Consider the following 72,089-nt stretch of genomic DNA (forward strand, 5'->3'; position numbering starts at 1 on the left):
CTCATAGAACGTATGCTCACCAGTATTATACTAGATTACTAAATTACTAGATTTGCCTAAAAACTCGTGAACACAATATTGGCTAGAATTACTAGATTTGCCTAAAAACTCGTGAACACAATATTGGCTAGAATTTTAACATTCTTTTCAAATTCGATGTGAGCATTGTGGTCACTAGGGTAAACGCCGGTCGATAGTCAGCGTTCCGTAACTTTCCATCTGGAGTTTCCCCCTTTTTCAGAAAACCATGTGAACGCGATAGAGGCTATACATTTTTTTTAGCGGATTATTTTCATATTCGATGTGAAGCATCTTGGTCATAAAAGGACGAACACTATTGATATTCAGCGTTCCGCGACCTTCTGTTCCAGAGTTACCCCCCCCCTTTTACGGAAATCCTTGTGAACCCGACATAGGCTAGGCTATTTAAATGGTTCCTCTTAAATTTTGTGGGAAGCATTGGGGTCATGAGAACTATCGAGCGTTCTGCAATACCCCCTAACACGCCTCTTGGACAAACTTCCCCGAACACTGCATGTCGTACGCCCGTCTTCATCAAGGCCGGTTGGTACACAAACGTTAAGCCCCAATTTTCAATCCTCTTATCAAAGACTCCTGGGCAGTTAAAAATCGAAATAAGAGTAGGCCATTTCATTTCACTTATTAATACATTATATCTATACACTCGATCGTTTTGGTTCGAATTGTGTTAAATCATAAAAGACGTGATATATAAGTGATATCAATAATGCTTGCTTTTATGCTAGACTTTGTCATACAGATGATTCATTGATATCAATCAACAAATGACGGTTATAATAATTAATTTTGACACGAAAACTGTAAATATGTGCAGTAGAACCTCAGATATCATTATATACCCACTGTGATGGCCATCTTGGATTTGCAAATTATGAATATAACCCAACCCATAATATATGATGGGTGATCGACATAAATTAATAGTAAAACATTCATTTGGACATAAAACGAGACCAAATATGGCATGGTTGGGTTTTAGATTATGTTGGTGGCCAACCCGAATTTCACCAAAACAAAGAGACCATTATGGCTACCACTGTGTGGCATTCTGATAGGGACTGACGGAAATCCATACATGTGTTTTATTAATAGTTCATAGTAAAGTTGATGTATTTCCAGATTACCGATGAAGGTTGATGATCCAAGTGAAATAGACTATAGATATATGGCTTCAGTTGGTAATGGACATCTAGCAACTCTACTGTACAGTGATACAATATACGTCAATGGCTTATATAATGGTCCTACAGGTAATGATCGCATATCTGTTTCAATTTTAAATTTCCACTTTTCTATTACTGGGAAAGTTCTACATTGGTTAAACTGTGTAAAAATAACACATCTATTCACAATGAATATTTCCACATCTTGCGTAAGCTGTCAATAGCTACGATATGTTGATACTGTTCACATATTTGAGGCAACTTTTCAATTCATTACATATACCATGACGAAATGATATTCATGGATGTAAATATTTTATAGAATTAACAAACGTGTTGTCTTGAAACGTAAATTCAGGGATTGAAATAGATATACAGCTTCGATTTCTGAAACCCCTACTGTACATGTAGTGCATAAATTAATTATATTTTCTTGAAAAATAAAAAATGGGATAGGAAATCAATTTTGTGTAGGTTAATCAGACAAGGTATCGTTGGAAATTGTGAAATAACCTATAGTGTTACATTATATTTTTAAAAATAGGTTGGAGTCACCGTGCCAGAATACCAGCTACCCAGGCCTTGTTTCTATCACACCCGGGTATCACTGACAGATTATACTCCCTGGATGTTAAAAGAGGTATGCAAAACAGTGATCAAAATGCTTTCAGGATACCATACTTATGCGTTTATTGTAATTACACACCAAAGAGTCTGGATTGTGGCCCAGTTCAATTATGATTTGCCTCCAGAGATGAAATGCAGTTAAAGTTGTACTTTTCTGGTCCCGGGCTGGTGAACATGGGTACGCCATGTGTGCTTTGGAAGAAATTAGTTGTACTGAATTGTTTATCTCCTTTAAGTATTAATTTTGAAAACAGATAAATAATTCAAAAAAAGGGAGATCATTTTCGTGAAATCCCGGCTTGAAAAGGTTGTGTGAATACGGGAAAACGATGCGGGAAATATTAAAACTCTAAAAGTGTACGCTAAGGCTACCGATCACCATTTAGGGATAATATTCTTTTGCCTTTACAAGATCTTTTGTTTGACTTAACTTTGTCTGTTACAGCTGTTTTTGAGGAAACATTCAATGTTGGTGACGTTAAGGTAACTCATAGAACATATGCTCACCAGTATTATACTAGATTACTAGTAACAGAGATTATACTATCAACATCATCAGCCCAATCTACACCAGTATCTATACAAGTTAGAAATAACCGCGGTGAGGACAGTAGTGATATAGAATTTTCCAATAATGTGGAATATATCAATTCTAATAACAGGTAACTATAATTCAGAATGTTTATTGTAGATGTATCCGTAACATGGAATGATGGCCTTCTTTATAAATAGATCCCCCTGAAATATTATATCACAAAATGAAGTTATCTCCAAATCACTCCTTTGTCTAATAGGATAAGCAAGCCAATTTCTCTTCGAGCCTAAAATCATTGTAAGTGAAAATATTTCAGTATTTCAGTTAAATCCGTTTGTTTGTTTTTTTCACTGCACTAGTGTTGTATATATTGCGCACTTTATTTGGTAGCAGTGCCATAGCGATTTAGACTTACATATCATCAAACTCACCCATTTAGTGATGTGTATACGCAAACAGTCTCATTTTGTTTGTATAGCTCCTCTCAGGTCACAATTTTTTATCCGATTTTGACGAAACTTGAAATGTAGTGAATGTCCCAAAGATATCGGTTTATATCCCATATATCTCGGTTCCTTTCGATATTGGCATGTATTGGGCCGTAACTTTATGGATTATGGTCCCAGATTCTACGAGACACCCTAGACGTCACAATTTTTATCCGATTTTAGGAAACTTGAAATATATGTTTACAACCCAAAGATCTCGATTCCTTTTGATATTGGTGCATATAGGAACTTACATGTATACATACTGGATTATGACCCTTGATTATGAGACAAGTCGCTTTTGTAACTTGTTCCCTGTCCATGTCTTGCAAATGTGGGCGTATCTTGCATGGCAATCGCTTGTTAGCTGGTGGACCCTATAGCGGTCACAATTTTTACCCTAGTTTGATGAAACTTAAAATATGTGTTTCTAACCTAATGATCGTGGTTCCTGTCGATAATGGCGCATGTCCGACCCTAATATCCTGGAATATGGCCCCAGATTGTTTGAAAAATCACTTTTTCCGCTTGTTCTCTGCCCAACTCTTACAAAATGTGGGCATATCTTGCATGGCAACCGCTGGTAATTATTTCTTTTTTTCAGACACCAAAAGGGCCAAACCAAAATACCTGAGTTATCAGATGGAAAAACACAACCCGTTTATATTTATTATACTGTTATACCACAGGTTATTACACTGTCGTCCATGAAAACACACAACAAATATACCTTTGTTACTTCAATAGACCTTGAAGACTGGGCTGCAAAGAACACTTTCGATGAAGCTCTGAGAATCCTTGATGTGCATCCCGATAATTTGTATAATAAGCATATATCAGAATGGCACATAAAATGGTCTAACGGTCGCATTGATGTTGATGGCAACACAGAATTGTCTAAATACATATACAGTTGCTTCTATTATTTAATGAGTTTTCTCCCGTCTCAAAACGTTTTCTTACCAAATCGGAAATTCTCAGGGTTAAGCCCTGGTGGTCTTGCTAACGGTGCAAATTGGACGGATTACCAGGGGCATGTCTTTTGGGATATGGAAACTTGGATGTATCCCGGAATTCTCATGTTCCATCCGGAATTAGCACAAGAGATGCTTTCATATCGTATTGACAACATGGCGCCTGCGTATGAAAGGGCTAAAGCAAATGGACAGGAAGGTTTACGATATCCCTGGGAAAGTGCGCGTACTGGTGTTGAAGTTACTCCTGATGTATGTGTAGCATGTCGTGAGAATCAGCAGCATGTAACTGGAGATATCGCTTTGGCTGCCCGACAATATGTGTCAGCTACTAGAGACATGGACTGGTTACGCGGGAAGAAAGGGTATGTGTTTATCAGAGATATGGCCAAGTATTGGTACACTAGACTCGAATATAATGAAGTAACAAAGAAGTATGATATTAACGGTAAGGAAAGACTTTACTTTAATATAAGTGCTAACTATGGTTGATCTCGCCAATATCCCTTGTTGTGTTTGAAGACAAAGTTAATTTGTGCTCCTTTCTTGTGGTATATTAAAAGAAAACACATTCACTTTACACAATGTTCTTAATCATCAATGGGTTTTTTTTTGTTTTTAAAAATTCACTTTACACAATGTTCTTAATCATCAATGGTTTTATTTTTTTTTTAAAAATTCATTTAGGCGTGATGCCCCCAGATGAACACGCGGAAAGCGTCAATAACTCGGTCTACACAAACGTTGGTGCTAAACTCAGTATCAACTTTGCTCGCTATGCTGCTTGCTTAGCAGGAGAAGACTCCACAGAAGAAGTACCGGATGAGTGGTTGGAACGCGCCAAAATGATAGCCTTACCGTTTGATGAAAGGAAAATGTTCCACCCTGAATACGACGGTTATCGAGAGGACAAAGGTATCTATCTATTTTATGCGCACGAGTAGGTTTTTAATAGTAGTAGTTGTAATATCCACAACCCAGTTAGGCACAAAACTAGCATCGTGTATACGTTCACAAAAATTTAGACTGTATACTAGTATAACAAGGCGTATCACGATTATTTTTATTCTTCAGATCCACGAGGTATTAAGCAGGCCGATGTTATTCTGTTGGGCTTTCCTCAAATGTGGCCCGTGGATAATGAAGTGAGACGGAATGATTTGATTCATTATGAGAAAGTAAACAATCCTTTGGGACCAGCCATGACATGGGGCATGTTCTCTATTAATTGGCTAGAGTTGGGAGATGACGAAAAAGCTGCTGATTTATTCAAAAGGAGTTATTCACTGTACACAAGAGAGCCGTTTAAGGTATTCATTGTTTTAAGATAATTATGATTTATGTTATTTATCATTTAATATTATTATGGTTTTCATCATTACGTTATTTATCAATTAAGATACTGATTGTTTTCGTTATTTATCATTTAAGATAATAATAGTTGTAGATATTTATTATTTAAGATAATGATAGTTGCGGGATTTTTTAATTTAAGATAATGATGCTTTTAATTAATTATGGTAGTTACCCTATCTATACAAGGATGACGTCAAATACATTTTCACGAGACGAAGTAATATACGGCGTGGCTTGTTTTTGAATTCTTAAGTGTATGTACTAAACATGAATCTCATTTAAATTAAAACCGTTACAAAATATTATTGTTTCAGATTTGGACAGAAGCCCGTGCAGGTATTGGGGCGGTTAATTTTCTAACCGGAATGGGAGGATTCCTACAGACAGTGGTGTTTGGGTATGGCGGTGCTAGACTTCATACCGAAAAATTAACATTTAATCCGAAATTACCACCCAGTACAGAAGGTCTACGATTTATTGGATTGAACTATGTTGGCAATAGTCTGGATATAGTCATCAAACCTGATTATGTCACGGTTGTAGCGAGAATGACGTCAACAGAAAACCCGTTAATTCTAACTGTAGACAATTTTGGTGCCAGTCATAAAATTCAAAAGGATAGAGAAATATTGATTCCAAGACGAGCTTTCACACTGAGAAGTTTAACGGTGTCTGACTGTCCTCTACCCGAAGGTAGGTTTGTTGTAGGCAAAATTACTTAACTTACTTTGTTGTTATACTTTCAAAGAACATGCAGGTTCACTCCAGCATATCGACATTGTAAGCCCTTAGAACGACACGTCAAGATTTTGTCGTAGTTAAACTCGCCCGAATCTCATTAAATTGATACCGACGAAGAGGGTTTGAATTAACATTTTCTGCTAGGTTTTGTTGAATATCCACGGTTAAGAGGCGGAGGGATAACTGAGTTAAGAGATTGTTTACGGTGACTGATACGTCAGATATTTACACGTTTGTGGTATCTCAAAATTTCAGACGTCATTTGATAACACGTTGGAGATGGGCATTGAGACCACAATTAACAATAAAGTAAATTGGGGAATTAAAGGTGGTCTGCCTAGTAATGTGTTAGCGAGTTTATCGTCCAATTGTTCCAGCTAACCGTATATTCCTGTTACTTCAAATCAAAAAATGATTACCCCTATCCCCTTTCCTTTCGAAAAACGTCAATATATTTGATTACCTTGTAAATCCCTAGTTTATCGGATGCTAAATGACATACAATACCGTAGATTGTTATCATTTTAGAGGATTCCTGTCCTGATATTAAAACTAGAAGAGATTGGCAAGCTGTAGAACCTAGAGATACAGAAATAACAGGTGTTGTTGATAAAGTTATAATACAACAGACCGGCGATATGGAATGTAACACTCTTGATGCTTGTAAAAAGCGAATAATGAAATTACAGGTGAGTTGCACAATTCAAAAGTACATCTAAATTTGTTAGGTTTGTGAACCCCTCATGTCAGAAGATGTACCGAGTGTTCTAAACAGCATAAATCAACCCAGTCACTAGAATACTTAAAAATTGTACACTTCTTCAACACAAATGCACGCGCATAATCTGTATTTCATATTGGAAATATAGACACACACACACACACACACACTTACTTTGATCAATAATCTTTTTAGGTGTATATCTCGTATTGTTGGATTTCTTTCACGACCCATGTCATTACTTCAATATGCCAATAACTGAGTGATCGTATTTGGTTTTTAGCCTTTGGGTGGACACCTACATTGGGTGATTTGAATTAAAGTTAAAAGAACATAAAATTATGTTTTATTTATTTCATAATATTGGACACCCAACTTAAGTTTGTTTCATTTACAGAAATAAACTTTTCATTTAATAAAGGACAATAAGTAAAAAAAAAAGAATAATTCAAGAACAAATTTGATTGAATCAAAGAGGTTTGAACATCAAAATAAATCAATTCAGAATTATTCATAAACATGAAAACTTAATATTGGGTTGGCTAATAAATGTCTTTAAATAGAAACCATAATTTTAGAATAAATGTAACTCCTCTTTCTAGCTAACCCACCAAACCAGTGGTGTGAAGGGTCAAGTGCTGGGGGACATAGCCTACAACTTTTTAATCGGATCTGAAGGAAGAGTTTATGAAGGTCGAGGCTGGGGATTCGGACCATACCACCCCGATGTCGACGTGAGGCTTAGTTCTTTGAGTATGTCATTGCATTGAATTGAAACTTTTTAATTAATTGGCTTTTGTGTTAATTTAATTAATTGTCTTATGTGTTTTTGAATACTTTTCTCCACGAGTTCAAGCTAATGCCTCAAGATCCTGTTTGACAACAACTTAAATCTCATTAAAATCGTCTGAAACTAAAATTTTATCTTTACTTAAGATAGGTGAATTTCACAAAACGATTATGAACATTTTAGATCAAATCCACCAAAATACTGTTTTAAGTTAAAATTGTATCTTAACTTAAAATAGAGGTGTTTCACAAAACTATTTAAGGGACAATTTTAACTAAAATTCATTTTAATTTAGAACAGCCGTCTCCTTCTCCTAACTTAAGATCACGACATAAACAAACATTGATTAGGGTTCAGTTATTAGATCTATTGTGACAGATAGATTTATTTGGAATAATGTCACTATGCTTTCTAATTGGGACAGGTCGAAAGATTATTAACATGCCTTCTCTTTCGTTACATGAGAAATACCCCTTCGGTTCATTCGTTTATTTTATTGTAAGTCAAATTAAGCAATTAGATCTCGCCCCAAATTAGAACTGTTTTATATATATTACCATATAGAAAAACAACAGATGATCAAAAAAAAAAAAATAGAAAACGAACCCACTCTAAAAAACAAAAGAAAACCTGAACTAACTTCGTACCCACTATCATGAAAATAAATCATGTTTTATAAATTCCCTAGGTAGACATAAATATCATAATATGTTTGTTAGTGACAATTCTCAATAGTTTATGTTATCAAAAATACCAAATAACTACAAAATGTAAGCGATGTAGTTCATTGGTACCATTACACTTGCTTGTAAGTCAAATGTCAAAGTCACGAAAGCGGCAAATTCGATTTTCAATCGAATAACAAAACGTAACTAGAACTGCGACGCAGTAATGACGGGTTTCACCGGTGCCCCGTTACCCTTGAACATATTTCACTTCCGGAACCGATGAAACCATTAAACAGGTTTCCATATAAGCATACCACACATCAAATAAAATGTACACAGAATCAACCAAATCCAGCAATATCAATTCATTGTATACATTTGTTACATGTAAGTGATACTGACAAAATTACATTACTTCCGTTGATAATGAAAATGTTAAATTAGTTTTATGAAATCAGAAATGTCATAAGGCATCACATGGAGAAAATTTTATGTAAATCGAACAATAATTGCCACTTTTATAGACCAACAACCTTGAAAAGGGACTTGTAGAAAATCGTCTATGTCTCTGCAACCGTACAAGTTAGAAACCATTTTTTGGTATCTGTATGGTCGTATGGGTTCAATCTATTTGTTGATTGGAATCAAATATCATAATTTTAAAAACATTACAAATTGGACTCATTTGAATAAAATATCTGTTTTGAAGGCTAAAAATACAGTTTTTGCCAAAATGACATTACTTCCGGTGTTAATGAAAAGGTACCTGTTGAGAATCGTCTATTTCTCCGCAACTGAACGAGTTAGAAACCATTTTGTGATACCTATATGATCGTATGGGTTTATTCTATTGGTTGATTGGGACCAAATATCAAAATTTTAAACAAATAACAAATACGACTCATTTGAATAAAATACTGGTTTTGAAGGCTATAAATACAATTTTTGCCCAAATTACGTCATTTCCGGTGACATTGGAAATGTTAAATTGGTTTGACCTTGTTAAAATTGACATTACGCATCAAATAGTGTCACGTTTATGAAAATCGAATAATAATTGACTCCTTTACAGGCAAACTAGCGTAAAGGGTGACTCATGCAAAATTGCCCATTTCTCGGCAACTGCTCATATTACAAACTAATTTTCACATACATTCTCTTCGTATGGATTATTGCTACTAGTTTATGAAAGTTTCGAAAAAATATATTAAAATATGAAAAGCCTGAATGGGTTGTGAATAGCTCATTTTTTCACCTTTAAATCGAAATGATCCGAAAACGAAATAAAAATTAAAAAAACTGAGCGCGATGATTTCTGCGCATTAACAGGGCAAACCCTTTCAGTCATACCAGATTTGAAAAAAATAATATTTGCTTTCAAAAAGTGGTACCGAACTCTCAAAATTGCATTTTTTGCTAAATTTATGTTACTTCCGTTGCCGAAAGGAAAATGTACCGGTAACAAAAAAAATGACATTTTGGACCACGGAACATAAGAACTTTGTTTTATACAAATCGAACAATAAATAATTAATCCAGGACTGAAAAACTGAATTAGCCAATGGGGGCCAAGGAAAAATACGGTGACAAAAAATGTTGACATTTTTTTGTCAAATCAGATGACCCTTTAACCCTTGGTAAAACACCACATAAAAATATTCATTAATAAAAAAAGTTTTTCGTAAAAATTTAAATTTCCAAAATTTGGCGCCTAATATCTCCGAAGATTCGTCGAAAATAAAAAATCCAAAGAACCTTAGCTATGTGCCTTGTCTCTGGCTATGTCAAAATGTATCAACAATTACAATCAGACAATTATTGATAACATTACGGCAAAATATCGAAAAACGACAACTTCGGTGATTTCGGACATTTCGCATTGTCGCAGAACGTTGGAAATAGCTTTAAAATTTAAGTCAAACCCACTTTCCCAGTAAAACCGAAGACATCGAATCGATCCGACAAGTAGTTTCTGAGATATGCTCAAATGGAAAAATAATAATAATAATAAGAAGAAGAAGAATAATCCGAATAAAAACAATAGTGTTTCACACTGGCTACGCAGTGTGAAACCCTAATAAACTCATCTCTACGACCGTATGAAACTCTCCCCATTGATTTTGTATTAACCGTTTGTTAACAGTTTTCAGTTCCGAAGCGGTTGTTTATATCCGTATCCCAGTCACTGGAACGCGGCACTGTGCAGGTGCAAGCAGTTTTAACTAAAATCTATTAAAATATGCTATTTTAACTTGTAATTGATTTTCGTGAAACGCATAAAATTTCATTTGAATTTTAGTTAAAATCTATTTTAATGATTCTAGCTTACGTTTTTGTGAAACCGGCCTAGAAGACTAACTGCACGATTCAATTGAACCAAGGCAATCACCTCATTTAGCCAACTTCCCTCCAAAAATGTGTCCGTAGGCGTTAAAAATATAATGATGTGAGAAAACAATAACAAACAATTTTTTTTTTAAAAAAATCGTCAATCAGAAGGGCAAATCAAATCAGATATTGGTCAAACCCCGTCCATCCCCGTCGCCCTCTGCAAAACTGTTTTTGTTGGCTAAACTTTACATCAATTTAATCGTTTTATCTGTACTGGCTTTTAATGGGTAGCATTACTTTCATTTTTCAGGTATAGCATTTATAGGTGATTTTACATGTACGGATATATCAGATGAAGCTAAGATGGCGGCTCAACAACTTATTAAATGTGCACGAGAGAGGTGTGGTTATTTAAATTCTCCCTTGAGTGATTAAACGGATGTTTTTACCCTTGTATTATTTGTTAAAAATAATAATTATTTTGTTGTGTATAGGTTGCTTTTAACCAGGCCATATATGTGGATTATCAGTCTGTCTTATCGGCGATTAGATTCGCTGATTATAATGTTTCAATATTTAAAAATAATAATTATTAATAATTGTGTTATTAACATTGGAGTGTCAATTGTGGTTGTTCGGTAGGTTGTACACTCGTGTATATTTTATTCAAGGAAGAAGATATCGAGCGATTATAAACTAGTATTTGAAAGTCAGATGTTCACGCCTTTATGTAAAAAAGATATCTGTGTCGGTGATAAATTGTTTTGTGTGGTGCAATCGTGGTTTCAGTGGGTGAGTGTATAGCAAATAAAGATGTTAGAGGTTTGAAAATGGCACTATATTCTGCTTAATTCACACTAAAACAACAACATCAAAATATCAATGGTATAGATAGACACCTGGCTTTGATTCAATTGCATTAAAACGAGACCAATCAAAAGTGCTTACCGCATAGATGTGACTGGCTCGTTTATACAATCTGCAAGGATGTTGAAACTGGGAAATTTTCCACGCGTCTTATTTGTTTTCTAAATATTGAACGGAATTAAACCATTTCGGGACTCAACTTTCACAATATTTTATTTTGGGAAGGATTCAAAAGACGATATTATTATCTTATATTATTATTAAATATTTTGAACAACTTCACCTTTTTTTCTTTTCTAGAGCAATATTCAGACAGCTGGAGAGTTAAGACAACCTAACTGTAATGGTAAATGTAATACTGATGATATATCGAATTCTAAAATTCTTCCATTATATGAAGACATAAGTAAAACCGCGACCGTCTTTGCTACTGAAAGGTAATTAATTCTTGTAAATTACAAAATGATTAATAAACAAGTTTTTACTGATACGTTTAAGATTATACATGTAAGAATCTTATACAGATACTATTATTTTACCCCAATAGGTTACTTATAAAAAGCAATAAATAGGAAATTATAGTTTTAAAACTATTGATACGAAATAAAACGGAGTTTACGGTCCAGTATTTCCTTCTACTCTTTAAGGGTTCTTGTAAGTGCACGCCGACGAGTACATGGGTGGATCTTGGTTTTCGTATCATCCGAACGACTAGACGCATTTCCCTTGCCAGGCCCTCCGTTCTGCACCACTAAGACTAGGAAAGCAGGCTTGAAAATATCAAGGAATCTTTTGGTCCAAATCCAGGATCAAACCCGGGACACCCTGTTTAGTGAGCCAACCCTTTTGATGATACATTGCTTTGTCCTGAGGGACTTTCTTTTATATACTTATAGATTACCAATGAAACCATCAACTAATGAAATAGACTTCAGATTTATGGCATCAGTTGGAAATGGTCACATAGCAACCGTTGTATATAGTGATACTATCTATATGAATGGACTGTATAATGGACCATCCGGTAGGAAAATAATAATCAGAGCTTAGAAGGTCTCAGCTCATTGGTACCATTAAATTAAATTTGGCTTGGAGATATTCAAATTAAATTGTAATCAAATATAAGAAGATACATTTTGAGTGGTTTTCAAGGCGTTTAACAAACGATCACGAAAGGAATACTTGATTTCCGACACCAAGATAGCCAAACCAACACAACAATATAGTATATTTTTTTACAAGAACAACATGAATGTTTGTTATACATTAAATCTTCTCGGTGGTCTTGAGCCTATCACTTATATTCTTACACTGGCGTTTTATATTTAAGGTTGGAGTCATCGTGCAAGAATACCATCTATTCTTGGAGCAAGGTTATTATTACCAGGAGTTTCTGATACACAAACCCAGTATGCACTAGATGTACAAAGAGGTAATAAATGGAACTAGATCCCGTATTTCAAATTTAAAGTAGAAAATATTCGCTAGATTATGCTTGGGCGTAAACGATCTACGTCACACATTTCTTGTGAACAGATAGATTTGAATGAACTTGTGATGTTGACATGCAGTATCTTCTAATATTCGCTAGGTTATTACCCTTGGACGTAGTCTAATATTCACTAGGTTATTACCCTTGGAAGTAGTCTATCTACGTCACACATTTCATGTGAACAGATAGATTTGAATGAACTTGTGATACTGACAGGCCGTAATGCCGTATCTTCTAATACCGACCACAACTGAATCCCCAACGCAGGAAACAACAAATTCCAATCCGCGATTGCTAGATTTGTACCCCAAACCAAATTTTGTGAATAAAATTGTTGTTGTAGGCAATGAACATAAATATCAACCCTTGCTAATCTACACAAGTGATATAAATAATTATTTTGTTTTATTTGATCAGGTGTTTTTGAAGAAATCATTAATTCGTCAGATGTTAGTATTTTAATCAGAACATATGCCCATCAGTATTATACACAGTTAATAATATTAGAGATACATGCTGTTAGGGTTGGTAATGGTGGTAATAATATAGATATATCTTTAAAGAATGATTACGATTCATCTAGTATAGACCTAACCATGGAACCAACTCAACAATACAAACAAAATTACAGGTAAACCAATGATATTAGACAGGTAATCACCCCACATTTCGAGATGATGGGATTTTATGTAATTGGGATACACTGGGGTTTTAAAAGGACACAGATCATGGCGGTGTACCTGTCGTCATTATCGTATTATACATGTATGTCAATTTAACAGTTAATTTCGCTAATAGATTTAATCTTTCCCTCTCCTTTGTGGATGTTTTCTCTGAGATTATATATCAATGTTTTCTATCTTTATTCTTGTGACCAATTTTGTCATGTGTTTTTCTTTGGCATAGTGAAACCTAAATAAGATCAGATTGTTCTATTCACTGAAATGGGTACCTTATCTTTTAAAATATATTTGATATTTAAATTATATTGTGTACAGGTATATTTCGGCTACAACAAAAGAGACTGAAACCGCAGATACGAGTGTTTCAAGTGTGTTTATATATCAACATATCATACCTTCAAAGCTGACTCTGGCAAGCAACGTACGTAAGAACAGTTGGGTATATTTCATGTCCATAGATAATGATGGTCGGAAGGCTGAGGCGGCTTTTAACGAAGGTCTCCGATTGCTCAAACAGCAAACATTTCTTCTATACTATCAGCACGTGGCCGCATGGAAACAAGCATGGAACAAAGGTAGAATCGAGGTTGGTGATAACCTTCAACTCTCTAAGTTAATCAACAGTTGCTTTTATTATTTGATAAGCTTCCTCCCAGCAGCATCCACTTTTCTACCTAAGGAACAATTCTATGGATTGAGCCCAGGAGGTTTAGCAAATGGTGCCAATTGGACAGATTATCAAGGACATGTATTCTGGGATATGGAAACCTGGATGTATCCAGGGATATTGACGTTTCGACCAGATTTGGCCAAAGATATGCTTTCATACAGAATCTATGGAATGAAAGAAGCGGCAAAGCGTGCTAAACTAGGGAACTACGAGGGACTGAGATATCCGTGGGAAAGTGCTTTTACTGGCGCAGAACAAACTCCAGATATATGTATTCCTTGTCGAGAAAATCAACAGCATGTAACAGGAGATATTGCTCTAGCCGCTAGACAGTATTTCAGTATGACACAAGACATGACGTGGTTGAAGAATCAAAGTGGTTATGAGTTTATAAGAGGTATGGGAAAGTTTTGGAAATCCAGACCAACTTGGAATCCTGTAACCCAGCAGTACGATATTAACGGTGCGTATTTACTGCAAAATATTATCAATGCAAAGATTGCGTTTTTATGCACTAATTATCTTGCAACCCAAATATAACATGTTATTCATACACTTTCTAGGGCAGCTGATGGCACTGTCAATTCATATCAAATTTTTATTTGTATATTCACAATACACTTGACAGAATGAACATGGCGTTGACTCACTAACTGGGAGGCTCCAAGTTTGAGTTCGGTATTGGACCAGAAAGTCGCACCTGAATTTCCATCCCTGTATCTGATTGTCAATGCTGGTGCAGAACGGGGGGGGGGGGGCTGGCAGGGAAGACTGTCTTGTTGTTTTAATGCCACGAAAACAGGGTTCGAGTGTATGTCGTAGGAAACACGTTAAAGAAAGTATGACAATTGGAAATTGAAAGACGGGAAGACTGCACCACACTGAATGGCAAATGCCCGTCTTTAGTAGCCAGGTCGATGCATAAGTCTCATTGGGATCTATTATATCAAAACGGTTTAATAGGCCAATGATGTTTCTATATATTTTGTAGGTGTGATGCCACCCGATGAACACGCTGAGAGTGTTAACAACTCTGTATATACAAATATTGGTGCCAAACTCAGTATATATTATGCTAATTACGTTGCCTGTTTGATGGATAATACGGAAGATGACACAGAATCGTGGTTAGCAGTGGCAGATAAAATAGCAGTACCTTTTGATAGTAAAAATAACGTACACCCAGAATATGATGGCTATTATGATGGCAACGGTAGTTATTATTGTTATTTATGTAATATTATAATACTATTCGCACAACAAAAATAAGATAGTTTATCAGTTTTGCACATGGTTTCAAGTTTGTCATCCAGTTCCTTTATTTGCGTTTTGGGTTCAGCTGTGACCACAGGAGCATGGATTCATTGTGTTTGTGGTTCAAAACCAAAATTGATCTTTATTTAAAATCATATAAACAGCAATGCAACTGCGCAAAATTTGAGCTTGGGATTTTGTGTCAATCAAAATAGGTGACAATCGAAAGGATCTTTGACACTGTGATATCTGTCTAGTCAACAATTTAATGAATTGTGTGACTTGTAAAGAGAATGACCATTAGAACACAAACACCTCCTTATTTGTAGTCGTTCATTTTCTTCATTTAGATGACCGTGGTGTAAAACAAGCTGACGTCATTCTCCTGGGGTTTCCCCAAATGTGGCCAATGAGTAAAGACGTTCGTAAAAACGACCTGTTAAAATACGAGATCGTCACTAACCCTATGGGTCCGGCGATGACATGGGGTATGTTTTCTATTGGTTGGTTGGAATTGGGAGAAGAAGAAAAGGCAGCTGATTTATTTAGAATGAGTTATGGCAATTATAACAGAGAGCCATTCAAGGTGAAGCAGTTATATTTTTTACTTTTATTTGTATTTACTTTATTTAAGATACTTTATTATTATAATTATTTTTTTTTAATAACCTCAAGGAACTAATCGATATCTGTGAATACTAAAATCGAAGCAGTGACAGTTTCAATATGATAATGGCAGTTTTGAAGATAATTATAATCTTAGTTTTCTTGTTATAAAAACTATCATAGTTTCTTGAGGATGCAATTCAGCAGTTGGCCGTATTAACACTAGCGTTTTAAAAGTTGACCAGTTAACCACTATCGTATCAATCGTTATTAATTCAGATTTGGACAGAAGCACGTGCTGGTATTGGAGCTGTTAATTTCCTAACAGGAATGGGAGGATTTCTCCAGTCTGTCATATTTGGCTATGGAGGCTTGAGAATACATCCAGAGTACATAGAATTTAACCCGAGATTGACCCCTGATACCACTTTCCTAAGATTTGTTGACTTTGATTATCTTGGAAACAGTTTAGACATAGAAATACAGATAGGTTTTGTTAGTATTGTTGCTACAAAGGTAGATGATGAACACCCTTTGGTTATTTATGTCATTACAACAGGGGATATTGTTTACATTGAGAAGGGTAAGTACCTTGTCGAACTCTTACTGAAGGGGTTGTAATTTGTAATTCATGGTTGAATTTCAAAGAATAGTCGACGAAAATCTAATTTAACATTTTCCTTCAATTGAACTGAAAGTATTGTCATTGTTATCCATAGTTGAAATTCAAAGAATAGTAGTTGGAAATCTAGTTTAATTGTACAAATTTTAGCAAAACATAAATGAGTGCAACACCCAAAAGTTAATATATCAATGACTCTGCACCGTCTAACTTAAAATAAATTTCAAGAACAAATCTGTAATCTTGTTTCAGATAAGGAATTAAGGTTAGCTAGAACAGCATTTATTATGGCGTCATCATCAGTGACGGAATGTCCCCTACCAACAGGTCAGTAATATTGTTACAATTTATCATGCAAGTACTCGATGTCATGTAAATTATCGGTATATATATATATATATAAAAAAAAATGAAATGAAATGGGGTTTAACGTCTTACTGTTTTGCTCCGAACTGGGCTAATGAAGCCGGGGGATATATATATAAAGGCAAAATAATGTTGGTTATGGTATGATTTAACAACTTTGTCTAGATCAGAACAAATTGATATTGGTAGTCTTGCTAACTCTTTAAGGCATACGACTTGGCTATAACGGAGGTCGCCGAGTAAACAAACCCCAGTTACGCTTGAATCTGCCATCATTGGAGAACATTACCACATATATATGTATATTATCTATTTCGACATTTCGTTAAAGGGCATTTCTTTCTGTGGATGAAATATTTGTTTTAGACGATTACGTCTGTTCCATTTAGAACGAACTTTTAACACATTTTAAATATATTCGCATGGTCAGAATTAAACTGTGAGCATATTATATATCATGATGAAACGCTAATGGACGCTTCTAATTCTTACATATTTCCATTTTCCAGGATCATCATCATGCGCCAATCCAATATCTAAAAGTTTATGGGGTGGTAAAACAATACCAACAGCTAGTAATCTGGTAACTCCAGTAACAGATGTTATTATATACCAGACCATTACGTCATCTTGTTATAGCTATCAAGCTTGTAATATGGCAATTCAGAATCTGGAGGTGGGTTTTTCATATTATAGCCAACAAACTGTCGCAGTGATAGTGAAAATATTTGTTATTAACTTATATAAGCCACTATTACTTAATAATAACAACCCTTATCTCTTGGTAGTGATTAGTCACGTATACATAAATCATTGATTACCTCTAAAATATTTGCTAAATATAAAAGCCATAATTACCAAATAATAATATCCATTACATCTAGGATAAGTAGGGTATACTTATAAGCCATTTATTAGCTCTGAAACAAACTAAATGTAAATCGTGTTACTTATTCCATTTCTTATCCTTTTTAAAGACACCCATTCCACCAAAAGTAAACGGTATTAACTTTATTGTGATAGATGTTTTTATTTACATAATAAATATTTGATAAAGTACAGGTAGATGTGAATAGTATCAAATTGAATTAGATGACAATGTCAGAAGTATATAGAATAAGATGTCAATGTTAAGTATATGTTCTGGTATGTTGTCATTCTTATTTGCAGACATCTCAAATTAAAAATGGTAAGACTCATCTTACTTACAATTTCGTAATTGGTTCAAATTTGAGAGTATACGAGGCTCGAGGATGGAGGAAACCTGGAGATCACTCAAACGATAGAAACGGTCAATCAATAGGTAAGATTCAATCGACTGTGCTTGATAAACGGGAAATTAAATGAAATGAGGGTTAACGTCCTGATTTGCTGGCCAGGCTGGGCTAATGAAGATAGGCATACGTCATGCATTGTGGTATGAAGGGATGTTTGCCCGGGCAACTGTCAAGGGTTATTTTACGTGCACGCCAATGTATACAAGGGGCCAATGTTTTTCGTCACATCCGAACGACTATACACTGTCCCTTGCCAGGCCAGTCACCCTACATCACTTAAAAGAGGAACCACGCCGCATGGTTAAAGGAGAATAAAAGTACATATAATTGAATAAATTTTAAAAAGAACAGTTCCGACTATCTTATTTGTTAATTAAAGGCAAATTTGTTTTAATTGAATTTGTGAATGGTAGAATTTAATGTAAAGAATGTAATGTAAAAAAATGCAAAGGATGTAATTCTCCTGAAACAGTATTGACTCAGTCGTCCAGTCCAACCGATCCTCAATTGTTGTGTCGTATGCTATAATATCCATAATAGTCTGTATGATCGAATATAATTCTTATCACATAGTTATTACATGTACTGATTATTCTTTCACAATTGAATATAAAAATGTTTATGGTTTATCATTTATGACAAATCGTTTTGTGTAATGAATTTAAAATAATACCGGAAGTGTTTTGAGTTTAGGGTTATAACATTATATGGACGCTATGTCTATTATAGAAAGTATTGAGACACCTTTAAAATAACTATATTGTAGGTATAGCAGTTATTGGAAATTTTACATATAATCATCCATCGAAGGCTTTACTTGCAGTGTTAAAACAGCTCATCAAATGCGGTATGGAAAAGTAAGTTCAATTATTCGATTAAATATGTATATTAAAGACTCAGTATTATTTTCACCAAGACATTACATATATCTAATTATACCCCACCCTATTCTCTTTGAAAACAACTGTATCTATTTACTTGCCATTGATGATCTGTATACCCAATTTGTTAACTGTAAGTAGTACATATAAAGACTGAACCCCCTACTCTCACACAAAAATGAAACACAGCTATTACTCCACGCAAGTTAAATTTAACTAAAAGTATTTAGTCGTTTTTATTTTATTTATGTTTGTGGTTGATTGTAATTGGTAACACGGATAGTATTAATACATATCTACGTCATTTTCAGTAAGTATATAAGTAAATCATATCAGTTAATATGGGAAAAACAACTGGAGAAATCAGACTGCACTGTTGGTTGTCCTGGTGATCAACTTTATTGTCAACTTAAACAATGGCGACATTGGGTAAGTTTTATTCGGGTCAATTAATAGCTATTTCGTAAAATAGTTGTTTCAGACTTCACTTTTGAAAACAGTTTTGTCAGGTAAAATCAACTTTACAACTCTTATAGTCCATCTGGATTTTTTGCAACTAGGTTTCCCCATGTCAGTGGTGCATGCAAGTAAGATCTATTTTTTAAGGCTACCTCCAGATTTGGTCAAAGTTCATGAGATGTAAACAGGGCTAGCGCTAACCCCGACCCTAACCTTTGAATCCCAACCCTGGACCTAGCCCACACCCTTACCCAAACGCTAACCCACAATCTCGTCAACAATCACGTGACCTAACCTTATTTACATCTGAGCGACCATGACGAAATCTGGGGTTGGCTTTAAGAAATAGATTTAGCCGTGCATGACTGAGGGACTGTTAAGAAGAAAATGAAGAGACCATTTTATCTTTTGTTGTGCGGATTGCCATATCAACCAAAATTATGCAATATTCACGATTTTAAGATGCACTTGTACAACATATTGTAGTATACAGTTGTGTGTATTTTGGTACACATAATAGGGAGTACAATTAACTCTACACGGAAGAAAACAATGGCGTGTATGATGGGGATCAACGTTAGAGAGCAGATATTGGCAGAAGAACAGGAAAAGTTAATGGGTTAATGTGGGAAATCGTAAAAAAATAAAAAAGCACACCGAATAACTTATCAAGCTTGACAAGAAAGCGATATAAATACATCATCTTGCTGACAGTGTGTATTAACCTGGTCTCTGACATTTTATCCTTTCAGAAACGAGTGGATGGTGATTCCTTACCATATTGTGGTGAATTATTTGTTATACAGTCAACTTCAGCACCAATGAAAACACCAGAAACAACATCAACATCATCTAATCTTTACATCAGTTATTCATTATTTACCCTTCTTGTCTTTAGAGTCATCATATCATATTTTTATGACTATTGAAAAAAATAGGAAACTGTTTCACACGATAATACCTATGAAAGCTATAAGAACCAGGGCCTATATTCTAAAAGACTTCCCATAGGCATTACCTTATAAATGACAGTTCTGTAACTAACATAATGTAATCGTTATTCACAATCTATTTTCATTTGAATATGATTCGATTTTTTATTAATAAACCAGTTTAAACGGCACAAAATATAACAAAAAATAATCAATTTATGCCATTTTATCACATATTAATGTTTTCATAAATTACACATAATTTTGTTACTTTTTACATTTTATTTGTATAATTCATTGAAAAAGAGATATTTACATTACTTACAATTTTTTTTGGTTACATTCTTATATTTTTTAATCCTATAAAGCAAACTACTTACATTTATTTTTGGTTATTCTTATATTTTTTAATCCTATAAAGCAAATTATAAAACACTGTGATTACCTTGTGGTAGTACTTCTACTTACATATAGGCAGGTTCAGTGGAAATTGTTCTCTATATTTTAATAAGCACACCCGCTGACCGTTATGAATCATAGTTTCAGTTTAATCTGTTATTAATCAGGGTATATTTGTTGTATTCAAATCCAATGAGTCAACCCACTTATTTATTACATTTGATACTAAGAAAGATAAGGATAATGTATATTTATTGCCCACTCACTTCGAGCAAGTCTTTTACTTTTATCTTTCACACTAACTGTTTATCTGCCGTCACTATGATCTGCACACACACACACACTGGTGACAAGGACATTTTGCACTAATATTCACCAGATTTGCTAGTTTTCATCAAAGCTTCGTTAAAATCCCTCCCAAACACAAAGCTTCCCGAATCTCCTTTGGGCAGGACCATCTCCGGTGGATCGTAGCCCCTAAGATATCGGGCTTTTCTAGCCGACCTCCATGCGCCATCTGTATCGCCAAAACGATAAAAATTCTTTGATTGGTTTTCTCGCTTACCACCAGCTTGATTCGCTGTCTTATTCATGTTATCCTCAATAAAACTAACTCGAATCTTCCTGTTTTCGCCATTTTGCTCCCCCAAATTTAAGGATGGTACTCCTCTTGTATCTTGTTGCATGGGCTTCCTAGATTCTGCTAGCTGCATGTAAGATGGAAGCGGCGTTTTACCGCTTTCTGATGATTTAGAGGATTTTGGTGTAGACGAACCGGGTTGATTAGGTGATTTCGTTTTGGCGATTGCAATTCTGGAAGCAACATCTGGAAAGGTCTCGTGAAAACGTTCTTGCCAAATTTCGTCCGGTGTTTTGGATGATCGATCTCGCGTTTGGTTTAAAATAGATTGCATCTGGTTAATGATTTCCGAGCCCTTTTCTTCCATCTTGGGTTTTCTTATACTGTCGTCCATTGAGTCAACTCCCTCGGGATGTAGCCTAATCAGATCACTTATATCTATAGAGTGCCTGTGGTCTGCAAAATGGACGCCTTTCGTAGGGCTGGATTTCCCTTTTTCCCGGTGAGATTTCACTCTTTGATCAGGAATTTGTAATTTCCGTCTTCCGCTACGTTTTCGTGCTGCCTTTTCTACAAATCAAGAATAAAGAAGAAAGTAATTATAAACCGACAAATCACACAGAAAAAGATATACATAAGTTATACAGTTCTTACAATTTACCAATAACCATCAAATCTAGGAACATGTTTCTTTATATGTGGAATAACTGGAGTTATGTTGTTGGAACGATAACGGGTTTTTTTTATTATTATTACTTTAGGCAGATATCATAATATTATATATACTATTATGATATCTATCTAAAATAACTAAGATTCACAAACATACGATAAATTACTGTCTATTTGAGAATTCTCAATTTCATTTTGTAAGGTGATATGTAATATCTGTGTAGTCCACACTAGCAACCATTGTGAGCTTCAAAATAAACGTACCTGATTACAGTGGTATATTCCTTTAATGTGTGATTAAAGATATACAATACAATGTTTATATATTTGCATAATGGACCAACTCAATGTTTACACGTAGAGGAGTGAACTTGATTAACCCACATCACACCTGCTGGATTATCCCTAATCTCTTTGTATAATTAGACTACGAACGATTGTCTTACATCACAGAGACAGGATAATGACGTGGATTATGCTAATATCCCTTTTATATTATCTTAATGTCTTATCGAGATCGTAATCTTACTCCTTTTAAACACACCGACATGGCGAAATATCCTTCAAGTAGAATGTTCAATTGAATAACATTTAACGCTTAATACCCTCAGGTTAATAATCGATTCAGGAAGGATACAGGGTCAAAGGTTTACTCAATACTAATAGTTTGGACCAGGACAATCCGTCGAAAGGTAGCACCGACAATTGAAGTCGTGGCAGACTTCATGTGACCGAAGACTTATGACTGCAAGAAATTGCCAACCAAAATTGTATCTTGACTGAATGTGCAACTGTAGAAATATTTGAGACGGATGCTCTTGTACAATTCGCCCATATGGACTATTTGCGATTAATGTTTTCTGTCGCATTGATTATTATAACAATACTGTAACAAATCCATTATTCTATATGCAATAGCACTTATTGATAAATGATTGACAATTCATAAAAAAAAACGAAGGTCGATATACAAAGGCCGTAATGTATAATGTATATCCTGTCATTTATCAATCAGGATTAATATTGATTATTATAAAAAAAAAAAATGACATCAAAATAAACAGGGTTGTTAATACCCCCATATTTATAAACGGCTGCTGTGAATCGAAATCTAGCAATCAGCATCAGGTAAATCCAATTCTGTCATTGTTTAATTGTTTATATTTTTTGTTTTTTTGTAATTGTATAAGAAAGTGAACTTTTCAACCGAAACTATCTAAAAGGAAATATGAAAATAAATTTGTTCCAGAAGCATTTTTGCATGGGATTTGCTCAAGTATAATCACAACGAGCTACAACACATAAAATCACGGAGAACACATTACCATCTCAGAAATCAGATTGCGTTTTTGAGAATATTTCCTAGGTTTAATTCTGTGTTTGGAAAGGAGCCTTATTGCTCACAAATATACAATAAAAACATTTGGCAAGTTTTGCTTTTGCTGCTTAGATTTTGATTGACGCTTAGCGCATAGGTACTGGTACCCATTAGAAGTATTCGTAAATTAGTCACACTCTCCAGTGGTGCTGTGTGTATAAATATGGGTCAAATTAAATTTAAAAATAATTATTTTTTTTTCTTATCAATAGGTTTCTCTTTTTCTAATCTTTAAATAGAAAATATTCATACACAGCACACCTGTGTATAGTCTGTCCGGGTTACCTGTATCATATACAAGATAAGCATAACATCCAGTTCAAATTACCATTCGAACACAACGGAGCAATTGGTTGACAAAAAATTCATCTATAAAACCTTTTGTATTTTATCTAGAATTTTAATTTTATGGAACTGATGAAAATAATAGAAAAATGTATATTATGAAATTTCGCAATCGTACCAACCTTCCTTAAGCCTTTCTTGATTCTGTATTTCATACCTCAGATCTATTAAATCTTTCTGATGGGTGGTATCACGAACATTCATTTCTTTATCTATCTCCTCTAATTGTCTGTCCAAAACACGTTTAGCCACAGCTTGTCTCAAAATCCAAGACATTTTCCTTCTAATGAATTTGCCGATCTGGATATAAACAGTGCTTCGCAGTACAATATTCGTATATCAAGAGTTTCGCTGTGAATATGATCCTACAGACTAAACTATTGCTCTTTATATCCCTCCACATTCAATCAAATATATTAACGATTGGCGAGTAGTCAATATCAATTAATATAATTACTATTTTCTATTCAGTATAATTATGTGGTCAATCCCTTGGACGACTTATATTATTACTACGCTGCGGTTATATCTACAAAACTGATATATATATAGGGTACAGCCCATTGGCTTGTCGAATATGAATTAATCTTTTTTTGTAAACGTGTTACTCCCTATCGATTTCAATCAACATAGATCATATCATGGAAACAATCTGTTCTGGAGAAGTTATTACATCTAGAGATAATTAAATATTTAACTTTGAAATAATGAATTAAAAAAAATACTAGTATTCGAAATGGGTAAACATGAATGAAATGAGGTTTAACGTCCTCCGTTTCTGCACTGACTGGGCTAATGGAGACAGGCATATGGCATGCAGTGTGCCATGGAAGTAATTTGGCGCTACGACCTACTCTTATTTCGAATTCCAAGGTTCGCCAATTTAATCAATTAAAAAAAACCCATCCGTTTTAAATGATTAAAGGGACTATCCCGATATCAAGAGAGTCTCAAAAATAAAAGTCGGAGTACGTATGAAATTTAAGCGCCAAAATATAGAGGAATGGGGTATTTACCTTCTCTCAAAATTCCAGCTCAAAATATTGAGTCGTTTGGACGTGAGTGTCAAAATTGCTTATCCGGACAAGTAACCCGTTTAAGATTTCGGGTCAGTTTTTTCGTTGGGTGACCTGATAATCGATTCCCGTTCCTTGAGAGGTCTATGTAGTGAATGACCCATGTGATGTACTTGATAACGAAAGGTAAATTTTAACTACACGTTATTTTTATAAAATAAAAGTCTGGTTTTATCCAGACACCGCATAATATAGCTTGGCACACCGGTCTCCATTTCCAGACGAAGACTGACGGGTTTAAGTGGTTTGAAAACTTATCACAAATATTGAGTTAGTTGTTCGGCCCTCAGCTTGAGGATTTTAAGGGATTTTAACACAAAATTAAGCAGTTTTATTCTCCAAAAAATATCGGGATTAGCCCTTTAAAGATACATTATGGGAGATTCGATATAGAGTTGGCAGTTCTCACTATAATAGTTAAAAACTAGATAATGTAAAGGCAATTTGGTGAAAATGTGATTCAAATTGATCCACTATGAACCGAGAACTAAGCGACTGAAATTCCCATAAGCCTCGGTCATCATTACTAAAGTCAGTACGATAAACAGCATAGTCTCGATTATCCATTTAATCGTTTAATCGAGAAGGAAAGTTATGCAGTAAATCGGCTTACAATCCACTAAAGATCGCAGGCTAGCGCTGCCATCTAGAGTTGATTATGGCCTGGATAGGTTAATTAATGTCTAATTAATAATTTAGATAACATTTCAGGCCTAAAGAAAGACCTGAAATAGGTAGATTTAGCTCTTGCATAATGTATGTTTAAGTAGTTATCAATACACTAAATCGAGTATGCACCAACTGGACTATTGAAGACGTGTGCTTTGGGTGAATTTTTGCCCGGACAACTTCGCTAAGACTTCTATTATTTCGAATTCCAACAGTACATTTTACGTACATGCCAATGTTTACACGGGACGTTCCGGAAACAAAACCCACTAAAACTAAAAAGTAAAAATGTCTTTGTAGCAAAAAAACAAAAACACTTCAGTATTCGGTTCTGTGTAGAAAGTTTCGCAAATAAATACAAGTTGGTTTTAAATATCTACAGCGGAATAACTACTTCAGTCTACGACTGATAAGTGTACAAAAATTTGTGCAAACATACTGAATAGTTTTCGAGTTCTGCTCCGGAAAGAACAGGGACATACCGATGGTGATGAGAATATTCTGCTTGGGTCAACATCCATTCAACGCTTACTAGGCCATTTTCATTTCCATAATTTGCTTGGGACTGAGAGGAAACAGGAGAAAGCACACGAGGTCGGATAGGCGACCCTATTCATCGTCACTATGTCAAGTACCCATACGGGATCGAATCCATGAATTGCATATGTAACACACCTAACCCATTATTGAGGTTTATGGTTTGCGCGGTTAAGGTAGAGTGGGGGTCATAAAAATGAATATTACAATGACAATAAAACAGCAGAAAGACGTTTGGTAATGTCGTCTTTCAAAATAATATAATGAAAGAAGCACTTCATTTTTGATGTAACGATTTAATAACACACATTTTACCTCTGAGTGATAATTTAGTTTTTAAAATGTCATAAAGTTGAAGGGCGTATTCTTCTTTGATTTGTGTAATGGTATGTGTACGATTGATACTAAAATTAGAAAAGGAAGAAATACTGAATGTTATGGGCCTTGTACGTTCGTCAAAATATAACTAAATTCCAAATAAAGTTCACATAATTTGTTATCACAATTAGAAATAGAAGAAATAATTGATAGTCTATAGCTAATTAATTTGATCAATACATGTCTTTAAATGAAATTAATTTTATATTAATTATCGTGTGCAACTCACTTTGACCACAAGCACATTGGTTATCTATGCAGTGCCAGGCATCATCACAAGGGCAGCCATTTTGATCAGCATTTCTAACGCACTCAAGTCGACCGCCGTCGTGGCATGTGGCTATAATAAAAAGTTTGGATTAGCGATGTCTAGTTGGATGTTATTTTAAAAGATACGACCATAGTATTTACAGGACCCGAGAAAAATAAGTCCGTTTCAGTATGCAAATCAAACGACACAATGTAAAGATATGAATTATTCATCTTGTCTGGAAGTTTAACTCCAAAATATTCAAACAGTTTATATGAGCAACGTAACTTTCCCAGGGAGCTCATTGATTATTAACTCTCGACTATTCAAACCGTTTGCAAAATTTGTCAAGAGGTATTTAAAATCTGCAAAATTAAATTACTCCTGGAAAGAGAAGTATAACAGGAAGTCGTCATTTACATATGTTGTAGAAAAATTGATCCAGGCACAAAGGGAATGCTAGTCCAAAACTCGTCTTGGACTCCGTCTGACAATTGAACGTTTTATTTATTTGAAAACAAATCACAGAGCTTCAGATAGTTTTTTTAGACTACAAGATAGGTTTCAAAGAAACAGGGATCACATCAGATTTTTTCATTGAAGTAGATCTTCGATCTGTATTATGAAAAGAAATATCAATTAGCATGGAAACAGAACATACCGCCTTGGTTACTGCAAAACTCAATACACGTACATACTCCCCTAACGCATACAACATGCGATCCCCAAAAACAACTTTCTAGTTGACAATCAGAATCTTGCGAGCATGGTTCACACGTAACATTGACTAAAAAAGAAAGATAGTAGATTATAAATTTGAGTGTCATTTTATATTTGTTTGTTTCTGTTCATCTTGCAAAGAAACGCGGGGTCAGAACATGAAGAGATTTACTGCATCTGAAAAATCAAGGGTGAATATACTTACTTATTAAGATGACCGCAAATGAAACCAAAGACACAATTCTAACCATGATGACAGCCTTGAAGGTCATTGGTAATGGACTTTAAAATGTATATCATTTACGTCTTATCTTATCAGCGCTTACGCATAATGATATGACATGTTCAGTTTAGAATATAGAATGAAAAAGAAATGGTACTGTATGTAAAATGAGTACATATAAATCGTAATATAACAGTACATGTATTTAGGTTGACATCTATTACCTATTTTACGTGCAATTCTCATATTAGTAAAACCACTTTATGTACTACGGATTGTGTGTATCACATGTGTTAGAGGCGATTTAATTGTAAAAGGTATCCCATAATGTGCAAAAGTCATGTTCCGCTATTTTCTTTATTGAAGCGTGGGGTTGACCTTCCTGTGTTTCGATGATGCCTTTATCTCGATTTGGAGTCATAAATGTATAATATTGTATACGCTATAGAACTGCAGCAAAATTAAAACATCAATTAAGAACTGTATCCTACCTCGACAAATTATTTGTAAAATTCTATTTCTTGATATTAAACACCGGTACTAATAAAAGAATGTATCGTTTCGAAAACGCGACTCTTTAATTTAGTCCTGTTTTTGTCAAAATGACCACGTTTCAAATACATGGCTTTTCAAACGCTATGCCTTGCTTCTCTGTGGTGCAGGTTTTATTTTAGCCCTGTTTGAATCCAGATACTGGATTAATCAAGAGCAAGGATATAATATGTACTCATCTTTTACAGGAGATTCGCTATTTACACACAGCACTATTTCGCTTACATTCTATATCTAAACACGTCATGTGTAGGCGTAGATAAGATAAAACATAAATGAAATACATATGTAAAGATCATTAAAGACCTTTAAAGCTGTCAACATGGTTAGAATTGTGATTTTGGTTTTATTTGCGGTTATCCTAATAAGTAAGTATAATATTCAGCCATGATTTCTCAGATGCAGCAATTCACTTTATGTCCATATCGCGCGTTTCTTTGCGTAAGATATACGAAAACAAATCAATCTACTTTTTAATATCTATTATCTTCCTATTTTAGACAATGCTGCAGGCGAACCATGCTCGCAAGATTCTAATTGTCAACTAGAAAGTTGTTCTTGGGGATCGCATGTTGTATGCGTTAGGGGAATCTGTACGTGTGTTGAGTTTTGCAGTAACGAAGACGGTATGTTCTGTTTTCAATTGAAAAAATCGCTTGGTGCTAATTGATATTTTGAAGTGAAACTTCCAGACAAGATAAATTAGACCAAAGGCTCATTAAGTGGGCGGAGGGCCTGACAAGGATAGCTGTCAAGTCGTTCGGATGTGAAGAAAAACCGAGGTCCCGTGTATACATTGTCTTGCACGTAAAAGATTCCTTGACAGTTGGAATTCGATATAAAAGTAGGCCATAGCGCCGCTTACCGGGCAAAATTTCCCTCATAGCACACTGTATGGCGCATGCCCGTCTCCATAATCCAAGTATTGGAGCAGAACAGCAGGACGTTCCATTTGACTTCATTTCATTGGGGGGGGGGGGGGATCAAATAGGCACGAAACCAGACCCAACTTTTCTAGAGTAAAATTTTGCGTAGAATACGTTTGGGAGTGGCAATGAGTCCGCCGTTGGGGCGTTTTCGAGATATTCGGATTTCAAAGGTCAAATGAGAACATTTATGCACTGAAAGTGAATGCGCAGTCATTCTTGTATTATGCAAACATGCTGAAAATGACAGAAACTCTATTCACTATTTCAATGAACGAATATAAACTTGATAAATCCCCCTTTGTTCTTTTTAAACCCGGAGGTCAAAAGGTCAAATTTTCCGTTTTTGCACTAGGAAGATTTAAAGCAATTCACGTCAGGGTAAAATATAAAAACTAAAGCGAAACCTGTTCTAATTAATAATTTAAAATTTATCTTTTTCTACGCACAAAAATACTGTAGAAAAGTTGGGTCTGGTTTTGTGCCCATTTGATGGACCCCCCGTTTGATTTGCACATTCAACCGGATTTGTTTTCCTGGAGTCTTTTGAATACCATGGCTTTATCTCCTTATCTTTTAAAATCACATCCAACTAGACAGACCATGCCAACTTTTTATTATAGCTACATGCCAAGGTCGACTTGAGTGCGTTCAAAATGCTCAACAACATGGCTGTCCATGTGATGATACTTGGCACTGCATAGACAACCACTGTGCTTGTGGTTTCCCAAAGTGAGTAGTACACAGTAATTAATATAAAATAAATTTATTTAAACACATTGTATTGATCAAATTTTAATAACAAATTTAGCCACAGAATATTAATTATTTCTTCCTTTACTAATTGTGATAACACATGTAAACATTTATTTGGAATAATTAAGCTATATTTTGACGAAAATGTAAGACCTATAACATTAGTTATTTCTTCCATTTCTAATTTTAGTATCAATGGTACACCTGCAAGGTACAAAAAATAGAGAAGCAGTTACGACTACGCCCTTCAACTTTATGTTTTTTTTTTTAAATATTAAATTAAATTAAATCGTTCATTATATTATACTGAAAGATTATATTACTAAACGATATCCGCTGTTTTATTGTCATTATTTAATATTCATTAAACTCCACAACCGAGCAACCCATAAAACAGAAATCTGTCAATGATTGGATGCGATCCCATACGAGTACTCGGTAATGAGTAGGATCACGTGCCCGTCCTTGCGAACTCCAGAATAATGATTGTGCGCACCAAGAGCTAAGTCAAATGTTTGTCCATAGAATATTCAACTATGAATTTTCAAACCAGCCCACGTGATAACTGTATATATATTATAGATTGATGTTTGTCCAAACTTCCGGTGGATCAGTTTGTAGGACTTGGGCTCACTAACCTGGCGGCCCCGTTTGAGATCCCTGCGTTGGTCAGGAATGTTCATCTGGATTTTCCGGCATGATTTCCCTATGCCAGTGTTGTACAGTAGCGGATCTAGAAACTGAGAATAGTGTGTGGGTGGGGGGGTCGTTGTTTCCAAATCTAGGGCGCCATCCACATCCCCACCCCACATCAGTTTTATTTAAATTGGCATTAAGTTCATGTGATATATGAAGATTGTTAGCGATTTTGTTATTAAATTTATCAGACATGTAACTGAGCTTTCAATAATGGGACTTTGTCTCATGGGGGCGCTTACTTGGTCTGATGGGATTGGTTGGGTGTGGGGGGCTTGAAAAGGGACAACATATTATAGTCGTTAGGATGGGACACCAAGCCGGGGTACCGTGAACACATTGGCGTGCACGTAAAATAACCCTTAACAATTGGATGTCGAAATATGAGTATGCCGTAGAGCTGATGTTCGGGCAAATTTTCCCTCATCGAACACAGTTCAAACTTCCATAATGATATATTGAACGGTTTACGAGATACGCTCCAGTAAAATACTGTAGTATTGAAATGCACATATTGTTCAATGTAGAAATTTTTAATTAGCAAAAGCCACTGTAGTAGCATAGATTGGTTTCTTAGATATTCTCCGTACCAACAATTGCATTGCAAAAACTAAGCTGGAGCCGATTTCTTTGGAAAAATAAAAATAATTCAATTCACGAATGTTCTAACAAAAACACAACTACTATAATTCAAATTGTATAATGTACAACTAACTATACGTTGTATACCGCACAATTTAGGTGCCATGATCTATGCAGATGGCAGTCAGCTCTATTTAGTATGTCAAGATCCGTCAGTTTCAGTTCAATCGGTAGAGACTTGCATTGGTGAAATCAGAGCAAATAAATGAAATGTTGTTTTATGGCGCGTCAGCTCCAACGGGGCTATATTGCGCCAAACATATGGGGAAACTATTCGAGACAAAATATATGAAATCATAGAAATATATTTATATCCATAAATAAAAACAAGTATCACAGATAATATATAAAATTAAAAATAAATATCAAATACTTTATGAATATAAACAATTAAAATGAAAGAAGACGGGTTACATATATACAATTAAAACTTATAATAAAATTTTTATTTTTAAAAAAATTTAGGATCTTACAAAATAGCTCCGGTTGAGCAAATAAATGTCTGACAACGGTATTATTTTGATCTAATATTTCCAAGATACTTGCACTCAATCAAAATGTGATTCACCGTCAAAGGAACATGACAGTGTTCACATTCTGGTTGAGGCTCTCGCTTCAAGATGAAAATGTGAGTTAAAAAGTATGACCAATGCGAGAGCGACACAAAACAACTTCATCTATAGGAGTTGGGCCAATCTCCTAAGAGAGGCTTAATCTGATGAAGTTTGTTAGTGCCTGCAAGATCCCACGACCGTTGCCAACGGCCATAAATTAAATGATTAATTGAATGTTTAAAATCCTTATTTGGAATTAAAAAGGGTGATTGGGGAAGATCTAAAGCAGCTTTGGCAGCAAAATCTGTTTGATCATTCCCCCTTATATCCACGTGACTCGGGAGCCAGCAAAAGACGACGTCTTTGCTGTTGAACTCGTTGTTAATTGCTTGAAGCGAGGACAGAGAATCAGTAAAGATAATATATTTTAAAGATGAAGAGGATTGTATGAACTCCAAGGCCTGAAGAATGGCCTGGAGCTCAGTTGTAAATATTGAAGCAGCAGGTGGAAGGCACACAGAAATGGTCTCAGATGGCGTCAAGGCGGTAGCCGAGACTACCAGATCACCATCTTTAGAACCATCTGTGTGTATATAAAAGCATAATCACCATACTTAGACCTTAACTCTCTAAAGAGAGATTGGAACACCGTAGAGCTAGTATCTCAGACAAAAGGGGTTGTATGCGAATACCGAATGATGGAATAACATTAGTCTTCACCAGATACAAATGCTCATGAAGAGGTCTAAATACTGTGTTAAATGAAATGTGATTCGGAAGTGATGCAACTTTCGTAGCATACTGCAGGGCCATTTTATCACGTCTGTTGTGCAGTGAGGGCTCATGCGCCTCGACATAAAAACTGTCCACTGGAGATGTACGAAATGCTCCTAAACTGATTGTGTATGGTGTCAAGCTCTTTGAGATAAGACTCGCGGGCAGACCCATACACAATACACCCATAATCGAATTAATGCTCGATATAATCGAAGCGAGACCTTACGGCCTGCTCCCCAGTCAGTATTTGATAGGACTCTCAATATGTTGAGAGCTTTCAGGCATTTCTTTTTGAGGTTTTTAATGTGGGGTTAAGTCATCAACATAAAGAGCGCCGTTTGTACCTGGTTTGAGGCACGATGGGATTGTATTAATTTTAATCGCAAAAAGGGTAGGAGATAATATGCTTCCCTGAGGAACTCCCATTTCCTGAGGACTCCCATTTCCTGAGGACATGGGTCAGAGAATATTGATCCCAGTCGTACCTTAAATGCCTGGATGTTTGACAACAAACTTGTTTTGAAGGATTCCAAAACCGATGTAATTATTTCCAGTCGCGTTTTGGTGACTCCGTTCCCAGTCTTGTCTGTTCGAGTTGGTACACCATCTAACAGTGTTCGTAATCTTGGTGTAGTTTTCGATTCACTAGAAAGTTTCATAAAGCAAACTTCTCAGACAGTCTCTCTTACACAATTCAAGAACGTCGTATTAGACGTTTGTTGAGTCAAGAGACTACATAAAAGTTAGTACATGCCCTTGTAACATCGAGATTGGACTATTGTAACCGTTTGTATCATAATCTTGGCAAAACTCGGTTGAAAACGTTGCAAAGTCTTCAAAATTTACGAGATAGGTTACTAGAACCATAAAAACTTGTCTGCCGCCATTTCGGATGTTAAACTTTTTGTCATGTTTTTATTGTTACGCTTTTACATATCTTATTACAGTTTTACTGAACTTTCATCTTATGTTTTATTATTTTAAATTTCATATTTTGTAAAACGCATTGAAAATGTGCCATGCTTTAAACTGTGTAAATTGTTATGTTTTGGAATTCGCCCTACAAGAATGTACTATTATTGTCCCCCGCCTTTCGAAGAAAGCAGAGGACTAATAAAATGGGTCTGTCTGTCTGTCCGTCATACTTTTTGTGACACAATAACTCTCCTTCTAATTGACCCAGAATGTTCAAACTTGGTGTAGGTGTTTATTAGGTCAATGCCTTGATGGAGTTCGAAGATGAGCATTTTCTGCTTAGGGTAAGCAGAGATAAGCGATTTGATTGGTTGATGCTTTGGGACACGATAACTTTAGTTCTAATTAAGTGAGAGTGATGAAACTTGGTGTATAGTTTCATTACATCAATACCTTGACTAAGTTCGATTATGAGAATTTTCTGCTCTAATTAAGTGAGAGTGATGAAACTTGGTGTATAGTTTCATTACATCAATACCTTGACTAAGTTCGATAATGAGAATTTTCTGCTCAGGGTAAGCAGAGCGATAAGCAATTTGATTGGCCGAGACTTTGGAACACAATAACTCTCCTTCTAATTGAGGTAAAATGTTCAAATTTGGCGTAGGTGTTAGGTCAATGCCTTGATGGAGTATGAAGATGAGCATTTTCTGCTTAGGGTAAGTAGAGATAAGCAATTTGATTGGTTGATGCTTTGGGACACGATAACTTTAGTTCCAATTAATTGAAAGTGATGAAACTTGGTGTATAATTTCATTACATCAATACCTTGACTAAGTTCGATATTGAGCATTTTCTGCTGAGGGTAAGCAGAACGATAAGCAATTTGATTGGCCGAGACTTTGGAAAACAATAACTCTCCTTCTAATTGGGCTAGAATGTTCAAACTTGGTGTAGGTATTTATGAGGTCAATGCCTTGATAGAGTGCTTATGGTAAATAGAGATAAGCAATTTGATTGTTTGATGCTTTGGGACATGATAACTTTAGTTCTAATTAAGTGAGAGTGATGAAACTTGGTGTATAGTTTCATTACATCAATACCTTGCCTAAGTTCAATGATGAGAATTGTCTGCTTAGGCTAAGGAGCAATAAGCATTTTGATTGGTCAAGACTTTGGAACATAACAACTCGGCTTCTAACTTGATGTTGATGTTCGTCTTGACCGAATTCAATGATTAACATATCGAGGTAAAGCTAAGCAGAGATAAGCAATTTCCTTGGTCGATGCTTTGGGACAAGATAACTTTGATTCTATCTGATAGAGAGTGATGAAACTTAGTGTATAGTTGATAATCAGTTTGATTGCTCGATACTTTTGAAAAAAATAGATTTGCGATTAATTAATATGTGTCATCTATTTATTTGGGGATTTCGGCGGGGGACATCAGCCTCACTGTTGGCTTGTTTTTATTATTATGAGAGGATGAACCCTATCGGTAATTAAAGTTCTGCGACTTTCCGTTCAAGAGTTATCCCCCTTTGCCAACCCCCCTGTAAACCCGACCTTCTTTATAACAGATTTCTTTTAAATTTTGTGGGTACATTGATTGCATGGCATCTGTCAATCATAAGTTAATGCATACAGATAATACTGCCACAATGACTGTCTATCTGTGATTGATTTATTGTTGCATGTTGGTATTTTTGACAAAACGGACAAAATGTAACGACAACGAGCTATTTCTTTTCAGAGGCAGAATACAAGATCACTTTTATTTTAAATTATGCATTGCTAACCCAGCAGGCATACAACGTTGTGACAGGATTGTTTAAAGGTTGTACCAGAACGTTGAAAATAGGTGTGGATGGTTTTGCAACAAATTCTGACGTTGTGACAACGTTGTACAGACTGACGTCAAAGCAATATTGCCAGAATGTAGTAGAGTGTTGACGTAATGTTGTCACGACGTCAAAATTTGTTGCAAAATGTCGGTTTTGCAGCTTGTGGGCGTCTTCTGACACGCTTACTTAACAATAACAAAATAGCAAATTAAAATGCCATTTACCGTTTGCCCTGGGATCTGTTGTAAATAGCGACTTCCTTCCACTTGTTTACATTTCAATTCCGCCAATCGACCTAAAGCAAATTTTTTTTTTTTTTTATAAATTCGACTACAAACCAAAAAAAAAAAAAAAGCCACGTAAAAATTATTCAAACAAAAATTATCGCCGTATGGAAACTAATGAAAACGGACGAAACTCTAGCAAATAGCTTTCGCTTCAATTGGAACACCCTTCGGTTTTCTACGCCAAGCTCATGACGATTCTTCGATGATCCGATTGGCGTTCGCTTCACATGGCATGATTCGGTTCAATTCGACCGTTGCCGTGATCAGCTATAACGGCATTCTGATTGGTCAAAACGTGTCGGTTATTCTCGCTACAAGGTCATCGCTTCGGGGCTGTCGCCATTTTTATCTATTCATATATATATTATGTAAATGGAGAACGATGTCAATAATCAACAGAACTGACAAATCACGTGCGCGAGAGGTAGATCTAAAAATAAATGGAGATGGGACTGGCTTGAAAGAGAAGTCGATTTGACGAAGGATAGCGGGAAAAAAGTTTGCTTGAATGAATTGTGCGTAAAATTTAAATTGAACTGAAGGGAAAAGCACGTTGTCTTTGGAGTAATGAAGAAATTAACTACGGAGGAAGAGGATTCACGAGCTTCGTTCGTCATTGTCAATGAATGATTAACTCAAGTCACTTTTCATATTAAATATTACAGTAAAAATCTTACCCCTTATTACCAGTGTCAGTCTTATTTCTCAAACATTTCAGTGATTTTTAGCCCCCAAGACAGGGTAAATGTATGGTATAATTGTCAATTGAAAATGGGCCAAAACCACTTGAAATGGCTTAAAACAATACCTTTTTTTCAAAAATTTCCTGGGGGAGGATACCCCCAAACCCCCTACATTGCCAGCATGACTGCGTTGATGGTTTCTGACCAGTTAAAAATTTTCAACCAATTTCACTTCTCACCACTCTCATGTCTGAATATGAGGTGGCTGGCCCGAATTCCGTTTACCTAATAGACACCTACTCCAAGTCTGAATTTTCTACCACCATTATGAAGGTGAGTTCTGTGTTCAAAAGTCTCGGCCAATCAGATCGAAATCTCTACTAAGTCTGGTTATCCATTTAGTTGGTTATCATGATAACCTCCTAAAGTTCATATGGGAGATCACGTGCTAAGTGGGTAAGCCGCTGGCTCGCTAGCCTGGAGGTCGGGTGTTCGATCCCTGCATTGGCCGAGAAATTCATCCCGATTTTCCGGCGTTGTTTCCCTTTGTCAGTGATGCAGGACGGAGGGCCTGACAAGGACAACTGTAGTCGTTCGGATGGGACGAAAAACCGAGGTCCCGTGTACAAATTGGCGTGCACGTAAAAGATCTCTTGGCAGGTGGAATTCGGTATAAGAGTAGGCCGTAGCGCCGCTGCCCGGGCAAAATTTCCCTCATCGCACACTGTATGGAGTATGCCCGTCTTCATTAGCCCAGCTTAGGAGCAAAACAGTAGGACGTTAAACCCCATTTCATTTCCTAAATCATGGATGACCACTAGATCCAAGATAACAGTGGACACACTAGCGAATTATTCGGGCGAACCAAAAATGTTTAATATATGTTTAATATAGTGTGCCCCCTTCCCCGAACCATTCGCCCGTTTGTAGAATTCATTTGCCAACCACTACATGTCGAGAAAGTCACATGATTTTTGAAGACAACATCAGGCGAATATCATTGAAACGCAGAATTCCGATAAAACATTGGAGCGTATTTTCTTTTTTTAGGGGGGGGGGGGCGTAAAATTCAAAACATTCCCACCACTGCAGTTATTTATTTATTCAGCTAATGTGTCTCCCACTTTAGTAGAAGTATTTGTTATAAATATATGCATAACTGGGTAGAATCTTAGCCACACACACATGGTGTTGATGTAATGAAACTATACACAATGTTTCATCACTCTCACTGAATTAGAACTAAAGTTATCGTGCCCCAAAGCATCAACCAATTAAATTGCCTATCTAAACAGAAAACAATAACTCTCCTTCTAACTGAGCTACGACGTTCAAACTTGGTGTAGGTTGTTTATTGGGTCAATGCCTTGATGGAGTTTGAAGATGACCATTTCTGCTCAGGGTAAGCAAAGATAAGCAATTTAACTGGTTGATGCTTTGGGACACGATAACTTTAGTTCTAACAAGCCAACAGTGAGGCTGATGTCCCGCGCCAAAATCCCCAAATAAATAGATGACATATTAAGTAATCGCACATCTATTTTTTTAAAAGTATTGAGCAATCAAACTGATTATCAACTATACACTTAAGTTTCATCACTCTCTATCAGATAGAATCAAAGTTATCTTGTCCCAATGCATCGACCAAGGAAATTGCTTATCTCAGCTTAGCTTTAGCTCGATATGTTAATCATTGAACTCGGTCAAGACGAACATCTACATCAAGTTTAAACATTCTATCTCAATTAGAAGCAGCGTTGTTATGTTCCAAAGTCTTGGCCAATCAAAATGCTTATTGTTCCTTAGCCTAAGCAGAAAATTATCATCATCGAACTTGGTCAAGGTATTGATGTAATGAAACTATACACCAAGTTTCATCACTCTCACTTAATTAGAACTAAAGTTATCGTGTCCCAAAGCATCAACCAATCAAACTGCTTATCTCTGCTTACCCTAAGCAGAAAATGCACACCATCAAGGCATTGACACCATAAACACCTACACCAAGTTTGAACATTCTAGTTCATCATTGAACTTAGTGAAGGTATTGATGTAATGAAACTATACACCAAGTATCATCACTCTCACTTAATTGTCCCCCCGCCATTTGTTGCATCTCAAATTTAGATATGCTAATTGTTCACTGCTCTGGAAAAAATTGAAACTAAGTACAAGGTTAAAAGCATGTATTAAAATTGTACTTGTATACTGTGAAATGAAACACAACTGTTTACTTGGGTCACACAATAAAAAACTTATTCTAATGACAATTACGATAAATAAAAGCCTTCTATTTTACTATTCGCTTATTAATGGTAAAACATGTGAGTAATAAGGTTTTAAGGTTTTTCAGGATATTGACAATATTCAGATTTTGTTAGTATATGGTAGCATTTGAAATTTGACTTTCAACTGCAAAGAGACATAATTGGTTGTTTTATGGTAAATGTTAATCCATTTGCCCCTGAAATTTAATCTATACATTAAAAGATATATAGTACAAAAACTAAATGACTCAATGATCTGACGATCACTGGCAGAACCCCCAAAAGAATCGCTTATAAATGAAACTGCGCCTCTTGGCGTACAACCAATCATAGTTTTTAGTGTATTTTTATGCTTATAGCTAGACCAAGTCATACTTTGTGCATTAACGTCAGATGGCTTTTGTACAGGTATTTCATTAGCATCTCAAATAACTCTGGTTTTCCCAAACTTAGAATTAAAATCATGTGGTATATGCATATCAATAATTTCCCTAGAAGGCCAAATTTGAAGTTCTTTTAGCTGAAAATATAAAAAGTTAATCCACATTATAACTATTTTGGAAACACTTGTCTCACTAATTTCAAACATGAGACTAAGTTCATAATCTTCTTTACACTGCCGTAATTTCATTAATGTCAAAAAAGTTGATCAGGTGGTGAAAGAAGAATACACCCAGTTGTCAGGGAAGGTAGAAAAAAAAATTGAACCCCCACAAATTACACCAAAATACAAATACGATAAATTGAACAATCCGGCAATGCACAACAAATACCTTGAAGATCAGATAGTGTTTCGTTCAAATCCAAAAAACGAAAAGTGAGTAATTACAAAAATACGGAGCTCCCGGGTGGATTACACCCCGTTGTGAAGGAAAAGGTGAATATTGACTAATCCCAACATTTTTTGTCTTGGGTTAAATTTTAGGCCCACTTTTGAATTGAAATTCGTTTTAAATGACAAAATAAACAAAAAAAATATTAGATAAAAAAAAGCATCCTCCTGAAAATGAATAAATTTTCCATTCCTTGGGTGCTTGAAAATTCCACCTTTTATATAGTTCAGCTCTGAACGTAGGTCTCATTTACACTCGACCTCTACGTTCAGGGACTGTCCTATTGAATCCTTGTCGAAAATCTAATCGCTTCCCAGTCAATTTTACTGGGCAACTTTTTACTACTAACCGGTCGCGTGTCAGTCCCTGTGAACGCCTGAACAATATAAATGAACATCTTGGGGAGAAAATAAGACCTTGCTTACCTGGCTAGAGTCAGTATGAGCGACACAACACGCTGTTAAAATAGGGTAACGCACAAATTTAAGAACTCGGCCATATAAGATGAAACGAAATTTAGGTAAGCCTGGTGCGAAAAAATTGGGATTTTTGAAAGAATTTGATTGTAAATTATTGTAATTGTCCCCCGCCTTTCGAAGAAAGCAGGGGACTATTAAAATGGGTTCGTCCGTCTGTCTGTCCGTCACACTTTTTGGGACACAATAACTCTCTTCCTAATTGAGCTAGAATGTTCAAACTTGGTGTATGTGTTTATTAGGTCAATGCCTTGATGGAGTTTGAAGATGAGCATTTTCCGCTTAGGGTAAGCAGAGATAAGCAATTTGATTGGTTGATGCTTTGGGACACGATAACTCTCTTCCTAATTGGGCTAGAATGTTCAAACTTGGTGTATGTGTTGATTAGGTCAATGCCTTGATGGAGTTCGAAGATGAGCATTTTCCGCTTAGGGTAAGCAGAGATAAGCAATTTGATTGGTTGATGCTTTGGGACACGATAACTTTTAATTAAGCTAGAATGTTCAAACTTGGTGTATGTGTTTATTAGGTCAATGCCTTGATGGAGTTCGAAGATGAGCATTTTCCGCTTAGGGTAAGCAGAGATAAGCAATTTGATTGGTTGATACTTTGGGGCACGATAACTCTCTTCCTAATTGAGCTAGAATGTTCAAACTTGGTGTATGTGTTGATTAGGTCAATGCCTTGATGGAGTTCGAAGATGAGCATTTTCCGCTTAGGGTAAGCAGAGATAAGCAATTTGATTGGTTGATGCTTTGGGACACGATAACTTTAGTTCTAATTAAGTGAGATTGATGAAACTTGGTGTATAGTTTCATTACAGTAATACCTTGACTAAGTTTGATAATGAGCATTTTCTGCTCAGGGTAAGCAGAGCGATACGCAATTTGATTTTTATATGTGTCCTCTAATTATTTTCCTATTTCGGCGGGGGACATCAGCCTCACTGTTGGCATATTTAGCTAGGCAAAGCAATAAATCACTGAAGATTCTCAGCTTTTCAAAGATTTCATTTTTTTTTCTCCCAGGCTTACCTAAATTTCGTTTCATCTTATATGGCCGAGTTCTTAAATTTGTGCGTTACCCTTTCAATGATGTCCACCAAGTCGGTTAGAGGACGGAGACGTATTTTTTAACAGCGTGTTGTGTCGCTCATACTGACTCTAGCCAGGTAAGCAAGGTTTTATTTTCTCCATAAGATGTTCATTTATATTGTTCAGGCGTTCACAGGGACTGACACGCGACCGGTTAGCAGTAAAAAGTTGCCCAGTAAAATTGACTGGGAAGCGATTAGATTTTCGACAAGGATTCAATAGGACAGTCCCTGAACGTAGAGGTCGAGTGGAATGAGACCTACGTTCAGAGCTGAACTACCTTTTATATTGCTACCGAAACCTTATTTAACACTAACAGTAACATTCACCGTAACACTTAGGCCTAGGACCAAGTAGATCTAGTGATCGAATAAAATAAACATGCCAGAAACCAATTTGATAATGAATAAATACACATTAACTGCGAGTCGCGAGTCTACATTCAGTTTCTAATGATTAATAACAGTACGGTAACTTAACTAATAAAACAGATCTTACTACTACTAGTAAGTACTCGAGAAAGTCATCTAAACTTACCTAATAGCTTGACTTTGAAGTCTGTAGACTGGAAGTGATTTCTGCAGACGACATCGTTCGGCCATGGCTTCCACAATTTCTTAGTCTTTGGGTAGATGCGTTTGGGATCACGTGGGTAAGACGCTAGCTCGCTAGCCTGGAGGTCGGGTGTTCGATCCCTGCATTTACCGAGAAAGTTCATCCAGATTTTCCGGCGTGGTTCTCCCTTGTCAGTGATGCAGGACGGAGGGGCTGACAAGGAAAGCTGTCTAGTCGTTCGGATGGGACGAAAAACCGAGGTCCCGTGTACACATTGGCGTGCACGTAAAAGATCCCTTGGCAGTTGGAATTTGAAATATAAGTTTATAACCCAAAGATTCCTTTCGATATTCGCGCATAGCGGAACGTAATTTTACGAAAAATCGCGTTTGTAGCTTGTGGACCCTATAGAGGTCATAATTTTTATCCGATTTAAAAAAAAAAAACCCGTATTATTATATCAGCGTTATTCCCTAAGCACGACTGAGTTCGAATTTCGTGAAAATCGGCCCAAAACTGACAAAATGGCCGCCCCTCGTTCTCAAATAGCGTAAAAATATGGTATATCAAGGTTGTTGACCCTATAGAGGTCACAATTTTTATCCGATTTTGTTGAAACTTGAAATGTAAGTTTATAACCCATAGATCTTCATTAATTGTAATTACCTGTAATAATTCTTTTTCTAGTTCATTAATTGTCCAGTTCAATAATTGAAAATGGTTTACCTCGAGCCCAGTTGTAATTACTTGTAATAAATTTATTGCTAGTTCATTAATTATTATTGATTCCAAGGATGTGGTGACATGATTTCAGACGCATCACTATGTCTAACTGAGCAAAGTCTCGCTCTGAACAGGTGTTTGTTGTAGGTAAAGATGATGGTGAGGAAAACACTCCTCTTATCGCCCTAGTATCAATAACATACCACCTGTATAGAGTTCATCTGCCATCGTGCACGCAACTTAACACTGGATCATCTCTGAAATTGTGAAAATACGAGTTGTATATTTCCTCTCTGTTAATTATTTCATCGGGAATAACTACCCCCACCCCCTTTCAATAAACACGAGCCATCTGTGGAAATTTCTGCAAGTTTAGTCTACAAATGTTTTAACACAGACGTAAGCGAAAGGATGTTTTCAGACGACTCAATAATACGCCAAAAAGGACCGATAATCAGCTTGTCGATGATGCCAAGAGCACTGATAAACATATTTCACGCACATCAAATAATATGCATTTTCTTTTTAAAAGATCATTTGGATCTAACCAAGAATCAAGAAATTGAATGTCATTCAAATGATATGTAGTTCCAACAGCAAAGAAAAGGTGGTTAAAGCGGTGACCTCTGGAAGTTATCATTTAGAAGAAACGCCTGTTAGGAATTGCGAAGCCACCCCAGATTTTTCACAGCCATGTTTTGTAAATGCTTTACTGGCAGCAGTACGTGCCAATCTTGTCGCTCCACATTCCCTATTATGCAAAGAAATGGGGTTACTCCCATTACAAATACTTTATTCAAATACTGCTAAACATTTATCAACCTCACTTGCCGTGTTAAAAAATAGATGCATTTTACAATAGAAAGATGCTATTTTACCAACATGTTCTCTTTAATCACAATCGCATCTGGCAGCAGAGATTGTTTAAATTCCCCCAGTTGTCGATTTACAGAACCTTGATCTGGCATTGTTGCAACTATACTGGAAATTAACTTTGAAGATATTTTGTCGTCATTTTTCAAACATTTTGGCTGATCTGAAATTTGTGCTTTAAAGGTCTCGACCAAAGTAACGGCATCAGCAGAACCAATTTCTGTCAAAGCAAAGAGAATAAGTATCCGTGTCTTTAGAAGTGACCTGAATCGATTGAAAATGCCTATCAAATTTTGAAGTGCCATCTTGATGAAGACAATAACCGGGCAGAAGCTCACTAATTTCTCTGAGCATGACATCAACAATCTGCACAGGTTTTGCTTCAATAAATAAAAGAGATCTTACACCTGCACTTGGTAAACGAGACAATGTTTTTCCTGTCAAAGTTTGAACAACCGTTCTGATGGCGTCATTGACCTTATGTGCATTTTGTGCACAAAGTCATTGTTTACCGGATTTCATTCGAAAATTTCCCATTGTAAAAGCTTTCAATATGCTCAGAATTTATGAAATCATATAGCTCTTCTAATTCTAAAATTCATTCATTTTTCGGATTAATTTCTTCTTTCTAAATTAGTAATTCGGAAACCATATGTTCAAAAGAACTATCATCAGCAGTCCTCTTTTTCAGTCTACATATCTTTACAAAGAGATTACGCATTTCTGCTTTAAGCGAATCAATTTGTTGGCTTTTTGATTCGGATTCAGACTCCTATTTCGTTTATTTGCCCTTTCTTTTTCTTCAACTTGCTCTTTCTTTTCCTTCAACTTTTCTTACCCATTCGTTTAATTGTTTTGTTGAAATTTACTGCATTCACTTTAAGTAATATTTGTTGTTCTTTTGCCAAAGGTTGCTCTCCTGCTTGAGCTGGCTTAATTCATGGTTTTCCTCTATACTTTCACGATGGTTTTCATTAGTACTTTCCAATAAATTTAATAATAAATCTGATTTTGTTTTGACACTTTTGAATTTCACGATTAAGCTTAACATTAAAGGATTGCTCCTGAACGAGCTGACGATTTAGCCATCTTATTTTCATCCCTGTCATTAACTGACACATTTTTGGAAGGGAATGTTTTAGAAAAAAGAGTTTTTCTAATCCTCACAAATCTTTATTTTTATACGCCCACATTTTCATGTGGACGTATATTATCGCCCCTGTCCATCCGGACGTCTACCGTTCACAATTTGTTTGTGGACACTCTACAGGTGGCAATTTTTATCCGATTTTTACGAAACTTGAAATATAGGTCTATCTCCCAAAGATCCCGATTCCTTTCGATATTGGCATGTATCGGACCATAACGGACGTCATGTATCGGACGTCTACCGTTCACAATTTGTTTGTGGACACTCTACAGGTGGCAATTTTTATCAGATTTTTACGAAACTTGAAATATAGGTCTATCTCCCAAAGATCCCGATTCCTTTCGATATTGGCATGTATCGGACCATAACTTCATGGATTATGGCCCCCGATTGTACAAAAAATCACGTTTTTAGCTTGTGGACACTCTAGAGGTCACATTTTTGATCCGATTTTGATGAAAATTGAAATGCATGTTTATAAACCCAATATCTTCTTTCCTTGCAATATTCGCGTATATCCTGAATTATGGCCCCTGATTGTACGAAATATCGCGTTTTTAGCTTGTGGTCCCTCTAGAGGTCACAATTTTTATCCGATTTAAAAAAAAAACGTTTAAATGCATCACCGTTACATCCTAATAACGGTTCGAATTTCGTGAAAATCTGACTGAAACCGCCTGACAAAATGGCTGCTCCCTGTACGCAAATAGTGTAAAAGTATGCAATACCAAGGTTGTGGACCCTCTAGAAGTCACAATTTTTATCCGGTTTTGATGAAGCTTAAAATATATGTTTTTATCCCAAATATCTCGGTCCATTTCGATATTCGCGCATTTCAGACCACAATTTCCTGGATTATGGACCCTGATTTACGAAAAATCGTTTCTTTTTTTTTAGCTTGTTCTCTATCCATCTCTTGAAAACTCTCGGCGTATCTTGCCTGGCAACCTATGGTTAACATTTTTTCTCAATTCTTCAGTCTTCAGCCAGCCATCTTGCGAGACAACTTGTCGCATTTACCCAAACCGATTCGAATACCAACTCGAGACCTATGTCATGTACAAAACGAAATAGTTAATCGGTTTCAAAATACCTCTTACATGTATATATAAATAAGATGCAATAAATATAAATTGTATTTCACAGATGGCGACACGTTATAAATGGAACGTGTTTTAAATGAAACAAGTTGTATTTGCAACGTAGGCCTAACAGTGGGTTGTCATGGATAGAACATGTCTACAATTAGTTGAAAATAGTATAACTAAAGTGGGGAGAATGGGAACCAATGGGCATGTGTGACCGATTGACCACCATGTGACTGGCAAAATCAAATTCTATTGGTCATCATTATGTTACCTAGCCTAGAAGACATTGCTATTATGCCCGGAGTGCCATCAACATCATAGTCTTACAAGTAAGTTTAATCTTAGTAAAAGTTTTTTTTTAATACTTTGCAGTAGTTTTCATGCCCCAAACTAAGTAAATGTCATCAAAATGTGCTTTACACCAACATATATGCCCATTAGGTATCTATAGGATTTGCAAATAAAATAAAATGCCACAGTGACTGACCCTACAGTTAATAAAGCTAAATATATTTTTTAATGTAGTGAGGACCGATGGGCGACCTGCAGGGCATGGCTTATAGGTCCTGATCATGTCAATATGATAGGTTTCAAATTTATAAATTAGAGCTAAGAAATAAAACGAGAAAGACGGGCAGCGGAATGTTTAATGCGGAAACAACGAGAATAGCTGTAGAAGAAGTGATTTTTGAAAACAAATCCCTATGTACTACTGCTAAAGATTATGGAATCAGCAGAACAACATTGACAAGATATAACACTGAAGACGTTGATCCCATTTCATTTCTAACACAGAACTATCAAAATCTTCAATAGATCTCGGAAGTACCGATAAAATCTCAATCAGAGTCGTTCAATATAGACTTTTATTAATACGTCATTTACAGGAAATTTTCCTTCGAACATTACACGAATTTACTATATTTCATCAAGAAGAAAAAGTATGATTGTTAGTTGTCAAAATGTCGATCAGGATAGGGTGTAAGCAAGTAATTCGAAGTGGTCTGCTAATAAGGGAAGTAACTCCCATTACACTAGGACCGACTGTCGAAACGGGTACTTAACAATAACGTTATAAGAGTCAACATGGAACAGTTAAGAGTTAAATACCATTCCATTTCATTTATACGGTTGATAAGGACATCCACAAGGAGGAAGAAGGTAAAAAAATATTGAATGTGACACAAGTCCGAAATTATAAGCCCCAGTTCGTCTAAGTTCCAGTGGGAAAAGGATTAAGCTTGAAAAATGCAGTTGAATGGTTGAGTAGAAGACTGTTTAGTTGTTGTGGACTAGGTAAAGTGTTCGCAGCCTCGAGGGGCGAGCTGGGTGCACCAAGCCTAAACGCTAAACCCAACTGCAAAAATCCATTATGAAATATTAGTTCCCTTTCTTCACAATTATAACTGAAGTAGTTGTTGGTAGATTTGTTGATTCTAGATTTGCACGACAGTGGTGTTGCCCACAAATTGACATTCATGGTTATATCTACAGATTGTTTGCTAACACTTTCCTTTGTAGAACCATTGACAGTGGCAATTGAATTGATCGTAGCCCACCCACCCTTCAGTTGGTGTAGAAAGGTGGGACGTTAACCCACATTTCATTTCAAACAATGGAGCACAGAGATTTATAGTATATTAATTTATTGAACACATTGGTGAGCAATTCATTTGTAATAAAGTACATGTATTGCGTGTTAAAATTGTCAAGATTTTGTTGTTCAAATCAAAAGAAAAGGCACACACGTGAAGATCTGAACCATTAACAACTGATATCTGTCGCAGTAAATATACTAGTGAACAGGAAAAGTTCAAATAAGACCATATTCCAACGGAAGGCAGATTATGGCTAATTTTGCAAGTCGCCATATAAAGTTTGTATTATTATGCTTAAATACGTATATCAAATATTGAATGACGCAGTGGGGTAGTTCACTGGTCGACTAAGCTGAATAAATGCGCATAGAAATAACAAATATTTTAAGATGTTCCGAAATCTTTCGGTTTTTAAACACTGGTTCGGACTCTTCACAACCAAAACACGGTTTATGTATCGTCTTGTCACTGGTTACCTAACCAACGGTTTTATTCAACGTTCCAGAATATAGTTGCGTATTATTTGAATAGCAGCAACGTTAGTTCTTTTTAATCATTTCCTAATTATTATTGGGGCAAATCAGCAAGCTAGCCAATGGGCACAAAATACAAAAGTACAACAAAGTAGAAGTGAAAGTGTATATTCCTGGATTTCTTTCACATATATCTCGCTACTCCGATATACACATAAATACAATCTAAGATTTAATATAGCAATATGATTATGCAAGTAGATTAAACACATTTATCTTAAATCAATCGCACAATGAAGCCCTGGATAGGATTAAGGATTAGTTCAATGTTGTGAATGCGGCAATCTAATTAAAATTATAACTATATTTCGTTACGTTTTTACGGTTCTGATTTTCTAAAATTAAGTCTGGTAAAATACCCAAGGAATATAATCCGTAAGGAGAGGATTTAAAACAATTCTGATTTTAACTAAGGCAAAAGTATCTGACTAAACTAAAACTTTCAGATCCAACCAAAAGCTGACAAGCAGATGTGAAATAATACTCAATATAAATTAAAATGAATTAATACATAATGATGGATGTGAATATAGTTAATCAGTCGACATTAAACAATAATTTTAACTTAGTTCATATGTACAAGTCATGATCTCCAGTAAATTAATCAATTTCAAGGTTTTTTTCTCGCAGTATCTCCCTTTAAAACAACCCCCGTTGAGATTAGCTAAAATACAAGCTGGGCACTATTTTCAATGTTACATACAAAGGTTGGGACATGATGTACAGGTTACAAAAACAGAAGAAAATAAGTAATTATAAAACAGTTATTGTAAATCTTTGGTAGAAAATATAACTGAACTATAGTCAGTTTCCTCCTAATGGCCATAGATTAGTCAACTAGCTATTGTTTAAGGGCCTGGCAATATACATTAAAGCCACTGGTCGTTATTCAGGATTGTTTTAATCCTTTGTAAACTACATTAATGTGAAAATTGAATCCATAAAATTATATTGTCCGAAAAATGCAAATGATGATCAGCGACTTGAACTTGTCTTTTGTGGTCTTAGATACTATTCTAATACCAGGCAGACAATCTAAATTTTAACGTGTTGAGGATGTATAACGTCAGAAAAAAAAGATAACTGTATACAAATATAGTCGTGGATGTCGGGTGATTCCTGTACCAGGTGAGTTAGTAAAATAGTCATATGGATCGTAACGCCATGAGTGTACAGATAAATGTTGACGTCATAGAACACGTTCTAATATTAAGGTTATTAATTGAAGGACTTGAGTTTCTGGGATCTGTTGTGCCACTGGCATCACTGACTGTGCCGGTATTATCTGAAATAAATAAATTAAAAATCTAACTTATAATCAGCTCATTGAGAATTAGCTCAAATTAGCACTATATTAGAATGTGACACATTAAGTTGTGGGCCGAACAAGTTGTGTAAGCGAAAGCCTTTCAACTTCAAATCACGTTATTTGTGAACGCATATGGATGGGTATCTTTCTTGACCATCTTAAAACGCTGTGTACTAATTTGGCCTATATTATATTCTTCGGTGGCTTATTTCTTTGATCTAATTTATTTGTCAATCAAACCATTTTGCTTCCCAACAAAAAGGATATCTATGCTTTGTACTTCCATAAATATTAACATATCATTAGGGAAAACATAACCCTTGTGAATGTGACCTTTAAAGCCTTTATTGTTCATGGATTTTTAAATTATATTTAATTAAAATCCGCCCAGACAAAGGCGGCCAGGGCTATTACGGTCTTCTTAAATGACAGCCATTATTAACCAAATTTAAGAATGTATTATGAAATTGCTCACCATTTACGACATTTAATCTACGATTTGTTCTACCAGCTTCACAAGTTTCTGGATTTCCCCGTCTGGAATGGTAAAGGAAGTTATAATTTAATTAAAAGAAATATGGTTTTTATCTAAATAAAAAATGTGTAATAAACATCCGAGCAATATCTTCACAATAAATCCACTTATTACTGAGGATTAAATTATGCATGTATAAAAAAACCCACTTCTTATCGTCTTTTTCAAAGCGTTCACATTTTTTTAGATTTATCTCAGTCAATAATATAACTTTTGTCACCGGGGAGTAAAGATTTAAAACCCAATAGGAGAACCCTTCAGCCCATTGGTTTTCCGAGAACTGTAATTCAGAATTCAAGTTTACCCACCTGGCTGGATCAACAATTTTTAAAACAGATCCTAAATATTTATTAGTTTTAGCTTTTCCTGTCGTTAACATAAACAGTTCATCTGTAAAATAAATATAACGTAAATTGTGTAATGCATGCCATACAGACATAAACTTTAAGGTGGGCGCGTACAATAACCGAACAAAATTCCTTCATATTCCGGTTTCGTAGTACACTGATGGCGCATGCCCATCTTCATTAGCCCGGTTGAAGAAGCAGCGTATGACGTTACCTCCCCCCCCCCCTTGTTTTTCATTTAGCATTGGAAACTTTCTTGAAAAGTAACTACGTTGTCTTAAAATGCAATGTGTGTTGTATATTTGGTTTTTTTTTAAAATTGCTTAATATTGTTATGCATTATAAATGTACAAACTTAAACATGGTAAGTTGAAAATAAACTAGTAATTACTTAAACTTCACAATACTTTTTGAACTTTTAAAATCGGGAAAGGTTAATTCAGTAATAACAAAATCGATATGTAAATAACTGTTTTTAAAATAAATCATTAAATAAAATTATTATCCTATTTTCGTGGTCTATCAATCATATCTCGGGGGTTGGGGTGGGGGTATCACTGAATGGTTTGGTATCATAAGGTCTGTCATGGTTTCGATTCCTCTGCTGTACGTGACAAGGAGTAGGGTCACCTGTCCAAATTCGTGGGTATTCTAAAGACCCCTCCGCACAACCATATGTTAGTCCCGAAATGACCTAGTTTGTGTCGAGTGGACGTTAAACTCTCTCCCTCTCCCCCCCCCCCCCTCTCCCCCCCCCTTTCATCTCGAATGTAGTAATAGTATAACAACGGTCTAGAATGATCGACATAGCAAAGTGGTGTCAACCGTTTTCTTTATATGAGTATATGTTTGTCATTTACCTTTTGAACTGGTACCAAAGGAGATGATATACTGCTCGTATTGACCAGTTAAACCATTTTTACAAATATCAGACCCACACATAAATAATTCTTTATTCGTCCATTTTCTTGTACTGCTGTCTTCCCTCAATCCAAATAATCGGCTACAACATTATAGATATAACTACATGTATATCAGATTTTCTAATAATTTATCAACAAAGATATGCAGTCGGGGTCTATTTTTTTTCAAACGTAATGCCTATTGATTATTAAACATACATTATGCAAGAGTTAAATCTGCCGATTGCAGATCTTTCTTTAGGCCTGAAATGTTATCTAAATTATCAATTAGACATTAATTAACTTATCCAGACCATTATCAAACCTCGATGCCATCGCTAGCCTGCGATATTTACTGGATTTAAATACATTTTGTGGTGGATGATTTAACGTCAAAATGGATAATCGAGACTTTGTTTTTTATCGTACCGACTTTAGTAATGATGATCGAGGCTAGGCCTAAAATTCAATCTCGGTTCAGAGTGGAGCAATTTGACTGAAATTTTCATCATATTCTCTTTACGTTATCTATTTTTAACTATTATAGTGAAAACCGTCAGCTCTTTATCAATCAAACAGTAGGGCGTTAAACCATATTTCAATTCAATTCAATTCTTTTTCTTTATCTAATCACCCATAATGCCCCTTTGATAAAATATTTAGTATTTAGATACGCACGGTGCAGCGTTAAATAGAATATATTTGACTGCTCATCAAGTTCCGGTCCATATAACTGCATAAACGTAAGCTTTTTCAGGGTATACGTTTATCGACTTTATTCCCACGGTTGCCAATCTAAAGAAATATGCAGTAGAGGGTAGTGGATTATTTTACAAGTGCCCCCACGCCACAGTGGTTTTATAATATAACACATGGTTTTACAGACACACAAATATGTTTTATTTATGTTTATTGGCAATGAGAGCGATGAAAATATTATCTTACCCGGACATGAAATCGCCATATATATACAGACCATTTAAATTAGGATTTTCACAACCTCTATAAAATTCGCCACCAGTCACTGATTTACCAACAGCATGAGGATAAAAATGAATCGGTTCTTCTAAACTACCTGTGATGAATTTAAAGATACAGGGGTAGTAATTAGGTCAATGCGTCAGGTGTTCACATCAGATTTTGTTTAATAATAAGATGACGTGAGGCGTTTTTATTGTGATCTAGGAAGCGCAATGGATGAACCCTTAATACATTTGTAAATTTAAGTTATCTGTAGGAAAGATATTGAAACTCTCATCAAAAAATTCATCATAAGCAGAAAGAAACAATGGTGTATATAGGAGAAGGTCTTTTCTCCTTTAGAGGTCTCGTCTTATGTGTTTCATTAATATACCGTTTATAAACATTGCTATGGTATAACTGATACAAGGTAACAACCTGCAAAAGTATATTCCTCACTAGGAAACAAAAAATTATAGTGGAAGATATATATCCATGTACAATCAATACAACATCCTACTCAAGAAATCTTCTACCCAACGTGACACCGGACAATTGGGCTTCAGATAGTTGCTTGATACTAGAATAACACAATTACCCAGTTTTAGTAAATAAATATTAGATCCAGCTTACCATGTATCAGACAGGCCTGTTCACTTCCAAAACATTCAGTACCTTCCCAGATATTCCATCCATAATTAGCTCCCCTCTTTAATAAATCTAATTCTTCAAAACTATCCTGCCCTACGTCACCACAGACTACTCGTCCTTTCCCAGATCCTACAATAATAACACATGCATAAAGACTCTTTTTATTGGTGTGGGGAATTTAGTTGTGCCAAAACTATTCTGTGTCATGGATTCACTATTATCATAATATCTTATATACCGTTACTTTTTGTTTGAAACGCTGAAATGTGTACCAGGGTTTTAACAAATAAAAAGGTTGATTATTTAAGATATTGTAATTGAAGTTTTCGTAAGTAATGGACAAATCCCAGCAACAGCAATCTACATATGAGAAAGTCTCACAGAAAAAGCTGGTATAACCGTTTTTTCTGACAAACTTTGGAATACTTCCCTATTAATAATATTATTTTATAGTATTCTATTTTAAAGAAATCAAATAAATACCGGTTATTTTATCGCCGCCATCTTTACCACATCTCCAGATGTTTCTAACACCGTATGCGTATATTTCAGGTCGGGCTCCGGTTGTTTGTCTAAATGGGTTGTCACGGGGTATTAAATATGGTATATTATCATCTCCAGTATTTACGTCTAGACGTAACACTTTTCCCAATAACACAGATCTGAAATGAAATGAAATTAAGTGCAATGAGGTTTTAACGTTCTACTTTTATGCAGTCTGCAGTAGGAAGACGGGCATACAACACGCAGTGTGTATGAGGGACATGTTGCCCGGACGGCGGCGCTACGGTCTACTTATACCGAATTCCAACTGTCAAGGGTTCTTTCACATGCCTGTCAATGTGTACACGGTTTTCCGTCCCATCCGAACGTCTATACATCATCCCTTGCCAGACCCCCCGGCCAACACCGGTAGCGAACCCGAGACCTCTGGTTAGCGAGCCAGTGTCTTATACACTGAGTCACCATGGCTTCCAACGATTGAAATGTATGTTGTAATCTCATACAATAGTGATCGAATTAACTGACAGATCTGAAACAAACTTCCTTCTCATACAACAAATGGTTGCCATGTAGTTTGCAAGAGATGGACAGAGATCATGCTAAAAATTTATTGGGCAGTTTGGGTCCGATTTTTTACGAAATTCAAACTAACCATCATAAGAGTGTAACAGTGATATATTTTAACGGTTTTTAAAATTGAATTTAAAAAATGTTACTTCTAGAGGGTTCACAAGCTAAAAGGCGATTTTTCGAATAATCAGGGCCAGAATCCAGGTAGTTACGTTCAGATATGCGCGAATATCGAAAGAAACCGAGATCTTTCGGATATAAACATAACTTTTAAGTTTCATCAAACTCAGATCAAAATTGTAATCTCTAGAGGGTCCACATCCTTAATATTCCATACTTTTACACTATTTACTTACAAGAAGCGGGCAGTTTCGGCCCGGTAGCATGAAATTCGAAAACAACGGTGATATATTTGAACGGTGTATTAAATCGGATAATAATTGTGACCTTTAGAGGGACCACAAGCTAAAAACGCGATTTTAGGTACAATCAGACAGCTGCCCAGGAAATAGCAGTAATTGGGTTGTTTCAAAGTTTACAAAATTAACCACTCTGTTTAAATATTGTATGTGCGATACTCATAAAAGAATTGGTATTTATTTTTATACGCGCAGTGTGGGCATATAAAACTGTCAGAGGGCGGTCCCAATCAATATTTCAACTGTTCCGCGACTTCCGCTCCAGAGTTACCGCCTCACCCCTTTTCCGAAAACCTTGTGAACACAATTTAGGCTACAGTTTCTATCGGATTTCTGTCATATTTGGCGTGAAGCATTAGGGTTATAAGACGAACCCAACATTTTCCGCAAATGTAAAGCCTCCTTTTCACAGTTATACCCCCTTTCCCGAAAACCATGTAAATGTGATAGAAGCTACAGTTTGAACAGATTGTTTTCATTTGGTGAAACATTCGGTTCGTGAGGGAGTGAACCCTATTGATTTTCAAATTTCCTGAATGTGATAGAAGCTACAGTTGGAACAGATTGTTTTCATTTGGTGGAGCGTGATGGAGTGAACCCTGTTGATTTTCAAATTTCGTGTTAAGCATTGGCATCGGAGAGGATGATTCCTGTTGAATTTTAGTATGCTATGATTTTCTCTTCCAGATATGCTTTACGTGTCCGAAAAGGCTTGTGAACACCAAAGAGATTTCTTGAAGGCATACAAGATCCTGGTCAAATTTTGTTAACATCCCCGTTTTCCTTTCCTACTGCCTATATATGGAGGTCCATTTTTATTGAGACATAGCTGCTGTGTGGATGTATTCCCATGCTTTGCCTGGCTATCTTTTTGAAAAGATACTTGCTCTATGTCTATAACCTTTTCCGATATAATGAATATCATAGGCTATTACAGCGTTTACTGTGAATCAATTATCCCCAATGAACGTTTTTTAATCATTAAAGCAAGAAATTGTATTTATCTTCAGTGATAAATATACGCTTATCTTTTTATTGAAAATAATTAACCTGAAAGATTTTTGTCTCTCTGGGGAATATTATCGTAATAATTTGCTTTAATAAACGATCCGTTAAATAAAGTATGCACACCCAGAAAGATAAGGTTATCCAAAAATATCCTGAATTAATTTTAAAGAGATAATTTAATGAGCATGGGTGTTATCAGAAAATACATTTTCAGATAACGGTATGGATTTATTAATGAAAGGTGAGCACATACAAAAATAGAAAAAAATATTCTGAACTGATTAATTTCTTTAAATGAACGGCGATGACACACCATTAGATGCATTTTCGGTTATTGCTGGCATAGTTTATAATACAAACATATTTCTGAGCTATTTTATTTCAACGTCTACGTCGTATTTTACGTTTGTTGGATAATCTTAAAAATAGAAATTCTACCCTGCTGACCCGCCTCCACCAATCAAAGGGCGCAGCTAATGCGTTTCACGTGCACTTACTTGTTTTGAGCAAAGTTGAATGGATCTTCCCTGTGTCCACCATCCCCGACAAATATATACAGAAACCCATCATCACCAAAAAATAACTGGAAAAAAAAATATTGTACATTAAACTAAAAACTCGTTTTGAATATTTTCATACCCCGGTAATCTTTTTCCAGGATAGACAATTTGTCTATACTAATCTATAAACATCAAACAGCTCGAGTCCTCAAAAATCAAAGCGTGGGACAGCTTCTGATTATCTTTTCTGATAAAAATTTCAATCATCTTTTCTACTTTCAAATAGATTTTCAAAGAACACTAGATCCGAGCATAGCTGAAATTCTGTAATGTTTCAAAACATGGACATTGACTTATTATTATTATTATCCTGACAACTGACATTATATGCATTATGTGCTCACCTCTCCGCCATTATGATTCCAATATGGTTCATAAATCTCGATTATGACTCGTTCTGACATCGGGTCACCTAAATTCTCATCCAACTCCGACACGACAAACTCACTGATCCGAACTTTGTGATCTCTAGGTATTCCAGTTCTGTTCTCTTCCTCTTGGGATAAATATTCCGAATAATGTAAATGTGTGGAATAATATAAATAAAACTTATTATTTGACAAAAATTCTGGGTGGAAGGCAATTTGAAATAGTCCCCTTTCATCGCCCTCATTTGCTGTAGTTTTGACTTTTTGTGTTATATTAAGAAACGGCTGTGGGAGAATGTCCCTGTCATCCGGGTAACTCACATATATCAGCCCAATCTGTTCGCCAATAAACATCCGATTGCTGCCATCTGGTGGACTTCTGGCAAAAATTGGATTTCTCAAATCTGTAAAATATTCTTCTAAACACAAACATCCTTCGCTAGTTATTTGTGTGTTGGAAACGTTCCCCGTTAAAATTGGATTCTGTAGAAGGTCTGGATAACAATAATCTATGTCCGCGTTCTTTACTTTCTCACAAAACGCATTCTTAGACAAAGAATTGACTCGATTACCAAGTTCAGCGTCAATAAATGGCACAATTTCTCGACAATTGTCATACAATGTTTCACAATAATTCCTGCACAGACCAGGGAAGGGATTATCGCCCCTTGTGTCTTCCACCCCATAAATATGAGCAGCATAGGGGGAGCAATTTTGGCAAATCAGTTCTTTGAGAATACCTTGACAACGGTTCCACGTAGAAGACCGAACACGCGATCTTATATTTTCGAATTTGTTTTTAAGGTGTTCATCATCTCTTTTCGTACAACATCCGAAATCTGAATATTGAGAACAAAACTGGTGAGCTTGACTAGGTAAAAATGGCGATTTGAAATCTAAACATTGAGGATGAGATCTAATTACATGAACTGTGTAGGCGAAAAACAGAATGTGTAAAATGGTGGTGTATATCATGATTATAATATCCTCTAACCAAATGGAGAATTAAATTAAATTAAATAACAAAGTTATGCAAATAACCACAACAGTATCACGATTACAACAATTCTTTATCACAATCCTAAAATATGGCACAATATTAACACATTACACACAGTCAGTTATATTGTCGTGTAAGACGATATCCACCTGTTACTCCTTAAAAAAGACCCCAAAACTTAATGACTATTTAACAGATAGCCTTCAGCACAAAATATCTGTTATCGTAATTGAAACCATTAAATTCGAGGTAACGGAATCTAACCTTTAACACTTAAGATGATTAAACACTCTAATTAGACTAAATAACACTTTGTGTTACTGTAAATATTTTGTAGAATAAACTGTACCAATTTCACTAATAGAAATCTAATTTCAAGATCCTACGGTTTCTACTACTGGTAAATTAGCGGTTTCAGCAATATCGGCGCAAGTAACTACAAGGTCTCACTTTAGATATCATTCATAATACCGACTCTGGAATGGAGAATCCTTAACACAATACTTCTATTTCCTATTTCCACTTAAAGTATCACCACATGAAGTAGCTTTCCATTCCAGATCTGAAAGAAAGAATTGTAAAATAATTCGTGGTTAACCATAATCACCCCTATCGTCTTTATAAAGAAATAGTCCGTATATCAACACAAACTTATTATAGCACAGACGCATCGGTTCTCTCTTTTCAGAACGGTGTATGCCTACTTGCTAAAGAATGGTATATGTTACGTATTAGTTTCTTATAAGTAGAGTTGTTATGACTTATGTTTTCTGGCATAGTCATTAACACCATTACACAATCTTAGTACGAGACGGTTTATTCACCGGTCTATATACCATAATTTTATATAATGTAAAAAATATAATACCAATCTATACTAATGGAAGCATACCATTACATAAATAAGTGCATAATTTATCTTTCACAACAACTGTACGCTTTTTATAACGCTCAGAAATGTAGTTAGCTGTGCAGACTTGTCTCCAGCCTGTGGAAACAGAAGTCGTATCGCATCGTGATCTTTGTATGTAAAACAAAGTGAATGTAAAATAAAGTGAAATAAAGCGAATGTAAAACAAAGTAAAATAAAGTGAATGTAAAATAAAGTGAGATAAAGTAATGTGAAATAAAGCGAATATAAAATAAAGTGAAATAAAGTAAATGTAAAATAAAGTGAAAAACGTGAATGTAAAATAAAGTGAAATAAAGTCAAATGAAGTTAAATAAAACAAAACGAAGCATAATAATACAAGCCAACAGTGAGGCTGATGTCCCCGCCGAAATCCCAAAATAAATAGATGACACATATTAATTTTGTTTCAAAAGTATCAAGCAATCAAACTGATTATCAACTTTACACTTAGTTTCATCGCACTCTATCAGATAGAATCAAAGTTATCTTGTTCCAAGGCATCGACCAATGAAATTGCTTACCCTTGTTTAGCTTTAGCTCGAAATGTTAACCATTGAACTCAGTCAAGACATTCATCTAATGAACATCTACATCAAGTTTAAACATTCTACCTTAATTAAAAGCAGAGTTGTTATGTTCCAAAGTCTTGACCAATCAAATTGCTTATCGGTCCTTAGCCTAAGCAGAAAATTCTCATCATCAAACTTAGTCAAGGTAATGATATAATGAATCTATACTCGGAGCTTCATCACTCTCACTTAATTAAAACCAAAGTTAATGGCCCCAAAGCTTCAACCAATCAGATTGCTTACCGGAAGCAGACTATGTTTATCACCGAACTCCATCAAGGCATTCACCAAGTTTGAATATTCTACCTCAACTAGAAGGAGAGTTATTGTGTTTCAAAGTCTCGACCAATCAAATTGCTTATCACTCTGCTTACCCTCAGTAGAAAGTGCTTATTATGGAACTTAGTCAAGGTATTGATGTGATAAAACCATACACCAAGTGTCATCACTCTCACTTAATTAGAACTAAAGTTATCGTGTCCCAAAGCATCAACCAATCAAATTGCTTATCTTCTAACTCCCCAACTTCATCAAGGCATTCACCTAATAAACACCTACGCCAAGTGTGAATATTCTAGCTCAATTAGAATGAGAGTGATTGTGTTCCAAAGTCTCGGCCAATGAAATTGCTTATTGCTCTGCTTACCCTGAGCAGAAAATGCTCATTATCAAACTTAGTCAAGGTAATGATGTAATGAAACTATACACAAAGTTTCGTCACTCTCACTTAATTAGAACTAAAGTTATCTTATCAACCAATCAAACTGCTTATCTCTGCTTACCCTAAGCAGAAAATGCTCATCTTCGAACTCCATCAAGGCATTGACCTAATAAACACTTACACTAAGTTTGAACATTCTAGCTCAATTAGAAAGAGTGTTATTGTGTCCCAAAAAGTGTGACGGACGGACAGACAGACAGACAGACGGACGGACGAACTCATTTTAATAGTCCCCAGCTTTCTTCGAAAGGCGGGGGATAATAATATAATAAGGCTAGATTACAGTATATTGATGGCGGGGACTGAACTAGCGGCATAATGCAAGTTTAGTCTTTCTAGAACATCTTTTAACATAGTTCAAAGTATAAGACATTCATCTTAAACGGACGGTCTACCAGATCCCAGATGGGCTAGTCTGTGCTTATATTATGATCCCCAGCAACACTTACAAACCGAATTTGCTACACTCGTATGATCTTTTTAGTTTTGCTTTGACCTTTAAACATTACTTACATATTAATATAATTACTACAATCAGTATTAAGATAATATGTCGTATAAAGAGACCATTTAATTAATACCTGCTGTTATAAATATGACGGGGAATGGAACATCATTTACTGATAATTAAATATGAATAGTAAATTGAATGAAACGGGGTTAAAGACGGCCATACGTATTGGAGGGTACTATGGGGGAAATGTTTGTCCGTAAAATGACGCTATATACGTCTACTCTTATTTCGATTTTCAACTCTCTTGGGGTATATAACGAGCTTCTAGTGGGTTTCGCTGGACCTCCAGTTTTTCGTCTCATCCGAACGACCAGGCGTTATCTGCTATGTGGGACCGACCGGGAAGATGCGTTTAGTGCTTTCCGGTCGACCAGACAGTGTACCTTTCCAGGCCCATAGTCGTGTGCCACTGACATAACTGTCTTCATTGGCCGGGTTGATGCACCCCTCCCTCCCTCTCTCATATACAAAATAAGACAACGTCGTCTAAATGATAACCAAAATACAAATACACATACCACAAAGCACACACCAAATGTTTGTCTTTGAATAAATATCATACATAATATGATCCATGCACTATAATATCCTTAAAGATATCTAGATCATTGAACTTGTCTCGGCCTCAGCTAACCAGTAAAATATATCCTCGTACAAAATAGAAAACTAGGCTACTGTATGACAGTTCTAGTTCCAGTATCTAGGTCTCTAAACCTACACTACACTAAACCTAAAAAAACCTATTACTTTATCGATCAGCGTTATGTAAATTGGCAATAACTGATTCCATGCTCAGAAAACACATCAGCAATCTACTGTGGCTTATTATTATAAGCTCGTTACTCAGTCTTTTTGCGAAAATCTATTTAGTGCCTTACTTGGTAAAATCAAATGTTATACATTTCCCAGACTTATAATGTTCCCCCGGTTCTAATGTAATAACCGGTGAGTGGTATGTTTCTTTTGATTCCTGCACTGTCGATTGTTTCCTATATGCACATACTAATTAGCAGCAAGAACCCACGAGCGTTTCTTTTGTCAATAGCGCCAGGAATATTGCAATAAGTGACCGACAAGGGAAGGTATATTATAGATATACACATTCTACATATCATATCGAAAAATTTCATTAAACAAATTATGGAATAGTGAAATTTGGAATGGTTGAATTTTGCTACCTTGTAAATGTTGTTACATGGAAAGGTTGACTTATTGTGTACATTGTTGCATTTGGTTTCGTTAAAATGTTGATTGCATTTTGATTCATTAAAATGGTGATTTGTTGCATTTTGATTCAATGAAATACTGACTTATGGTTTTACCTTTGTTTCAACAGCACATATTTTACTGACTACATTGTACCTCGCCTGAGATGTAAGCTCGCCCGACATGAAAGCTCACCTGAGATGATTCGCACATAATTCCATATTCTATACGGATTTAAAAACAGGGTTAAAGATGTTTCCAGGTATAAACACATACAAACCATATTTATTTGTACAAACAAACTTCTGATGGTTAACATATTATAACAAATATCAAAGGTTTACAATATTTATACACAAAATGTGTGTTTCGTATCAATCTGCCATTCACAAGAATTATACACAGGGCCGTTGAATATGGTTTTCTTCAAATTTCGGGTCACTATAATAAGCAAATATTAAACCGTCATTTGGCTTAAGAAGATCAAGTATAACCTCATACTATCTATTAGTAATTTATGATCAGAAAATCATCGACTTTCTTATGTATTTATTAAAGATACATTATGGGAGATTCGGTAACGGGTTGGCAGTTCTCACTTTAACAGTTAAAAACTGGATAATGTAAAGGCAATTTGGTGAAAATTTCATTCAAATTGATCCACTATGAACCGAGAACTAAGCGACTGAAATTCCCATAAGCCTCGGTCATCATTACTAAAGTCAGTACGGTAAACAGCATAGTCTCGATTATCCATTTAATCGTTTAATCGAGAAGGAAATCGGCTTACAATCCACTAAAGATCGCAGGCTAGCGCTGCCATCTAGAGTTGATTATGGCCTGGATAGGTTAATTAATGTCTAATTAATAATTTAGATAACATTTCAGGCCTAAAGAAAGACCTGAAATAGGCAGATTTAGCTCTTGCATAATGTATGTTTAACAAAGGGATTCCGCAAAATGCTTACTGTATAGTACGAAGCCTGTCATTTCTCAATTATAACATTTAAAAACTCGTTTTGTTACAGTAATCGGGTAATAAGACGGGATATTATTCCAATGGGTTACATTTAAAGGATTGAAATTGAGTCTTTATATTTAATTTAGTTGCCTGAAAGCATATTGGGTTCACGAAGGTGCAGGAAATTTGACATTTACTTAAATAGTTTCAAATTCCCAATACTAAAAATGAAATATGATTTGTGTATATCTTGTTGTGTGCTTTCTTTTTAATACAAGCAGAAAGAGTCATACATATTTTTTTTTATTAACCCCCAAACCTCACATTTAGCCTTTAAACATATATTATGCAAGAGCTATATCTGCCTATTGCAGGCCTTTCTTTAGGCCTGAAATGTTATCTAAATTATTAGACATTAATTAACTTATCCAGACCATAATCAACTCTCGATGCCATCGATATTTAATGGATATGAATACATATTGCGATCTCCTATAATACCCCTTTAAGGAGAGAATCGGATAATCCCATACTTATTTTCTGTGTATATAAACATATGTATCTTTACTCCATTTTAATAACCCTTGTATATGTGATGTGCATGTTTTACATAGACATGTAAATATAGTTTGTGTTTTCTGTTGGGTTTTTTTCTTTTTTTATTACCCATTGTCATTATGTTCATGTATTTAATGTTATGTATTTATTTGTATGCTGCCTTTAATGGGATGTTTAGCTTGTCTTATCAATCAGATTTTTCACCTTCTAAGAAACATAACATTTCAGTAATGCTAGTTCGCTAATAAAAAAAAACAAAGTCTATATCACTAATACTAAACATTAAAGTTTTTTTACCTTGAAGTATCTGTTGATAATAATCACGTTTGGTTTTTTTTCGCGATCTGTATATGAGGTGAACAGGCTCAGTGTAAAATCAAGTCAGATCCTTATCTTGAAGTAAGCACGTAATAACCCACACATATTATGGCATAAAGTTAGGTTTCACTTTCCGAAAACATCAGAAATCGTGTTTGCAAGTTCTATATTTACACGAATAATAAAAACACATTCATCCCACATAGACGAAGTCGTGATATTCTCAGCCAATTCACCTGAATCTAAAATCTTACATACACGAAAATTGTAAGTAAATATAATGGGGTTTACGCCTTACTTGTCTGCTCCACGACCTCCACCCGTGCTAATGTGATATGAGGGATTACACTTATTTTAATTTTCAACTGTCAAAGAATCTATTATTCAAAGTAGGAAACACAATATAACAAAAGTACATAAAACTTGATTTATGTATTGGTTTCTATATTGATATGATACGGGACGTTTTGAATAGGTAATTTGAAACATTATTTGATAATAACTTGTGTAATCAAAATGAATACACAGAAGTAGTATGTAGCCAAACCACGAGTTCTTTTTCTACATCATAATTTTTACATGTGCATATCCATACTAGAATATCTGAAGATCTAGGTTTTGCATGATTTTTAGAAGAAATTAGAGAGCAAAACTGAAACAGTTAATTAGCTCACCAATAGAGAAATGATGGGTTAATACGGAAAGTTTTACCCAACACGAAGAAAATTTACTTCAAATCCACGAATATTGTCGTTGTCATACGTTTGTGTCCGCATTTAATCAGTTCTCGAGTCCACGATCTCGGAACTGTTGGCGTTCATTGTTTGATGATTACACGCTATAGGTTTATAACCCTTTTGATCAGAGGACGTATACCGAGTGAAGCAGTGCTGCTGTGTCAAAAATCCTTCCTTATTGTTACAAACAACAGAAATATGAAGTATTGTCAAAGCAAATTGTCAAAGCAACACAGATACTGTGCTAAAGTTATAATATAATAAAATGTGTTTTACCTTAGTTTACACTGAATCCACTTATTATTTCCCCAATAACCCAGTTTAACTTGTGAGCTAAATAACACAACCGGTTCGTAAGCTTAGTTTAAAATATAGTAAAGCTTCAGTCATGCGTTTATGAATATAGTTTATAGCTCTGGTATTTGACGGCTAGTAAATAGAATAGTATGTTGTATACAGTGTAAATAGCCTAAAACAGTTTTATATTAATAACACCTCTTCATATAGACTCACACCTCGAATAGTACAACAGCTTGCTTACACATAATCTGTTAAAATCACAATCATTTTTGGCTAACCTATATGCCAGGTAAAACAAAAAACCATCATCAATCAATCGTAGCATAATTATAAATAGTATCAAACATCTCGCGTTGGTCGACAGCTTTCTGGGAGAGAGAGAGAGAGAGTGTGTGTGTGTGTGTGTGGGGCGGGGGGGGGGGGGTAACGTGCACTCAACTCAAATTAGGTCATTTCGGGACTGATTAAACCTATTGTACAATTAGAAGCGGGAGGAAACCGAGGGATCGTTGTCACGTACGAGTGTTGGCCGTCTTCATTAAACCCCATTTCATTCAGGCATACAATTGTAGTATCGAAACCTCACCACTTGACTCAGTGACAGATCATGTGAGCTAACTAATGCTCACGCGTTAGACCATTCGGTCACTCAACTGCCCTACTAATCCTAATAGTAATGAAGAAGGGAATACCAGGCACAGTACCACGAGCTAAATTCTGGCCAGAACGCGTCACTATGGTCTACACATATTTCAAATTCCAACTGTGAATTGTTAATTTACGTGCATGCAGAGTTATACACAGGACCGTGGGTTTTTATCCCACCCAGCAGCTAAACGACCACCAACACCACCGACAAGGCGAAACCACGACACCCCTAACAGTAACATCTCCTAGATATCTATCGACCGAACCTTACTGTAGTAATCTTATATTCTACACTATCTCCTAATAGGTACTAGTCAAGTCAAAACGGACACAGTGCTTAAACAATTCTATTAGAACTCGTCCAGTGCCCAAATTTGAGGGTTAAAATAGAAAAATAAAAGATTTGTTTTTCTAGACACCATAGCATTCACAAACAACATAGCCCGGATTGAGCAGAAAAGTAGGACGTTAAACCCCATTTCATTTCAGAAAATATAAACGCATATACAGAAAACAAGTTGGAAAATCGATAGTAATCAGTAAATTTCAATCTTACCATACAAAAAATGCCCTTTTGATGTTATATGAAATGGAGTGAAGAACCTTCCGGCTGGCTACTGTTCATTTAATTAATTCCGAGAACATGTGTTGCTCCAGGATCTAGAGGTTAGCGTCAACTAATTAACACACAGTCAATAACGACAGACTGAGAACAATAGCAATACTGATACTTTAGTAAAACCGTTTTAGATGCTTAACTCGAAATAAGCTGCCACCATTCTTTAAAAAATCCCTGTAAATGTCAGCTCAGCATGTCAGGCATCGTGTTAAAGTCATACATCAAAATGACATGAGAAAGAATTCAGGGATTTTAAATGAGAAAATCAGCTTTGTAGAATCTAGAAGACAGCATGTAAAATCTGTTGTTTTTTTTTTAAAAAAAAACCTAACAAAATAGATTGTTATCAAAATAGTTTAAAAGGAAATCAAGCTCAATAAGTCATTTCATATATTTGCGGGATTTATGCTCATGATAAAATAGAAGAAAAAGAAAATTATGCAGTTTTTCTTTAAATATTTGATACCTTTCTTTGTTACTGGTTCATCTTCTATATTCTAATCTCTTAAATGCCCTCTATTGATATCTCAACAGGGCAATAAAGGTAGCATTCAGTGAATTATTATATAATATGCCCTATTTTACACAAAATATAGTCCTAATAATTTTTGATTTTGCAGATTATCACTGTTGTTTGTGATGTCTGTAATAATAATAATAATAATAATTCATCTTGTATAGCGCTGGTACATTCACTAAAACTACTCAGTGACGCACAAATTAATGTTTAAAATCACTTAAAACACTCCTTAAAATTTAAAAGTAAAACTCAGTTTATAGCACTTAAAAATATTTGAATCACTGATTAAAAGCCATATTAAAATATTGTGTTTTGAGATTCTTCTGTTTAATGAAAAGAGTCAGTTTATTCCATTCTTGGGGGGGAGGCGAAACAGAAGGCTCTTTCTCAAAGTTTTGTTTTCGAAAAGAAGATAGCCTCCGTTTTGTCATCATAGAGCTTGAGGAAGTTAGACTTCACCCAATTACGAAGGTCTTCTATACATGCCTCGCATTATGTCGGTAACTGGTGTGGTGTAGGAAATAAATCGCAGTGGGTCGAGTACTGATGCTTGTGGGACGCCGTAGCGAAGACATTTTGGCTTAGATCTTATGCTGTCGACGATAACTTCTTGCTTTCTACCAGTAAGATATGGCTGGAACCAGTCTGGTGCAGCACCATTAAAACCTAGTCTGGAGGATAGGCGTTTAAGTAGCACCGACTGATCAATCGTGTCGAACGCTGCGCTCAAATCCAACAGGACTAGGGCAGTGGTTCTGTTGTTTTTCAATAGAGGAGACGCCATCATTGAGACTTCAGATGTTGATAGGGATGTATTGACGATAGATTTAATCATAGGTAGTAAAACATCTAAACAGGTCTGGAGTAGCCAGGTATATTGTGCCTTGTCCGTAGATTTGTCTTGTATAATATGTGTCGTGCAGCCCCCCCCCCCCCTGCACCTACTAATAGCTTTCTATTTTATGAGAAATATTGCCCTGATAGTTATTGATTATGCTTTGATTTTCTATTTTATTTTAATTTATTTTACGTCTGTAAATAGGTTCTATAGGTATCCTATTAAGCAAGTAAATTTTTATATTAAAGTAACGATGCGCCATTTGCATTTTTCGCTAAAATATCAATTTTCTCATGGCTTAATCCACGTTAATATGCACTCAGATTTATTATTTAATATTTAATCAAGAAATCAAACTCAAAATACTAACGCTAGATAATGTCCTGGCTTGAATTCAATCGGATTTAAAACAGGCCCACGAATAAATTCTCGCGAAAACAAATTGGCGGCGGGCCTATTACATAGCGAAGCAGCATAGATCGACGGAATTACAATTCCACTTTATGTAAATTTGTACATTCTGAATGTCGTTGAGCCATTTTTGCATGGATATTCCTATTAAAGATCCATCTTTCACAATACCCGTCTTCATTAGCCCAGTGATACTTTAAACCCCATTTCATTTTTCATTTCACAATATTGTAGTTTGTAGAGAGAGAGAGAGAGAGAGATGAGGCTTAACGTCCACACGACACAAACTAGGTCGTTTCGGGACTAACATATTGTTCAATTTTATTTCAATAATTCGCTTGCGCGTGAGGTCTATAGCAGTGGGAGGAGTCCGGAGGACCCGGAGAAAACCCACGAGGTTGGACAGGCGACCCTACTCCTTGTCACGTACAACCGGGGATTAGAAACCACACCAGTTGACTCAGTGACATACCTTTTGATACAGCGCGCACACGCTAACCATTCGGCCATCCACCCCACCCCCCCTATAGCTCTAAATCACGCATAAATAAATATTATTTAAGCTCAACCGTTCATTTTAACCTGTTAAAACAGTTTCATAGTGGTGGTCAAACCTATGTCTTCGGCGGATCTATTCACTTGGTGTGAAGGTCGTAAATGTCTCCCCCTTCTACACTCACTCTTATCGTTACGGATAAACTTAAAACATATAGTTACTCACAATAAAAAGGCATTCACCAAATTGTGTTTAAAAAAAAGATTGTAACGCCAAGTTGTTTTGCTAATTGTAAACCATCCTATTGTCTGTAAATTCTCCAACTTTGTAAAAAAAAAAATGACAAAAACCAGGCATTACATCAAACATTTCTACAGCACATGTTTCACAAATATCGTGTTGAAGAACGATTGTTGAACCTGCTATACGATGAACATATGTAGATAATGTTGTTAATACGATGCATACACGAAACTCAGATGCCAGGTTCATGGAATTTTGAAACCAGATAAAAAGATATTTTAATGTCAATTAGGGTCTGCATTACATGGATGATGAAACAAAAGTCGGACACTGGAACATGTTAACTAGTCGATTCCATGTCTTCTGGTACAGACATTTATTTCAAACCCCAAAAGTCAGAATGATATTTATGGCTAAGGGTTAGTTTGTTCTGTGGAAAATAATTAATTGGTTAACGAATCACCTTACAGCTTCGTGACAGAGACAGAAGCCGAATATGACTCCATTAACCGAATACGTTGCTGAGACTATTGTTGTATTATCCATTTCTGGTGATTCTGTGAGATTCTATAAGACTTGCTGGGTTTTGGTATGTGAAATGAAGCCAGACTGAGTACGCAGTTCGTTGAAATATGTGTCTATTGTTATTTGATATAATAACCACGTATACGTCTGGACGCGGTGGATAAGATCACCTTTTATAACAATACATGGCGTAAATAAAACATTGTAAATTAAAGTCGATGAAACAAATTGTATCTGTGGGAATGGAAATCAACTGAAGAAACACATTGCTCAGGGAACAGAGAGGAATATTATATGTATATTCCTTTTTGACATTTTGTCCAGACAGCGACGTACTGCCTTCATCGAATTCTGTTAACAGTTCTTTTACGTATACAGGAACTTTGTCCCGCACCACTCAAAATGGGACTCTCCAGACTGTACAATTCCCGAGGGACTGTTCCCGGCCAACACCGAGCGCCAGACCCACTGGCCGGCCACAGTGACACTCTGAACCAATGGATATATGTAGAGTATTTAACCTATAAATATCAACATTTACACTATTTTCTAGACTATCTATAGCTGAAGAGACCGCCATATTAACTTATGGTATAGATCTTCTTTTATCAATTAATGATGATTTATTATCTTGTATTATTATAGTATTACGTGTGATAGCCTATACTGTATAATTTAACAAGAGTTATGGGGATTAGTCACAGACAGGAAGTTTATGTATATGTGCTGTATATTAGTACCAGCCCACATCTCTTCAAGACTATTACCGTGTTTCCTGACAACATGTGATAATAATTTACTCTCTACACACACATAATAAACAACAAATGTCAACTATAAACCATACAGAACTCTGTCTAGTGGGGACCGGCGATAGAAACAGCCGGCTGATAATGACAACCGATAACGTTAAATCAACATTATTATACTAATAGGCACGCTCGACAATTCAAGGGGCCTTATCTTTAAAAGACATGTATTACTAGCAATGAGAAGAATATTCCCGGTTCCATATAAATGATCAGCACCATTACACTAATAGGAACATTCAACAATTCAAGGGTCATTGTTTTCCAAAAAAAAAACCTTTCATTACTAGCAATGGGGAGAATTTTCCCGGTTAAAGATTTCAAATAAATGATCAACACCATTACATTAATACGCATCCTCGAAAATTCAAGGATCATTCCCCGTTTAAAGATTCCACAAAATTGATAAACACCATAGACAAGACTTCACAAATTCGGCGGATATTTTCTTCAAATCACGTTCATTACTATTAATAACATAAACGAGAAAAGTTCCCACAGTTACCTAATTAGGCGTGGGGCGGGGTGTCACAAAATCAACGTTCCCTCAAAGATATCAATCCAAATTGTAGGCTAAGACACAATCAAATAGTTGAGCTAAAAAAAAATTTCAAATTTATTACATCCATAGAGATCTTTTAAGTTTCAATAATTTCAGCAGAAACATGTTTAACCTTTGTAACGTGTCTAGACATCTATTAAGAATTATGTGTGAACATATACAATCTATATACATTTGTAAATAGAATCAAACTATGTGTGTGTGTGTGGGGGGGGGGGGGTATGTTCGCTCATCACGCTTCACATAATATGTGGTATAAAATTAAACAGCATGGCCACGTGAATGAATCAGGGCTCAGTTTCTCGAAATCTTAACTAAAAATAAAATCCAATTTTAGTAGATACTTCAATTTTGATCGACTAAGCACTAAAATCAATCTAATATTATCCAATCAAATTACTAAAATTTGGATTTTATCTTAGTTAAAATTTCGTGAAATAGGCCGCAGGTAATCGAATATGGGCGCTGGGCGAATTGGGCCTCGGGCCCACACGTGGTATCAAATTAACCAACATGTCCCCAGGAATGTTATATAGCATCAAATGTGGGCCCCAGGTGATGCTGAACCCCGGACGAATTGGGCCCCGATCCCATACATGTGTGGTATCAAATGTATTAGGTCACCAAATTTCTGCCCGGCTGAATTTGGGCCCCAGACCAATTTGGGCCTTGGGTGTGTGACGAGGTCAAGATAATTTATGGACATCTATCGTTTATTTCCATTTCAGGCGATGGCATTTTCTAGAATCGTCATTTGGAAACTTGTAAAAACAATCGAAATTTCTGGAAAAAGTGTTTAGAAATAATTGGAAGGTTCTTTTTCTAGAATAAGTTCGAATGCTCTGGGAGTTGTGGAAAAAATGAGAAAGTTCTAAAAAATTCCTAAAACTTTATTAGCCGGGCCAGACCAGTCCAAGATGCAGAACTTTCTTAGCACTTCTTACAGATCTAAACGTTTGTCTTAAGTTTCTATTTGACCCACGTTGACTGTGTTCTTGATTTATTGCCACTTCGTGCTGTTGTACTTATTGTACGTTTTTGAGAGAAATTATCTCTCTGTTTTAGATTGTGCTGTACTTGTAATCCAAGTTTAGGATTATACCCATTCAACGATTATTCATCCTGTCAGATTTGTATATATTATTAAATTATTATATTGTTGTGTAGATTTATCTGATCGAGGTACCTTGAATCTGTCAACTACAAGCCATCTAATTTGTCCCCCGGGCGAATTGTGCCTAGGCCCCCGGCGAATAACGATTTTACCTTTACTCCGCATATGGTTTGCAGAAGGTGTTGATTATTATGATAAGGTTATGTCTGTCGCTTCCATTGTGAGAAGCAAATAAAAAAATATGATAGGGTGCGCAATCTGAAAATGCAATTACTTTTTAAATTAATGTTTTAGCTCAAAGAAATCCGATATTTTGTGATATCCATTAAAGAATTGAAATAATATTTACATTCCAAGTGCAAACATAAGAACAGATAATATTCTTTTGAAATAAATTGGTTGCAGACTAGGAATTGAACTATAAACAGAGGGAACCAGTACACATTTGTTGGGTAGATGCTACCTAAACAAATTATTCGATTCCAATTACTGACGGGCTTTGTTTTTATCAAGACGTCGTAAAACATTATAAAACCTTAGACAATGTAAATGAAACAAGAACAACAAATATATGTTTTTTGAGAAGAAACTCCTGAATGTTATTTTATTTCACTGTAGGTTATATACTTTACTGAATTGAACAGGGTTTAAAGTTTCGTCAACACTTTAATAGGGTCGGTTTGATACTAACATACTAGCCAGGATTTGAATCCAGGACTATTCTGGAAAATTGTATTATACGTTGAAGAGCAATCGGGTTAACAGATATGTGTTTAGGCCGACATTACGGCGGTGTTATTATCATTTTAATATTAACATATTTTACGTAGTATATTGAATAAATCCCCTTGATGTACAAGGAGTCACGGTGACTCAGTGAGTAAGACACCGAATTTGACCAAATCTGTTAAAAATTGTAGCCTCTATCATGCGCACAAATAATTGTTGACAGACGGCACAAGGGACCGACGCTCAGACAGGGGAGACAAAATAAGCCCACACTGAAATGTAGGCGTATGAAAATCCCCACATGGGGACATGGGCACTCGGATAGCTTGTATTGTTTTGTTAAATAAAGACATATTCAAGAGTTGCTGGGTTATAAGATACAATATTCACGACATTTACTCGTGACAGGCATATCAACTGATCTTGGGTATTATATAATTAATATGATGAATATCGGATACGATAAGAAGCTATGTAAACATTATATAAACCATATCCTTCTTATAACTCACTGTTGACAGTGGTATACACGGGACGTACGTTTTTCGTTTCTTCCGAACGAGTAGACGCCTGTCCTTGTCAGATTCCCACTGATATATGGAAACCAGGTATCCAAATCCGTAGGAACTTTCACGGCCAGCACCTGGATAAAACTCGCTATCTCCTGGTTAGTAAGCCAGTGTCATCCATCGTCATTCTTAAATCCTAAGTAGCAGAGAAGCTGGTTATATCACAGAGGATGGGAGCAAAATGTATTCATTGGCAACGGGTGGGCGTGACAGATGCTTGTGGGAAGATTGGTTGTATATTGTTTTACACCGATGTTGTCATTTGATATAACTTAGTTCACACTTCAATTGTTCAAACTGTAAAAATATCTAGCGATCAGTGAGTTTGTGTATAACACGTATAAAACGTGTTATGCGCTGGTATTTTTTGTTGCGTCAATTTCATTTAATTGCAGGAGAACCGCGACAGTCTTAAAACTTGTGAAAAGAAAGTAATAAAGTAAAACAGGACAACCCCAAAATAATTATAAACCATCACAGAT

The 72,089-nt window shown here is 35.6% G+C and overlaps 3 protein-coding genes and 2 long non-coding RNA genes across 6 annotated transcripts; 4 read left to right on the forward strand and 1 right to left on the reverse strand.

The window, feature by feature from the left end:
* The first annotated feature begins 3,538 nt into the window (after positions 1 to 3,538).
* On the forward strand, positions 3,539 to 7,417 carry LOC126821530 (protein-glucosylgalactosylhydroxylysine glucosidase). Its single transcript, XM_050549976.2, has 7 exons — positions 3,539 to 3,767; positions 4,092 to 4,277; positions 4,517 to 4,744; positions 4,904 to 5,139; positions 5,500 to 5,878; positions 6,455 to 6,615; positions 7,250 to 7,417. The coding sequence occupies exons 1-7, from the start codon at positions 3,563 to 3,565 to the stop codon at positions 7,415 to 7,417; spliced, it is 1,563 nt and encodes a 520-aa protein (XP_050405933.2). The 5' UTR covers positions 3,539 to 3,562.
* Positions 7,418 to 10,763: 3,346 nt separating this feature from the next.
* On the forward strand, positions 10,764 to 11,716 carry LOC126821867 (uncharacterized). The gene is made up of 3 exons (XR_007680519.2): positions 10,764 to 10,837; positions 11,108 to 11,228; positions 11,604 to 11,716. It is a non-coding gene; the product is annotated as an uncharacterized LOC126821867 (long non-coding RNA).
* Positions 11,717 to 13,364: 1,648 nt separating this feature from the next.
* On the forward strand, positions 13,365 to 20,719 carry LOC126821012 (protein-glucosylgalactosylhydroxylysine glucosidase). Its single transcript, XM_050549252.2, has 11 exons — positions 13,365 to 13,426; positions 13,794 to 14,611; positions 15,140 to 15,361; positions 15,753 to 15,988; positions 16,288 to 16,591; positions 16,883 to 16,957; positions 17,506 to 17,672; positions 18,167 to 18,299; positions 19,040 to 19,130; positions 19,466 to 19,583; positions 20,366 to 20,719. The coding sequence occupies exons 1-11, from the start codon at positions 13,392 to 13,394 to the stop codon at positions 20,540 to 20,542; spliced, it is 2,376 nt and encodes a 791-aa protein (XP_050405209.1). The 5' UTR covers positions 13,365 to 13,391; the 3' UTR covers positions 20,543 to 20,719.
* A 7,884-nt stretch (positions 20,720 to 28,603) lies between these two features.
* LOC126820877 (uncharacterized) lies at positions 28,604 to 30,317 on the forward strand. The gene is made up of 4 exons (XR_007680186.1): positions 28,604 to 28,692; positions 28,825 to 28,950; positions 29,874 to 29,982; positions 30,197 to 30,317. It is a non-coding gene; the product is annotated as an uncharacterized LOC126820877 (long non-coding RNA).
* Positions 30,318 to 47,092: 16,775 nt separating this feature from the next.
* On the reverse strand, positions 47,093 to 64,914 carry LOC126820876 (HHIP-like protein 1). 2 transcript variants are annotated; one of them, XM_050549019.2, is made up of 10 exons: positions 64,729 to 64,914; positions 55,704 to 57,289; positions 55,297 to 55,382; positions 52,782 to 52,960; positions 52,281 to 52,427; positions 51,633 to 51,762; positions 50,646 to 50,788; positions 49,747 to 49,828; positions 49,379 to 49,440; positions 47,093 to 48,879 (listed from the first exon to the last, which is right to left on the reverse strand). In XM_050549019.2, the coding sequence occupies exons 2-10, from the start codon at positions 56,700 to 56,702 to the stop codon at positions 48,740 to 48,742; spliced, it is 1,968 nt and encodes a 655-aa protein (XP_050404976.1). In that variant the 5' UTR covers positions 56,703 to 57,289; positions 64,729 to 64,914; the 3' UTR covers positions 47,093 to 48,739. The 2 variants fall into 2 exon arrangements, with proteins under 2 accessions (XP_050404976.1, XP_050404975.1); XM_050549018.2 differs by lacking the exon at positions 64,729 to 64,914 and adding an exon at positions 63,501 to 63,652.
* Between the last annotated feature and the right edge of the window lie 7,175 nt (positions 64,915 to 72,089).

The sequence above is a fragment of the Patella vulgata genome, chromosome 5, assembly GCF_932274485.2.
Source record: "Patella vulgata chromosome 5, xgPatVulg1.2, whole genome shotgun sequence".
NCBI classification, from domain to species: Eukaryota; Metazoa; Mollusca; class Gastropoda; family Patellidae; genus Patella; species Patella vulgata.

Bases quoted from the DNA above. Each gene is read 5' to 3' on its own strand.
- LOC126820876 (XM_050549019.2), bottom strand. From the start codon at position 56,702: ATGATATACACCACCATTTTACACATTCTGTTTTTCGCCTACACAGTT. The intron at 50,789-51,632 runs GTAAGATAATAT...ATAATGTTGTAG, and splicing joins TATGGCGATTTCATGTCCGG to CCGATTATTTGGATTGAGGG. The intron at 48,880-49,378 runs GTGAGCAATTTC...TATTTATTTCAG, and splicing joins TAGATTAAATGTCGTAAATG to ATAATACCGGCACAGTCAGT.
- LOC126821530 (XM_050549976.2), top strand. From the start codon at position 3,563: ATGAAAACACACAACAAATATACCTTTGTTACTTCAATAGACCTTGAA. The intron at 4,745-4,903 runs GTATCTATCTAT...TTTATTCTTCAG, and splicing joins CGGTTATCGAGAGGACAAAG to ATCCACGAGGTATTAAGCAG. The intron at 5,140-5,499 runs GTATTCATTGTT...TTATTGTTTCAG, and splicing joins ACACAAGAGAGCCGTTTAAG to ATTTGGACAGAAGCCCGTGC.
- LOC126821012 (XM_050549252.2), top strand. From the start codon at position 13,392: ATGGAACCAACTCAACAATACAAACAAAATTACAG. The intron at 15,362-15,752 runs GTAGTTATTATT...TTCTTCATTTAG, and splicing joins TGGCTATTATGATGGCAACG to ATGACCGTGGTGTAAAACAA. The intron at 17,673-18,166 runs GTGGGTTTTTCA...TCTTATTTGCAG, and splicing joins TGGCAATTCAGAATCTGGAG to ACATCTCAAATTAAAAATGG.